A 72089-nucleotide genomic window follows, 5' to 3' on the forward strand; every position below is an offset into this window, starting at 1 on the left:
ACTACTCTGGGTATACCAGTCTCTTCATCTACTAGGAGACTGCTCTCTGGGTATACCAGTCTTTTCGTTTACTAGGAGAACGCTCACTGGGTATACCAGTCTCTTCATCTACTAGGAGACTGCTCCCTGGGTATACCAGTCTCTTCATCTACTAGGAGACTGCTCTCTGGGTATACCAGTCTCTTCATCTACTAGAGACTGCACTCTGGGTATACCAGTCTCTTCGTCTACTAGGAGACTGCTCTCTGGGTACACCAGTCTCTTCGTCTACTAGGAGACTGCTCTCTGTGTATACCAGTCTCTTCATCTACTAGGAGACTACTCTGGGTAAACCCTCTCCATCTACTAGGAGACTGCTCTCTGGGTATACCAGTCTCTTCATCTACTAGGAGACTGCTCTCTGGGTATACCAGTCTCTTCATCTATTAGGAGACTGCTCCCTGGGTACACCAGTCTCTTCGTCTACTAGGAGACTGCTCTCTGGGTATACCAGTCTCTTCATCTACTAGGAGACTACTCTGGGTATACCAGTCTCTTCATCTACTAGGAGACTGCTCCCTGGGTATACCAGTCTCTTCATCTACTAGGAGACTGCTCCCTGGGTATACCAGTCTCTTCGTCTACTAGGAGACTCCTCTCTGGGTACACCAGTCTCTTCGTCTACTAGGAGACTGCTCCCTGGGTATACCAGTCTCTTCGTCTACTAGGAGACCGCTCCCTGGGTATACCAGTCTTTTCGTTTACTAGGAGAACGATCTCTGGGTATACCAGTCTCTTCGTCTACTAGGAGACTGCTCTCTGGGTACACCAGTCTCTTCGTCTACTAGGAGACTGCTCTCTGGGTATACCAGTCTCTTCATCTACTAGGAGACTACTCTGGGTATACCAGTCTCTTCATCTACTAGGAGACTGCTCTCTGGGTATACCAGTCTTTTCGTTTACTAGGAGAACGATCTCTGGGTATACCAGTCTCTTCGTCTACTAGGAGACTGCTCTCTGGGTACACCAGTCTCTTCGTCTACTAGGAGACTGCTCTCTGGGTATACCAGTCTCTTCATCTACTAGGAAACTACTCTGGGTATACCAGTCTCTTCGTCTACTAGGAGACTGCTCTCTGGGTACACCAGTCTCTTCGTCTACTAGGAGACTGCTCTCTGTGTATACCAGTCTCTTCATCTACTAGGAGACTACTCTGGGTAAACCCTCTCCATCTACTAGGAGACTGCTCTCTGGGTATACCAGTCTCTTCATCTACTAGGAGACTGCTCTCTGGGTATACCAGTCTCTTCATCTACTAGGATACTGCTCTCTGGGTATACCAGTCTATTCATCTACTAGGAGACTGCTCTCTGGGTATACCAGTCTCTTCATCTACTAGGAGACTACTCTGGGTATACCAGTCTCTTCATCTACTAGGAGACTGCTCTCTGGGTATTACCAGTCTCTTCGTCTACTAGGAGACTGCTCCCTGGGTATACCAGTCTCTTTGTCTACTAGGAGACTGCTCTCTGGGTATACCAGTCTTTTCGTTTACTAGGAGAACGCTCACTGGGTATACCAGTCTCTTCATCTACTAGGAGACTGCTCCCTGGGTATACCAGTCTCTTCATCTACTAGGAGACTGCTCTCTGGGTACACCAGTCTCTTTGTCTATTAGGAGACTGCTCCCTGGGTATACCAGTCTCTTCATCTATTAGGAGACTGCTCCCTGGGTATACCAGTCTCTTCATCTACTAGGAGACTGCTCTCTGGGTATACCAGTCTCTTCGTCTACTAGGAGACTGCTCTCTGGGTATTACCAGTCTCTTCGTCTACTAGGAGACTGCTCCCTGGGTATACCAGTCTCTTTGTCTACTAGGAGACTGCTCCCTGGGTATACCAGTCTCTTTGTCTACTAGGAGACTGCTCCCTGGGTATACCAGTCTCTTCGTCTGCTAGGAGTTGAGATACTTAAGAAGCAAAAGGAAATGTATTTCCTACTTTATACATTTACTTCAGATTTACAAATAATTTAGGATTTTTTTCTTAGATTTCACTGTAATGTGGTAAATCAAGTTAAAAAGTAAGATTTTAAAATGAACAGAAATGTGATAAAACATCTGATAATATAAGCACTGCCATTTGAACCATAGGTCTCATATAGCACAAATCAACAACCCAGGACTTCCCCAACTCGGTCCTGGGGCACTTTCTGGTTTTGCACAGCTTATTCAAAACCATCAATCTTTAATGATTAGTTGATCAATTGAATCAGCTGTGTAGTGCTAGGGCAGAAACCGAAAGGTGCACCCCTTCAGTTCCCGAGGACCCGAGATGGGGAAACAGCAGGAGTGAGAGTCTGCTGGGGTGTTATGCGACTGTATTAAATATCTTGCTGAGTTTTTCCTCACGCAGTCGTGGCTCACTTTGAACAAGAACACAAGCAAACTTCTCAACAAGGCAGACCTTTATTTGTAAAAAAAAAACAAAAAAAAAAACAGTACAATACCTCATCCTTACAAATACGCCTAAGAAAAAAAACAGTACAATACCTCATCCTTACAAATACGCCTAAGAAAAACAACAACATTCAACTGAAAAAATAAGCATTGTAAGAACAGGGGACATGACATTTAAATGGTCGTCATTGAAGAGAAACATCTGTACATGTTGATTAACACACTGTAGGTTGACAGTGGTCTTCAGATTCATCATCACCATACAAGTCCACACGATTAGCACAAACAAATCCAAAACAAAAGTATCGTTTTGTTAATACATCTAGAAAATATTGAGAAAGTTAAAATGTTAAAAGTCAGGACACTGTTTTTAAACTTAAAAAAATGAAATAAAATCTGTTACTTTGTTTGCTAATCCTACTAACACATTTTAAACCCGTTGACTATTCCCACAAAGTCCACATCCATTACGACGTGAACAAGAAAATCCAAAATGAATAACCAACAAAGACAATTGGTTTTTACGAACTAAACCCTCTATGCAATGTTAGAATAATTATCTTGATTCAAATCGCACCATTTTATGCAAAAAAAATAATAAACAAAATTCACCAAGGCGAAAGATCAAGTCCTTTATATTCTAAGCAAAAGAAAAGCATTGTTTTTCATCATTTTAATGTTATTGTACAAGACAGACACTAATGGTTACTGTACAATGCATGTATACATAGAACAAATGTAGATTCTATGCCCATTCTAATAATTTTGATTCTATACAATGTATATCTGAACACTTCAGTCAGACACCAGACCACCTCTCTACTCTACACTCGGCCTACAGCACTCTGCTACTGCCTTTTCTTACTGTAGCAGTCCTCGGACATAAATCACAGATAATCTGAACGTTAGCGTGAATGTAGAAAGATGACTAAACTCTTAACTCCTTTTTTGTCATCTCTAGATTATAAACATGCATCCTAGACAAGAGAAACTACGCCACCCGGTTCAGAGACATTCTGAGATATTCAGGGTTTTTTTTTTGGTCAAAGTTATTGTGTTGTACATGTACACAAACCTGATGTAGTTCCAAGCGTGTAGCTTCAGGCGATGACAGCGTGGACATCTTTATGATGCGGCCCCCCACCCCATTTCACTACCTGTATACCCTGAAGGCCACCTCATATCCCAACAGTTACCTGACAGACAGCGACTACCTGTCCGTGGATTATAGACTGATACAAAACGGCAGCTGATTCCCTTTATATAATGACCAGGGTTATAAGTAGTGGACTATATAGGGCCTCCAAGCTAGTCCCACTTTTCATCGGTCCAGTCTAAAAAAGGGGATTGATTTAGACCTGGGACACCAAGACGTGTGCAATTAGTTACCAGGTAGAATAGAAAAGCAGCAGGCTCCTCGTAGGGGTCAGAGTTTATTAACCCTGCTATAGGGAACAATGTGTCATAACCTGTAGTCATCTCTAATCCGTTATAGTGGACCGGAAATAACAGGTGCGAACTGGCGTACGTGAGCACGTCTGTCTGTCTGCAGAGTCACGGTGACATATTGACATCTTTGTGCAACATTCTACTCCTTCCAGCAGCTCTGGAAGAAGTAGGATGAAGATGCCTAAATGGTTAAGGTGAAGACACAGGGGAAGGTAAGCTGATCCCAGATCTGTGCCTATGGGACAACTTTACATTTAACCAGTAAGGTAGAGGTTGGAAGCTGCCTGGGAGAATCCAGTAGAAGGGCAACATCGCCCTCTTGTGAAGATAGTTGCAACTACGCCCTGCATGTCAACTGACAATGTCCCTAGTCGAGAGAGCGCTGTCTGTCTAGTCGCCTGTGCGTCCGCCCTGTCTGTCTATGTGTCTGTCTGCAGCACTGTGGGCATTCCGTGGCAAAGGACAGAGGACAAGTAGGTCTTAGAACATCCACTGTAGCGGTCAGGGGTCGGGGAGGCTGGATTGGTGCGTCTGTCTGGCCTCTCCTACCTGCTGAGACGAAGCTTGATAGAGTTCTTCACCACTGGAATGGGGTTGGCTGGCAAGAGAGGCACGTCAGACAGATCCGTACTCACCATTCTCTGAGGAGAGAGAATATTAAGTTGTTGTTTGGCTGCAAAATTCACAATATCAACAGACCAAAGTGGAGAAAATTACCTGTAGCCTACCTAGAATTATATATATACACACATATAAATGAGAGAGAGAGAGAGAGAGAGAGATGCTCTTTTGTGAGTGTAATATTTACTGTTCATTTCTAATGGTTTATTTTCCTTTTGTTTTTGTCTATTTCACTTGCTTTGCCAATGTAAAACAATTTGTCTCCCATGCCAATAAAGCTTTTGAATAGAATTGAGCGAGAGAGAGAGATGAGAGACACAAAAGGAGAGCTGATACCGTAATGTTTGCCTCCATCTTCACTTCCCCTTCAGAAGCCGCCATCTCCTCAGATATACTGTCCTCATTCACCTGGCAACACAAGGGCCCACAGAACAGTTTATCACAACTGTCATTAACCTGGCAACACAAGGTCCCACAGAACAGTTTATCACAACTATCATTGACCTGGCAACACAAGGGCCCACAGAACAGTTTATCACAACTATCATTGACCTGGCAACACAAGGGCCCACAGAACAGTTTATCACAACTATCATTGACCTGGCAACACAAGGGCCCACAGAACAGTTTATCACAACTATCATTGACCTGGCAACACAAGGGCCCACAGAACAGTTTATCACAACTATCATTGACCTGGCAACACAAGGGCCCACAGAACAGTTTATCACAACTATCATTGACCTGGCAACACAAGGGCCCACAGAACAGTTTATCACAACTATCATTGACCTGGCAACACAAGGGCCCACAGAACAGTTTATCACAACTATCATTCACCTGGCAACACAAGGGCCCACAGAACAGTTTATCACAAGTACTAAGCCGGGGCAGTATACCGTATACCAAGGTATTTGGAAAAAGCCACAAGATGGTTTTTCAACACCATCCAAACTATTTATTTGAAGTTTTTCAATAAATGTGAATATCTGTAGTCAACTTCTGCAATACAATAGGAGACGCAGAGACATAAAAATGGTATCCATACATGAAATTGGGCCATGACGATAAGCTTGTTGTGTACCTCTGCCTCCACAGAGGTGCCCCCCTCTCCCTCTCCAACGCTAGCTGCACCACTATCCTCTGTCTTTGTCTCTGGGACTATGGAGGGGTCCTTAGGGCTCTTCTCCTCCAGCACCTCCTGGTTAGGGGTCCTGTGGGCCACTGGGAGACCTATGGTGGGGGGAGGAGAGGGGGTCCTGTGGGCCACTGGGGGACCTATGATGGGGGGAGGAGAGGGGGTTTGGGGGCCGCAGGGGGACCCATGGTGGGGGGAGGTGAGGTGGTCTGGCTGCTGGGGACGGAGTCTCCTGAGGTCTGTCTCTCAGTGGCTGACTCCTACAGGAAACAGAGGAGAACATTATCAAACAGGATCAATAACTGGAGTCTACTGTCCCAAAATGGCAGCAACAAACACCTGCAACAACAACAATCTCGTACATGGTGTGTACATTCTGTAAACTCCTGGCTGCACAATGGCAATTAATATTGAATAGAATACCTCAGAGTCTGATTTTAACCTCTTCCTCTCTTCTTGCATTGGGGAACCAGGTCTCTTCACAGCTGGCGGACTCATAGTGGAAGCTTGGATCTCTGGTTGGCTGGCTGCTGCCGCGATGGGACTGGGAGGGGGACCTAGCGGGCCACTCTTCACTGGGGTCGACGTGGGCACTGCGGCTGACAAGGCTGTGGGGGAGGGCACTGACATGCTGTTGTCACTGTCCAGCGATAGGTCCAGACTACTGTCATTCATCTGACGAAGCCCCTCTGTAGAGTGCTGGAGGACAGAACAAAATGACACGGGTAACAGGAAGCAGTCAGTCAGCGAAATTAGAGACAGAATATCTGTTCCACTTCTAGAGTTAAAAACACCAGCTGAAGATGCATATCTGAATGGTCAATAACATACGTAGGTTGATCAGAGGTGGAGGATAAGGAAATGGGAGTCTGTCGTACCTTCCTGCGTTTGGGCATGACCAGGCTGGGCAGTAGCTGATGCAGTTGTCTCTTCTTCACATGCATGGCCTGGATCTTCATGTCTGCCTCAAACATCTTACTGCTGATCGCCTGGCGATACACTGCAGGAATCATTTAAAAAATAACTAGGATTATGGTCCTTGTTATAGAACATTAGCATCAGTTTGTGTCAAATAATAGATACAAATACAGAACAGGACAATAATCCAAATCTGGAACGTTTCTAATTCTACATCCCAGGGTGTTCCCATGGCGTTCCCATGGCGATCGACTGTTTGAGTGAGGTGATCATACCCGTGTCAGTAAAGGACTGGATGTCAATGGTCAGGTCAACGTTGAGGTTCTCTGATGTCTCCATCTTCTTAAAGATAACCCCTATCACCCACATGGTGCTGACCTCCTCTCTGAGACAGACAAGAGACACAGAGAGAGAGAGAGAGACACAGAGAGAGAGAGAGACACAGAGAGAGAGAGAGACACAGAGAGAGAGAGAGACACAGAGAGAGAGAGAGACACAGAGAGAGAGAGAGACACAGAGAGAGAGAGAGACACAGAGAGAGAGAGAGACACAGAGAGAGAGAGAGACACAGAGATACAGAGACAGAGAGACACAGGAATACAGAGACACAGAGAGACACAGGGATAGAGACACAGAAAGAGAGACACAGAGAGAGAGACACACAGGGATACAGAGACACAGAAAGAGAGACACAGAGAGAGAGACACAGGGATACAGAGACACAGAGAGAGAGTGGCACAGAAAGAGAGAGACACAGGGATACAGAGACACAGAGAGAGAGACAGAGACACACAGAGTTATAAAAGAAAGAGACCTTGTCCGTGGTCAAGTAAGAGTTTGTTAAAATCTTGTATAAATAAATGAAATCAATCAAATGTCCCAGCTCAATAACAAACTCACTTCTCCCTGCTTTCCTTGGGTCCAGGGAATGACTGGGGGTTGACATGGGCCAACGTTATGAACTCATTCTTCTCCAGGTTTCCCACAAGGATCCTGATCTTAGACTCAACTAGACCAACCCTGCAGGGACAGAGAAAACAGTACTTTTAGCAATCTATTCCCCAACAGTAGTCTGATAAAAGACCCATCTTTTGGCTTTAGAAGCAACATTGAAACAGATGAAATGCAATACATGTTACACACCAGGTCTCCACCCCTCATCATCTAATGCTCATCAAGGTTTTTCCAGTTTTTATTTGTTTTTGTCAATACTCACCATTCCAGGTGCTGCTTCTCGGTGGGGGCGCTTGCTAGCAACACAATATAATGCCTTGGAACATAAGAGACAGAACAATACCATTACACCCTAAAAGACAGAGGCCAGGCAACGAACCCAGGCTAGGAGAGAGGCACTGAGAGGCCCGGATCAGATCGTCACCGCTCTCACAGCATGTCATGGAAATATATATATATTTTTTAAATAAAACACACTTCTCTCAAACTGCTACAAACTACAGGACAAATACCAAACTGTGTTTTAAGGCAATAAATGATAGACACACAAACGTCAATAGTCTACGTGATACTGTCTTACAGCAACACGTCACAGTATCAGCTACAACTGCTCCACAGCACATCAAACTAGTCAGATAAAACCAATAGAACTTACACAATCATTTACTCTCCAAATCATCATGTCAGAGAACGAACCTGATTCAGTCTAGAAAACATATCTTCCACAATATTAAAAAGTATCTTGATAGTCACTATTATACTAAAACTGAGCAAAACTAGTAGTCTGTCTGTGTACAATCTCTCTACCGTTACCACGGTAGCCCCATAAAGTTCTCTCTACGCAGTTACCACGGTAGCCCCATAAAGTTCTCTACGCAGTTACCACGGTAGCCCCATAAAGTTCTCTCTACGCAGTTACCACGGTAGCCCCATAAAGTTCTCTACGCAGTTACCACGGCAGCACCATAAAGATCTCTATGCAGTTACCACGGTAGCACCATAAAGTTCTCTATGCAGTTACCACGGTAGCCCCATAAAGTTCTCTATGCAGTTACCACGGTAGCACCATAAAGTTCTCTATGCAGTTACCACGGTAGCCCCATAAAGTTCTCTATGCAGTTCTCTATGCAGTTACCACGGTAGCCCCATAAAGTTCTCTACAGTTACCACGGTAGCCCCATAAAGTTCTCTATGCAGTTACCACGGTAGCAAAATAAAGTTCTCTATGCAGTTACCACAGTAGCACCATAAAGTTCTCTCTATGCAGTTACCACGGTAGCACCATAAAGTTCTCTACAGTTACCACGGTAGCCCCATAAAGTTCTCTATGCAGTTACCACGGTAGCACCATGAAGTTCTCTATGCAGTTACCACGGTAGCACCATGAAGTTCTCTATGCAGTTACCACGGTAGCACCATAAAGTTCTCTATGCAGTTACCACGGTAGCACCATAAAGTTCTCTCTACGCAGTTACCAGGGTGGCACCATAAAGTTCTCTATGCAGTTACCACGGTAGCACCATAAAGTTCTCTATGCAGTTACCACGGTAGCCCCATAAAGTTCTCTATGCAGTTACCACGGTAGCCCCATAAAGTTCTCTATGCAGTTACCACGGTAGCACCATAAAGTTCTCTATGCAGTTACCACGGTAGCACCATAAAGTTCTCTATGCAGTTACCACGGTAGCACCATAAAGTTCTCTATGCAGTTACCACGGTAGCACCATAAAGTTCTCTATGCAGTTACCACGGTAGCACCATAAAGTTCTCTATGCAGTTACCACGGTAGCACCATAAAGTTCTCTATGCAGTTACCACGGTAGCCCCATAAAGTTCTCTATGCAGTTACCACGGTAGCACCATAAAGTTCTCTATGCTCTGTGTGGAACAGCTCTTCCTTGAATCTTGTTCAAAACCACCTCACTGTTCGTCCAATCACAGGAGCTTGTACTCTGATTATTTCCCATGAGGTTACAATATTATAATGGTTTTAAAATGACAAGTAGATGATAACTGGATGGATAGTTTTTCATTTTCAGGCCACATTGAAAATAAAAAAAGGTCTGAGGCCGGGATAAAAATGACAGATGTATTTAAACAACAGTACAGAGAAACCAGTTGCAGTAAATCAGCAGGACGCCACCCAAGCCAGCAGGATGGTCTGATTCTGAAATCTATTAATCAAGCCTGATGTGTAAGAGTCTAACCTGGATGACAATCAAAGTGGAATTACTCCTCTAATGCTCCTGTCCAATCCACAGGCTGGATGTATTTATTCACTTAAAATGATCATCCATTTTTTCAGGCTCTCCAGTGCTATAAAAGGCCATCCAGAATGTCCTGTTGTATTGTCTCCTTTTCTCAGCCAGCAACCCAGAGGAATAGGAGTTGTATTTAAGGCAGGGTGTGCTGTCAACAACCCAGAGGAATAGGAGTTGTATTTAAGGCAGGGTGTGCTGTCAACAACCCAGGAGTTGTATTTAAGGCAGGGTGTGCTGTCAACAACCCAGAGGAATAGGAGTTGTATTTAAGGCAGGGTGTGCTGTCAACAACCCAGGAGTTGTATTTAAGGCAGGGTGTGCTGTCAACAACCCAGAGGAGGAGTTGTATTTAAGGCAGGGTGTGCTGTCAACAACCCAGAGGAATGTGTTTAAGGCAGGGTGTGCTGTCAACAACCCAGGAGTTGTATTTAAGGCAGGGTGTGCTGTCAACAACCCAGAGGAATAGGAGTTGTATTTAAGGCAGGGTGTGCTGTCAACAACCCAGAGGAATAGGAGTTGTATTTAAGGCAGGGTGTGCTGTCAACAACCCAGAGGAATATGAGTTGTGTTTAAGGCAGGGTGTGCTGTCAACAACCCAGAGGAATAGGAGTTGTATTTAAGGCAGGGTGTGCTGTCAACAACCCAGAGGAATAGGAGTTGTATTTAAGGCAGGGTGTGCTGTCAACAACCCAGGGGAGGAGTTGTGTTTAAGGCAGGGGTGCTGTCAACAACCCAGAGGAATATGAGTTGTGTTTCAACAACCCAGAGGAATAGGAGTTGTATTTAAGGCAGGGTGTGCTTCAACAACCCAGAGGAATAGGAGTGTATTTAAGGCAGGGTGTGCTGTCAACCCAGGGGAGGAGTTGTATTTAAGGCAGGGTGTGGGAGGAGTTGTGTTTAAGGCAGGGTGTGCTGTCAACAACCCAGGGGAGGAGTTGTGTTTAAGGCAGGGTGTGCTGTCAACAACCCAGGAGTTGTATTTAAGGCAGGGTGTGCTGTCAACAACCCAGAGGAATAGGAGTTGTATTTAAGGCAGGGTGTGCTGTCAACAACCCAGAGGAATAGGAGTTGTATTTAAGGCAGGGTGTGCTGTCAACAACCCAGGGGAGGAGTTGTATTTAAGGCAGGGTGTGCTGTCAACAACCCAGGAGTTGTGTTTAAGGCAGGGTGTGCTGTCAACAACCCAGGGGAGGAGTTCAACAACCCAGGAGTTGGTTTAAGGCAGTCAACAGCAGGGGAGGAGTTGTATTTAAGGCAGGGTGTGCTGTCAACAACCCAGGAGTTGTATTTAAGGCAGGGTGTGCTGTCAACAACCCAGAGGAATAGGAGTTGTATTTAAGGCAGGGTGTGCTGTCAACAACCCAGGGGAGGAGTTGTATTTAAGGCAGGGTGTGCTGTCAACAACCCAGGAGTTGTGTTTAAGGCAGGGTGTGCTGTCAACAACCCAGGGAGGAGTTGTATTTAAGGCAGGGTGTGCTGTCAACAACCCAGGAGTTGTATTTAAGGCAGGGTGTGCTGTCAACAACCCAGAGGAATAGGAGTTGTATTTAAGGCAGGGTGTGCTGTCAACAACCCAGAGGGAGGAGTTGTGTTTAAGGCAGGGTGTGCTGTCAACAACCCAGGGGAGGAGTTGTATTTAAGGCAGGGTGTGCTGTCAACAACCCAGAGGAGGAGTTGTATTTAAGGCAGGGTGTGCTGTCAACAACCCAGGAGTTGTATTTAAGGCAGGGTGTGCTGTCAACAACCCAGAGGAATAGGAGTTGTATTTAAGGCAGGGTGTGCTGTCAACAACCCAGGGGAGGAGGAGTTGTGTTTAAGGCAGGGTGTGCTGTCAACAACCCAGAGGTGGTGTGCTTAGCCAGGGTGTGCTGTAGGCAATATAATCAACATTTTTCTGGCCAAGAAAGGGTGGACGGATCAAACGGATTTGCCAGAAGACTTTGAGGGTATTTCACATCAAATGGAGCACTCCAGTAATGGACCACTTTGGTAAATGAAGGAGAGGATTGGATCACTAAACTTTCTATAGAACAATTAAGACAAAGGTGAGGGGATTGGACAGCAAAAAGGCTCTGCATTGTGAAAATAGGTCTACACGTTGATTGGGTAGCAAAACGCTCTGCATTGTGAAAATAGGTCTACACGTTGATTGGGTAACAAAACGCTCTGCATTGTGAAAATATGTCTACACGTTGATTGGGCAACAAAACGCTCTGCATTGTGAAAATATGTCTACACGTTGATTGGGCAGCAAAACGCTCTGCATTGTGAAAATAGGTCTACACGTTGATTGGGCAACAAAACGCTCTGCATTGTGAAAATAGGTCTACACGTTGATTGGGCAACAAAACGCTCTGCATTGTGAAAATATGTCTACACGTTGATTGGGCAACAAAACAAAACGCTCTGCATTGTGAAAATATGTCTACACGTTGATTGGGTAACAAAACAAAACGCTCTGCATTGTGAAAATAGGTCTACACGTTGATTGGGCAGCAAAACGCTCTGCATTGTGAAAATAGGTCTACACGTTGATTGGGCAGCAAAACGCTCTGCATTGTGAAAATAGGTCTACACGTTGATTGGGCAGCAAAACGCTCTGCATTGTGAAAATAGGTCTACACGTTGATTGGGCAGCAAAACGCTCTGCATTGTGAAAATAGGTCTACACGTTGATTGGGCAACAAAACAAAACGCTCTGCATTGTGAAAATAGGTCTACACGTTGATTGGGCAGCAAAACGCTCTGCATTGTGAAAATAGGTCTACACGTTGATTGGGCAGCAAAACGCTCTGCATTGTGAAAATAGGTCTACACGTTGATTGGGCAACAAAACGCTCTGCATTGTGAAAATATGTCTACACGTTGATTGGGCAACAAAACAAAACGCTCTGCATTGTGAAAATATGTCTACACGTTGATTGGGTAACAAAACAAAACGCTCTGCATTGTGAAAATAGGTCTACATGTTGATTGGGCAGCAAAACGCTCTGCATTTGAAAATTGGGTTGATTGGGCAGCAAAACGCTCTGCATTGTGAAAATAGGTCTACACGTTGATTGGGCAACAAAACGCTCTGCATTGTGAAAATAGGTCTACACGTTGATTGGGCAGCAAAACGCTCTGCATTGTGAAAATAGGTCTACACGTTGATTGGGCAGCAAAACGCTCTGCATTGTGAAAATAGGTCTACACGTTGATTGGGGCTGCAAAAGGAACAATGCCTCCCTTCCAATGACAGTGCTTCTTGGGTAACAGAACTGTGGCCACTGTCCTCTCATCATGCTCTTGCATACCACTGATAAACCAATTAAAAACGTATCTATATCTAAAACCTATCTAGCTATGTAGAAAGTGTTCTTAACTGACACTTGCCTAGTTAAATAAAGCTGAAATGTAAAAATAAAAATAAATGTAAATACATTTCTCTACACACAGATTTCAACACAACATTTCTCTATACACAGATTTGAGCAGAACTGCTAAGTTGACAATGGAATCCAGGATGTGAGTTAGTGATCTGGATTCATGTATAGAATTAAACTGAAAGAATGACGCTTTCATTTTTTGGTGTTCTTCACATGGCTACTGGCTAATGCTACTGCAACAATTTACAGATTTATCATGATAAAAAAATAAATAAATAAAAAACATGTCTACAAAATCAAGACTAACAAGAAATACATTGTGCAAATTGTGAACTAAAGCATTTTATTTGGGATTTGATAGGACAATATAACAAGACAAGGAAAACCAGGAGATGGTTTAATATAGGAAACTGTACAACTGAAGTACCTACCTTTTAGTAAAATATACAAACATCAAATATTGAGTTGTGCTTACATTAGAGGCACAGTCTATACTAAATATTACTGAGACACTGGGCTTCAGGCCCTGCACAAAGTTAACATAGTATTTGTGTTTATGATAATTGTTTTGTGAATCAAAGAGGATGCTTAGGTAAGAAGAAAGATTATTTTGAGTCTTGTATGAAAGCCTGAAGTGTATATTTAATAATTACAAGTAAGTCAAACTGAAGGAGTGGATTACATATACAATTGAATATAAAAAGACGAAAAGGAGAGCTTCACATTTACTGAAAAGTACGTTGGTATATTTAGAAAATAGAAATCTTTATTGAAATAGTTGGTTTGTCTCACCATGTGTGTCCCACAGGATAAGCTGCTTAATACATACTTGTATTTCTGAAAGAAGTTTGGTGCTTCAAATAGTTTGGACCACTCTGCTTTATTCTGCAAAATGTCATCTGTGATGGACAGACCTGTGGGAAGAAGGAAACCTTGTTTACCAACAGGGAGAAGGAGGAAGGAAACCTTGTTTACCAACAGGGAGAAGGAGGAAGGAAACCTTGTTTACCAACAGGGAGAAGGAGGAAGGAAACCTTGTTTACCAACAGGGAGAAGGAGGAAGGAAACCTTGTTTACCAACAGGGAGAAGGAGGAAGGAAACCTTGTTTACCAACAGGGAGAAGGAGGAAGGAAACATTGTTTACCAACAGGGAGAAGGAGGAAGGAAACCTTGTTTACCAACAGGGAGAAGGAAGAAGGAAACCTTGTTTACCAACAGGGAGAAGGAAGGAAACCTTGTTTACCAACAGGGAGAAGGAGGAAGGAAACATTGTTTACCAACAGGGAGAAGGAGGAAGGAAACATTGTTTACCAACAGGGAGAAGGAGGAAGGAAACATTGTTTACCAACAGGGAGAAGGAGGAAGGACGGGTGGCATCCATAAGTCTAAATATTCCTGTTACATTGCACAACCTTCAATGTTATGTCATAATTACGTAAAATTCTGGCAAATTAGGCGACCCAAACTGTTGCCCTGACTCTGCATGCAAGAGAAGTGACACAATTTCACCTGGTTAATATTGCCTGCTAACCTGGATTTCTTTTAGCTAAATATGCAGGTTTAAAAATATATATTTCTGTGTATTGATTTTAAGAAAGGCATTGATGTTTATGGTTAGATAGATACACGTTGGAGCAACGACAGTCCTTTTTCACGAATACGCACCGCATCGATTATATGCAACGCTTGACATGCTAGATAAACTAGTAATATCATCAACCATGCGATGTTAACTAGTGATTATGATTGATTGATTGTTTTTTATAAGATAAGTTTAATGCTAGCTAGCAACTTACCTTGGCTTACTGCATTCGTGTAACAGGCAGGCTCCTCGTGGAAGTGTAATGTAATCAGTTGGTTAGAGCGTTGGACTAGTTAACCGTAAGGTTGCAAGAGTGAATCCACGAGCTGACAAGGTACAAAATCTGTCATTCTGCCCCTGAACAGGCAGTTAACCCACCGTTCGTAGACTGTCATTGAAAATAAGAATGTGTTCTTAACCGACTTGCCTGGTTAAATAAAGGTTAAATTAAAAATATATAAAAAGGAACCCCTTCAAAAAAATAACTAAAAAAGGCCAGACTAGATGGAATTGACTTGATATGCAAAACTTACATTTGATGAAACTTCCCTTTGACATCAATGTATAATTTATGTGAATGTTTGAGTAAGTTTCTCACTCAAGTCTCTGAAGTTAGGACACTGATATGAGGAGTTTTGTATAAAAAGAGCACAGAGGGGCCTGTGGATGCAACAGTTTGTGTATAAAAGTTAGAAATCGAGACGGCCAACGGACCCTGTTTGAACTCGTCCACCATGACAGCCCGTGTGGAGACGGAGACGTTGTAGGTGGAGTTCTGCTGGGGGTAGGCTGGTGTGATGATGGGCATCAGGTGGTACCGGTCACTGGGGGTCACCTGGAACAACACAGTAACACATTCTCAGAGTTATATCCTACATGGTAATATAGGGCTTCTAGCAGGGTTGGAGTCAATTTCATTTCAATTCAGTCATATCTTACATGGGAATATAGGGCCTCTAGCAGGGTTGGAGTCAATTTCATTTCAATTCAGTCATATCTTAAATGGGAATATAGGGCCTCTAGCAGGGTTGGAGTCAATTTCATTTCAATTCAGTCAGTTGTATGATATATTAAGCCTCAAATGCAGTTGAATCAAATTGTTTGTAGTGGAACAGATGAAATAAGTAACTGACTCGGGGGTTGAGATCACAGGTAAAACCCCTGGCCCTAGACTTTAAATGGTTGATACAAGTGGGATGTGTCTGTGTCTTGGAGGAACGGGTGTTTATAACCGCTTTTTAAAAAATACATAAATACAAATATTTAGATTTATTTAAAAAATTAAAAACTCACTTTAGTTGGCAGCTCAGCTAGTAAAATGCTCTAGGCAGTTAAGTTTATGACAGTCCTTGATCTATTAGTGTTGCTCAGGAAAGGACTTGTATCAGCATGACCAACATTACCCTGGGGTCCCAGACTGGCAGGTTCAGGTTGCAGTCCTCTGGCTGCTTCAGGAGAACAGGGTTGGGCCATTCCCTGCAACACAACACAAGTTCAGTGTGATGATACAGACCAAGTATAGCATCAGTCAGCCAATCCTTTGCACTAGCCATCTTGTTTCGCTATGTTCCTTAGAAATACAGGAGTAATTAAGGCTGCCAAAAGCACCAAGGACTGAGAAAATGTGATGACAATCAGGGTTTCTCTGGATCAAAAAGGGCAGAGGGGCATGGCAACAAGGACCGTCGGCACAGCTACATTTTAGAGGCCTCCATCTTGGCACTGTAGAGATATTGCATTCTTAAGCCAATTGCCCCAATTCTATAAATATCTCTATAGAGCAAAGTTGTATTTTTTGTATTTTTTTAAAGCTAATTTTCTGCAATTCTACACATTTTGCCATGGAGCCGAGTGAAAATGTTGCAGTTTTAAAAGATGTTTCCTGCATTTCTGTGCATTTTGCCATGCATAATGCTGTGTTCTTTTGCTCAAACATAACAAAATGAACACAGCTAAATTCATTGTTTTTGGAATTTTCAATTCTCCGACTGTCTTGCTTTTATTTTGGTGATTGTTAGTTCTGAAAGACTAGATGATATTTAAAAAAAATATATAGAATGTAGAAAAGATAACCTGTGGTTTTAGTCGACCCCAAAAATCAATTTAGGCAGTCCCCTAAGGACTAGAATGGCAGAACAATCCCTGACCATAATATAGAAAGGGTGTCTATTAAATCCCGCTTCATAACGGGGTTTCTGGTAGGCGGGAAATGACGGCTTTGGCCCTAAATTGTTTTATTTAAAAAGACAAATAAATAAAACAGTTGCCGGAAAATGACAGGGAGCAAAAAAAAAAAAAAAAAATTTTTTAAATAGCTATATATATATATATAACTAAGGAAAGTCCATTTAATTCCACTCCATTATACTAAACAGTCCCACTATTGACCAATAAGCATGACTGTCAAATCCATTTCCATCTATATATATATATATATATATATATATATATATATATATGTCTATATATTTAGTATAATGGAGTGGAATTAAATGGACTTTCCTTAGTTATCATGCATCTATTTATTGTTGGATTCTAGCGTGAAACATACTTGTTCAGGTTACCATACCAGAACTTATTGATTATGTCACATGTATAAGGAATGCATACAGTATGACAGGTGTCAAGGAAGGTAAATAGGAACTAGGTGTGAAAAAAGGTGTGTGGAAAGTTACTGAGTGAGAACAAGGGGGAGTGCAGAAAGATCCTATTCTGTTAAAATGTGTTATTGTTGAATATGCATGTTCCTAAGGAGGGAGGCAAAGGGCAACAGTGTAGTTAGTGTCAGTTCTTGATAAGGCAGACCAGTTTCTGAGGAATCATGTCTCAGCAGCGGTATGACCCAGTGGATGATTCAACTTGGTTTGAGCTTTTTCTACTCTGTTTGTTCAGAACCGAACATTATCCAACACAACTATCACATGTGCACTATGCCATTAGACCCACAGCATATTTTGAGCAGGATTTATCCTGGAGCTCATGAGCTGGTTGCTGCACGATTAAAAAGAGCTATTCATTTTTGTTCTCTCTCAACTGGTAATTGAAGTGCACCTCCCAGTCACCAAGTGCAGGCAACATGCAATCAGCGAGTGACCCATCACTTTACAATGTGAGCTGGAGGCAGTATGGATTTCGAAAACACACTTAAAATGGTTTGAAACCTGATTTTTTTTCTCCAAATGAGGCATGTCTTACCTTGCTTCAAATTAGCCTATAAACAAAATCTGACAATTGAAACGTTTGAGGTAAATAGATTTTTTTTTTTTTTTTTTTACATAGGCGACACGTGAGTTTCAAGTTTTACAATTGATCCTACCATTTTATATGCCCGTTATGATCATATGCCCATTTTCATGGAACAGTTTCATTTCAATAATAATGTTCTGCTCTCTCTTCCATCACTGTCACGTGGTTAATCATACAATTATAGAAGTAAAGTAATAAGGGACCATCATCCTCTGCCATAGGGACACATTGACACATCGTGATCCACAACAACAAATAAAACGTTTTAAAAATGTATTAAGAACACATTCTTATTTACTATCGACGGCCTATACCGGCCAAACCTAGACGACGCTGGGCCAATTGTGCGCCGCCCTATGGGACTTCCAATCACGACCGGTTGTGATACAGCCTGGAATCAAACCTGTAATGATGCATCAAAGCCCTGAGATGCAGTGCCTTAGACCGCTAAGCCACTCGGGAGACTAAAGAAATGAGAGCATGGAACTCATAGCCTATAGGCCAGTGGTTCTTAACCTTGGAGGTACTGAACCCCACCAGTTTCATATGATCGAACCCAGGTTAAGAATCACTGCTATAGGCCAATGTAGCAGTAAGTCTATAACTTTCATTGATCTTTCACACTGAGGTGGCTGATTATCGAGACATTGTTGGAAATATTTTTATATACCACTACACCATTTCTCTCCTGTTCTATTAGACCCACCACTACACCATTAGACCCACCACTACACCCTTAGACCCACCACTACACCCTTAGACCCACCACTACACCATTTCTCTCCTGTTCTATTAGACCCACCACTACACCATTAGACCCGCCACTACACCATTAGACCTGCCACTACACCATTAGACCCGCCACTAGACCCTTAGACCCGCCACTACACCATTAGACCCGCCACTACACCATTAGACCCGCCACTACACCATTAGACCCGCCACTACACCATTAGACCCGCCACTACACCATTAGACCCGCCACTACACCCTTAGACCCGCCACTACACCCTTAGACCCGCCACTACACCATTAGACCCACCACTACACCATTAGACACACCACTACACCCTTAGACCCACCACTACACCATTAGACCCACCACTACACCCTTAGACCCACCACTACACCCTTAGACCCACCACTACACCCTTAGACCCACCACTACACCATTAGACCCACCACTACACCATTAGACCCACCACTACACCATTAGACCCACCACTACACCATTAGACCCACCACTACACCATTTCTCTCCTGTTCTATTAGACCCACCACTACACCATTAGACCCACCACTACACCATTAGACCCACCACTACACCATTAGACCCACCACTACACCATTAGACCCACCACTACACCCTTAGACCCACCACTACACCCTTAGACCCACCACTACACCCTTAGACCCACCACTACACCATTAGACCCACCACTACACCATTAGACCCACCACTACATCATTTCTCTCCTGTTCTATTAGACCCACCACTACACCATTAGACCCACCACTACACCCTTAGACCCACCACTACACCCTTAGACCCACCACTACACCATTTCTCTCCTGTTCTATTAGACCCACCACTACACCATTAGACCCGCCACTACACCATTAGACCCGCCACTACACCATTAGACCCGCCACTAGACCCTTAGACCCGCCACTACACCATTAGACCCGCCACTACACCATTAGACCCGCCACTACACCATTAGACCCGCCACTACACCATTAGACCCGCCACTACACCATTAGACCCGCCACTACACCATTAGACCCGCCACTACACCCTTAGACCCGCCACTACACCCTTAGACCCGCCACTACACCATTAGACCCACCACTACACCATTAGACACACCACTACACCCTTAGACCCACCACTACACCATTAGACCCACCACTACACCCTTAGACCCACCACTACACCCTTAGACCCACCACTACACCCTTAGACCCACCACTACACCATTAGACCCACCACTACACCATTAGACCCACCACTACACCATTAGACCCACCACTACACCATTAGACCCACCACTACACCATTTCTCTCCTGTTCTATTAGACCCACCACTACACCATTAGACCCACCACTACACCATTAGACCCACCACTACACCATTAGACCCACCACTACACCATTAGACCCACCACTACACCCTTAGACCCACCACTACACCCTTAGACCCACCACTACACCCTTAGACCCACCACTACACCATTAGACCCACCACTACACCATTAGACCCACCACTACACCATTTCTCTCCTGTTCTATTAGACCCACCACTACACCATTAGACCCACCACTACACCCTTAGACCCACCACTACACCATTAGACCCACCACTACACCATTAGACCCACCACTACACCCTTAGACCCACCACTACACCCTTAGACCCACCACTACACCCTTAGACCCACCACTACACCATTAGACCCACCACTACACCATTAGACCCACCACTACACCATTAGACCCACCACTACACCATTAGACCCACCACTACACCCTTAGACCCACCACTACACCATTAGACCCACCACTACACCATTAGACCCACCACTACACCATTAGACCCACCACTACACCATTTCTCTCCTGTTCTATTAGACCCACCACTACACCATTAGACCCACCACTACACCATTAGACCCACCACTACACCATTAGACCCACCACTACACCATTTCTCTCCTGTTCTATTAGACCCACCACTACACCATTAGACCCACCACTACACCATTAGACCCACCACTACACCATTAGACCCACCACTACACCCTTAGACCCACCACTACACCATTAGACCCACCACTACACCATTAGACCCACCACTACACCATTAGACCCACCACTACACCATTAGACCCACCACTACACCATTAGACCCACCACTACACCATTAGACCCACCACTACACCATTTCTCTCCTGTTCTATTAGACCCACCACTACACCATTAGACCCACCACTACACCATTAGACCCACCACTACACCATTTCTCTCCTGTTCTATTAGACCCACCACTACACCATTAGACCCACCACTACACCCTTAGACCCACCACTACACCCTTAGACCCACCACTACACCCTTAGACCCACCACTACACCCTTAGACCCACCACTACACCATTTCTCTCCTGTTCTATTAGACCCACCACTACACCCTTAGACCCACCACTACACCATTAGACCCACCACTACACCCTTAGACCCACCACTACACCCTTAGACCCACCACTACACCCTTAGACCCACCACTACACCATTTCTCTCCTGTTCTATTAGACCCACCACTACACCATTAGACCCACCACTACACCCTTAGACCCACCACTACACCATTTCTCTCCTGTTCTATTAGACCCACCACTACACCCTTAGACCCACCACTAGACACACTGTTTAGGATGGTGTTTTCCTAGACACACTGTTGAGAATGGTGTTTTCCTAGACACACTGTTGAGAATGGTGTTTTCCTAGACACACGTGTTTTAGAATGGTGTTTTCCTAGACACACTGTTTAGAATGGTGTTTTCCTAGACACACTGTTTAGAATGGTGTTTTCCTAGACACACTGTTTAGAATGGTGTTTTCCTAGACACACTGTTTAGAATGGTGTTTTCCTAGACACACTGTTTAGAATGGTGTTTTCCTAGACACACTGTTTAGAATGGTGTTTTCCTAGACACACTGTTTAGAATGATGTTTTCCCGCCAACTACATTCTGGCAAATGTTTGAAAATAACATTTTATTGGCTGCTTCATTACAGGTGTTGTATGTTCTGTTAAGATGCATTACCATAATCTACAAGTGATTTCTGTCATTCTGAACATCGTGGCTGGACACCCTAATGGATTCTGCACCCAATGCATATGGGTCCGGTAAATTTCTCAAATGGATATTTACAATCTTTGGTATATTTACAATCTTCCCGGTCACGTTGTCCGGCACCACGGAAAACCCTCGTTCATAAACACCTCACATCACTGGCAAAGCACAGAAAAACGAATGACCATCTGAAAACAGGTCACAGAGTTCCGCCTGAAAGAGAGAGACGTCTCACCACTTAGAGAAGACGAGGAAAAACTTGTGTACGAGGGTGGAGGCCACGGCGTTGGGGTAGAGCTGGCAGGTCCTGGCTACCAGCATGGCCCAGGAGACACCACCCAGGAAGCCCAGGATGTTACTGTAGATGTTATGGCCTGGAGGAGAATAACATAACATTAGGTGTGTATATATAAAATGGTGTTGGGTAGAGCTGGTAGGTCCTGGCTACCAGCATGGCCCAGGATGTTACTGTAGATGTTATGGCCTGGAGGAGAACAATAACATAACATTAGGTGTGTATATATAAAATGGTGTTGGGTAGAGCTGGTAGGTCCTGGCTACCAGCATGGCCCAGGATGTTACTCAAATCAAATCAAATTTATTTATATAGCCCTTCGTACATCAGCTGATATCTCAAAGTGCTGTACAGAAACCCAGCCTAAAACCCCAAACAGCAAACAATGCAGGTGTAAAAGCACGGTGGCTAGGAAAACTCCCTAGAAAGGCCAAAACCTAGGAAGAAACCTAGAGAGGAACCGGGCTATGTGGGGTGGCCAGTCCTCTTCTGGCTGTGCCGGGTAGAGATTATAACAGAACATGACCAAGATGTTCAAATGTTCATAAATGACCAGCATGGTCGAATAATAATAAGGCAGAACAGTTGAAACTGGAGCAGCAGCACAGTCAGGTGGACTGGGGACAGCAAGGAGCCTTCATGTCAGGTAGTCCTGGGGCACGGTCCTAGGGCTCAGGTCAGTTGAAACTGGAGCAGGAGCATGGCCAGGTGGACTGGGGACAGCAAGGAGTCCTCATGTCAGGTAGTCCTGGGACATGGTCCTAGGGCTCAGGTCCTCCGAGAGAGAGAAAGAAAGAGAGAAGGAGAGAATTAGAGAACGCACACTTAGATTCACACAGGACACCGAATAGGACAGGAGAAGTACTCCAGATATAACAAACTGACCCTAGCCCCCGACACATAAACTACTGCAGCATAAATACTGGAGGCTGAGACAGGAGGGTTCAGGAGACACTGTGGCCCCATCCGAGGACACCCCGGACAGGGCCAAACAGGAAGGATATAACCCCACCCACTTTGCCAAAGCACATCCCCCACACCACTAGAGGGATATCTTCAACCACCAACTTACCATCCTGAGACAAGGCCGAGTATAGCCCACAAAGATCTCCGCCACGGTACAACCCAAGGGGGGCAACCCAGACAGGCCGACCACAACAGTGAATCAACCCACCCAGGTGACGCACCCCCCAGGGACGGCACGAGAGAGCCCCAGCAAGCCAGTGACTCAGCCCCGTAACAGGGTTAGAGGCAGAGAATCCCAGTGGAAAGAGGGGAACCGGCCAGGCAGAGACAGCAAGGGCGGTTCGTTGCTCCAGAGCCTTTCCGTTCACCTTCCCACTCCTGGGCCAGACTACACTCAATCATATGACCCACTGAAGAGATGAGTCTTCAGTAAAGACTTAAAGGTTGAGACCGAGTTTGCGTCTCTGACATGGGTAGGCAGACCGTTCCATAAAAATGGAGCTCTATAGGAGAAAGCCCTGCCTCCAGCTGTTTGCTTAGAAATTCTAGGGACAATTAGGAGGCCTGCGTCTTGTGACCGTAGCGTACGTGTAGGTATGTACGGCAGGACCAAATCAGAGAGGTAGGTAGGAGCAAGCCCATGTAATGCTTTGTAGGTTAGCAGTAAAACCTTGAAATCAGCCCTTGCTTTGACAGGAAGCCAGTGTAGAGAGGCTAGCACTGGAGTAATATGATCAAATTTTTTGGTTCTAGTCAGGATTCTAGCAGCCGTATTTAGCACTAACTGAAGTTTATTTAGTGCTTTATCCGGGTAGCCGGAAAATAGAGCATTGCAGTAGTCTAACCTAGAAGTGACAAAAGCATGGATTAATTTTTCTGCATCATTTTTGGACAGAAAGTTTCTGATTTTTGCAATGTTACGTAGATGGAAAAAAGCTGTCCTCGAAATGGTCTTGATATGTTCTTCAAAAGAGAGATCAGGGTCCAGAGTAACGCCGAGGTCCTTCACAGTTTTATTTGAGACGACTGTACAACCATTAAGATTAATTGTCAGATTCAACAGAAGATCTCTTTGTTTCTTGGGACCTAGAACAAGCATCTCTGTTTTGTCCGAGTTTAATAGTAGAAAGTTTGCAGCCATCCACTTCCTTATGTCTGAAACACATGCTTCTAGCGAGGGCAATTTTGGGGCTTCACCATGTTTCATTGAAATGTACAGCTGTGTGTCATCCGCATAGCAGTGAAAGTTTACATTATGTTTTCGAATAACATCCCCAAGAGGTAAAATATATAGTGAAAACAATAGTGGTCCTAAAACAGAACCTTGAGGAACACCGAAATGTACAGTTGATTTGTCAGAGGACAAACCATTCACAGAGACAAACTGATATCTTTCCGACAGATAAGATCTAAACCAGGCCAGAACTTGTCCGTGTAGACCAATTTGGGTTTCCAATCTCTCCAAAAGAATGTGGTGATCGATGGTATCAAAAGCAGCACTAAGGTCTAGGAGCACGAGGACAGATGCAGAGCCTACTGTAGATGTTATGGCCTGGAGGAGAACAATAACATAACATTAGGTGTATGTATATGTATTATATATGTATTATATGTATTATATATATATATATAGCAGAATAGAGGTGAGTTGTAGTAGTCGTGACAGCAGTACATACATTAGGGTTGTGAACGTTTAAACGGAAGAAGAGAAATACCACTAACAGGTCCCAATCATGAGAACAATGTGGAGGGAGGAGACAGGGGAAACAGCCCTTTCCTTAAGAAAAGTCAGAGGAGTGAGTAAACCCCAACTTAGTTATAAATCACCTGTTAAAAATGTGCCAGGATTTATAAACACATCCATAAATATCTTCAGAAATGAGACGGATCCTGGTTCTGTTGAGGTTTGTTTACTAGTGATTCCGTGAGCTCTAAGATTCACACAGCATCTGTCAGATAAAGCGATTTCACCAATTCAACGGTTTTTAAAAATCTTTTGCCATGATGTAATAAAGGCGTAAAAATGATGTAACAACTCTCCAGGATATCTCAGATTGTATTTAGTGTTTACACGGTTCTAAACGATCAGGATTCTTTAGAGGGCTAATCTGTAGGTCCACCAAACACATGTAAAAATCTAACAGCCACTCAAGACTTTTAACCAGATAAAATATTTTTATTACGCTAAAATTAAACCAACAAAACACAACAACAAAAAATGATCCTTTGTAAAATCTTCCTAAAACAAATGTATTTCTAGTGAGAAATAAATGTGGTATATTGTTTCCATTTCATTTTTTTGTGACCAAAATATCACAGATCCAGCCAGGCACTGGCAGGTGGAGGGTGTTTTAGGCCCTGCTAATCTAACAGCACCTGTTTGACAGACACTGGCCTAATACGTACACAGCGCCAACTCCTCCTACCCTCCTTCTTAATATCAGGCTACAATCATCCCCACAAGTAGACCAAGCTTGTATAACCACCATCTAAATATCCCGTGAGCACGTCCTGTTTAGCTGTTATAACGTAACTTACCTGGGCCTATACTTCAATATAAAACATTCATTTGTTTGTGTCATCACACAGCATACAAGTCATTCATACCTTTAAATACAAAAAATATTTTTGGTTTTAAAATAAAATAGGGGGGGGGGGCTTAAATAATTAAACAAATAAATCGCAACATGTCGGCTAAAGCAACTGTATCATCTTTCCTGTGATGAAGCTTTGGAAGCCTGTTGGAATAGCTCCTCTGGGATTACTTAATTTGTTCAGTGTTGTTTACACTGTTCCAGACAGTGGCACACATACCCATGCAGGCTCAGAGAAGCAGCTTACCCATCTTCCTGCTGGCTCAGAGAAGCAGCCTACCCATCTTCCTGCAGGCTCAGAGAAGCAGCCTACCCATCTTCCTGCAGGCTCAGAGAAGCAGCTTACCCATCTTCCTGCAGGCTCAGAGAAGCAGCCTACCCATCTTCCTGCAGGCTCAGAGAAGCAGCCTACCCATCTTCCTGCTGGCTCAGAGAAGCAGCCTACCCATCTTCCTGCAGGCTCAGAGAAGCAGCCTACCCATCTTCCTGCTGTCTCAGAGAAGCAGCCTACCCATCTTCCTGCAGGCTCAGAGAAGCAGCCTACCCATCTTCCTGCAGGCTCAGAGAAGCAGCCTACCCATCTTCCTGCTGGCTCAGAGAAGCAGCCTACCCATCTTCCTGCTGTCTCAGAGAAGCAGCTTACCCATCTTCCTGCAGGCTCAGAGAAGCAGCCTACCCATCTTCCTGCAGGCTCAGAGAAGCAGCCTACCCATCTTCCTGCAGGCTCAGAGAAGCAGCCTACCCATCTTCCTGCAGGCTCAGAGAAGCAGCCTACCCATCTTCCTGCAGGCTCAGAGAAGCAGCCTACCCATCTTCCTGCTGGCTCAGAGAAGCAGCCTACCCATCTTCCTGCAGGCTCAGAGAAGCAGCCTACCCATCTTCCTGCTGGCTCAGAGAAGCAGCCTACCCATCTTCCTGCTGGCTCAGAGAAGCAGCCTACCCATCTTCCTGCAGGCTCAGAGAAGCAGCCTACCCATCTTCCTGCTGGCTCAGAGAAGCAGCCTACCCATCTTCCTGCAGGCTCAGAGAAGCAGCCTACCCATCTTCCTGCAGGCTCAGAGAAGCAGCCTACCCATCTTCCTGCTGGCTCAGAGAAGCAGCCTACCCATCTTCCTGCAGGCTCAGAGAAGCAGCCTACCCATCTTCCTGCAGGCTCAGAGAAGCAGCCTACCCATCTTCCTGCAGGCTCAGAGAAGCAGCCTACCCATCTTCCTGCTGGCTCAGAGAAGCAGCCTACCCATCTTCCTGCAGGCTCAGAGAAGCAGCCTACCCATCTTCCTGCAGGCTCAGAGAAGCAGCTTACCCATCTTCCTGCTGGCTCAGAGAAGCAGCCTACCCATCTTCCTGCAGGCTCAGAGAAGCAGCCTACCCATCTTCCTGCAGGCTCAGAGAAGCAGCCTACCCATCTTCCTGCTGGCTCAGAGAAGCAGCTTACCCATCTTCCTGCAGGCTCAGAGAAGCAGCCTACCCATCTTCCTGCAGGCTCAGAGAAGCAGCCTACCCATCTTCCTGCTGGCTCAGAGAAGCAGCCTACCCATCTTCCTGCAGGCTCAGAGAAGCAGCCTACCCATCTTCCTGCAGGCTCAGAGAAGCAGCCTACCCATCTTCCTGCTGGCTCAGAGAAGCAGCTTACCCATCTTCCTGCAGGCTCAGAGAAGCAGCCTACCCATCTTCCTGCTGGCTCAGAGAAGCAGCCTACCCATCTTCCTGCAGGCTCAGAGAAGCAGCCTACCCATCTTCCTGCTGGCTCAGAGAAGCAGCCTACCCATCTTCCTGCTGGCTCAGAGAAGCAGCCTACCCATCTTCCTGCTGGCTCAGAGAAGCAGCTTACCCATCTTCCTGCAGGCTCAGAGAAGCAGCCTACCCATCTTCCTGCAGGCTCAGAGAAGCAGCCTACCCATCTTCCTGCTGGCTCAGAGAAGCAGCTTACCCATCTTCCTGCAGGCTCAGAGAAGCAGCCTACCCATCTTCCTGCAGGCTCAGAGAAGCAGCCTACCCATCTTCCTGCTGGCTCAGAGAAGCAGCCTACCCATCTTCCTGCTGGCTCAGAGAAGCAGCCTACCCATCTTCCTGCAGGCTCAGAGAAGCAGCTTACCCATCTTCCTGCTGTCTTATTTTAGAAAAACCTCACACCAACTACATTTCACATGGCCAGTGGATTCTCCAGTAGTTTCCACAACCATGTCTAATGTCTTGTCCAGCCCAAATCAATCCTCAGAATTTGAGTCTGGCCAGGTATAAGACCAGGATGAGCAGTCGAGACCAGCCGGGTGGTCAGAGAATGACAACTTTAAATCACTTGGAATTTTATTTGTCGCTTTAAATGGAAAACCCGATTAAAACGGCAGTTTCAAAGCGCAAAGAAAAATATATATTCATCACATCTATAGTATTCAAGCCGATTCACATTTGATGGTGAGTGAGCTATTTGGCCGTACATGAATGATCACCAGGCACCAGTGTAAGTTAGCTGGTCCTGAAATTCAGCTGTAATTCCTTGACGGTTCTGCCTCGTCTCCCAATAAGCTTGGCGAATCCTATGCCATATCTCTAACAGCCATCTAGCTTCTAAATAGAACTAAAGGGTTGGGGGTCGAAGGGGATGTTTTTAGATTGGGCTTAGTTTTACACAATTTAAAAAATAAAATAACTACAGTCACAGCTAGAGAATCAGATTCAGTACCTGCACCTGACTGGCCTTACATGCCAGTGAGTGACTCGCTCTGCGGCTTTCATTGTCTTGCTGTTCCCGCAAGACAAAATATGATTGGAAAGGCAGAATATGATTGGAAAGTCAGAATTATGATTGGAAAGTCAGAATTAGTCAGAATTATGATTGGAAAGTCAGAATTATGATTGGAAAGTCAGAATTAAAGTCAGAATTATGATTGGAAAGTCAGAATTATGATTGGAAAGTCAGAATTATGATTGGAAAGTCAGAATTATGATTGGAAAGTCAGAATATGCAAGCCAAACAAATTCACCATGGCAATGAGGCTTGAGGTCTGTCCTGTGTGTAAAAATGCCATGACACGGTTTCTTTTAGGCAGGATAATCCTGTTTAGGAAATAGGAGCTCAGTTTGGGCCCAGCATGTTGACATGTCATTAGTTGATTGTTTGTGTGAAAAGAGGGCAAGGTGAGAATGAGTGAGATACTCCCAACCTGTCTAGCCACAACAGTCTCAGTCACTCAGTGTTACACACACAAAAACAGGGACCGATACATACGAGCAGGTGAACACACACATGCGCTTATGGAAGATACTGACTCAACACACACAGTTCTGTTTTCCACCAAGACAAATGACTTTCCCTCCTATGCAACAACAATACTACAGATCCAACTCACGTTTAGCCCACAGCTTGATGGTCCTCAGAGTCAGTCTGAAGTTCTCAATGTTGGGTACAAGATGGAGGATCTCATCTGTAACTCTGCAACCTGAAAACACAACGTCATTATTGTCCCCAACTAACCCACAGTCGCCATAGAGACAGACTGTTAGGCTACAACGTATCCCCGTAACTAATCCACAGTCACAATAGAGACAGACTGTTAGGCTACAACGCATCCCCGTAACTAACCCAGTCACAATAGAGACAGACTGTTAGGCTACAACGCATCCCCGTAACTAACCCACAGTCACAATAGAGATTAGAGGTCGACCGATTAATCGGAATGGCCGATTAATTGGGGCCAATTTCAAGTTTTCATAACAATCGGAAATCGGTATATCGACACCGATTTGGACGACTTTTTTTCCCCACACCTTTTATTTTAACGAGGCAAGTCAGTTAAGAACACATTCTTATTTTCAATGACGGCCTAGGAACGGTGGGTTAACTGCCTTGTTCAGGGGCAGAATGACAGATTTTTACCTCGTCAGCTCGGGGATTCAATCTTGCAACCTTTCAGTTAATCTAACCACCTGATTACATTGCACTCCACGAGGAGCCTGCCTGTTATGCGAATGCAGTAAGAAGCCACGGTAAGTTGCTAGCTAGCATTAAACTTATCTTATAAAAAACAATCATTCAATCAATCATAATCACTAGTTAAACTAGTAATATCATCAACCATGTGTAGTTATCTAGCGTGTCCTGCGTTGCATATAATCGATGCGGTGCGCATTCGCGGAAAAGGGCCGTCTTTGCTCCAACGTGTACCTAACCATAAACATCAATGCCTTTCTTAAAATCAATACACAAGTATATCTTTTTAAATCTGCATATTTAGTTAATATTGCCTGCTAACATGAATTTCTTTTAACTAGGTAAATTGTGACACTTCTCTTGCAACAGTCAGGGTATATGCAGCAGTTTGAGCCGCCTGGCTCGTTGCGAACTGTGAAGACTATTTCTTCCTAACAAAGACAGCCAACTTCCCCAAAAACGGGGGACGATTTAACAAAATCGCATTTGCGAAAAAAGCACAATCGTTGCACGACTGTACCTAACCATAAACATCAATGCCTTTCTTAAAATCAATACACAGAAGTACATATTTTTAAACCTGCATATTTAGCTAAAGGAAATCCAGGTTAGCAGGCAATATTAACCAGGTGAAATTGTGTCACTTCTCTTGCATTCATTGCACGCAGAGCCAGTGTATATGCAACAGTTTGGGCCGCCTGGCTAGCTGCGAACTAATTTGCCAGAATTGTACTTAATTATGACATAACATTGAAGGTTGTGCAATGTAACAGCAATCTTTAGACTTAGGGATGCCACCTGTTAGATAAAACACGGAACGGTTCCGTATTTCACTGAAAGAATAAACGTTTTGTTTTCGAAATGATAGTTTCCATATTTGACCATATTAAATGACCAAAGGCTAGGGGCGAGGAGAGGGACGGAAGCTATACTGTTACACTGGCAATACTAAAGTGCATATAAGAACATCCAATAGCCAAAGGTATATGGAATACAAATGGTATAGAGAGAAATAGTCCTATAAATACAATATTAACTACAACCTAAAACCTCTTACCTTGGAATATTGAAGTCTCATGTTAAAAGGAACCACCAGCTTTCATATGTTCTCATGTTCTGAGCAAGGAACTTAAACGTTAGCTTTCTTACACAGCACATATTGCACTTTTACTTTCTTCTCCAACACTTTGCTTTTGCAATATTTAAACCAAATTGAACATGTTTCATTATTTATTTGAGGCTAAATTGATGTTATTGGTGTATTATATTAAGTTAAGTTAAAGTGTTCATTCAGTATTGTTGTAATTGTCATTATTACAAATAAATGTATTATATATTTATTTATTTTGTATTATTTATTACTATTATTTAAAAAAAATGTCAGATTAATCGGCAGCGGCCTTTTTTGGTCCTTCAATAATCGGTATCGGCGTAGAAAAATCATAAACAGTAGTTTATGTGTCGGGGGCTAGGGTCAGTTTGTTATATCTGGAGTACTTCTCCTGTCCTATTCGGTGTCCTGTGTGAATCTAAGTGTGCGTTCTCTAATTCTCTCCTTCTCTCTTTCTTTCTCTCTCTCGGAGGACCTGAGCCCTAGGACCATGTCCCAGGACTACCTGACATGAGGACTCCTTGCTGTCCCCAGTCCACCTGGCCATGCTCCTGCTCCAGTTTCAACTGACCTGAGCCCTAGGACCGTGCCCCAGGACTACCTGACATGAAGGCTCCTTGCTGTCCCCAGTCCACCTGACTGTGCTGCTGCTCCAGTTTCAACTGTTCTGCCTTATTATTATTCGACCATGCTGGTCATTTATGAACATTTGAACATCTTGGTCATGTTCTGTTATAATCTCTACCCGGCACAGCCAGAAGAGGACTGGCCACCCCACATAGCCCGGTTCCTCTCTAGGTTTCTTCCTAGGTTTTGGCCTTTCTAGGGAGTTTTTCCTAGCCACCGTGCTTTTACACCTGCATTGTTTGCTGTTTGGGGTTTTAGGCTGGGTTTCTGTACAGCACTTTGAGATATCAGCTGATGTACGAAGGGCTATATAAATAAATTTGATTTGATTTGATTTAATCGGCCGACCTCTGAGACAGACAGTTAGGCTACAATGTATCCCCGTAACTAACCCACAGTCACAATAGAGACAGACTATTAGGCTACAACAATGCAGAGAACACTTGAAACCTACAACACAGCAGTTGCTTTCAACCAGCTGTAGTTACGGTTACCGGTGAGTCAACAACCAAATCGTTAAGAGGCCTTTCGACCATTCAAAACAGACTGTTTCTAACTTGGATCAGTGTAGTGAGATACCATTCAGCATATTATTTAATCCTAAATTACTTACAGTACAGTAAATACACAGCACATGCAGAACATTTGGAAAGTATTCCAACCCCTTTACTTTTTCTACATTTTGTTATACTACAGCTTCATTCTAAAATGGATTAAATTAATATTATTTTTTTTTCATCAATCTACACACAATACCACATAATGACAAAGCAAAACCAGGTTTTAGAATCGTTTGCAAATGTATTCAAAATAAAAACAGAAATAACTTAGTTACGTAAGTATTCAGACCCTTTTTTTTGTTATGAGACTCAAAATGGAGCTCAGGTGCATCCTGATTCCGTTGATAATCCGTGAGAGGTTTTAACAACTTGATTGGAGTCCACCTGTGGTAAATTCAATTGATTGGACATGATTTGGAAAGGCACACACCTGTCTATATAAAAAGGTCCCACAGTTGACAGTGCATGTCAGAGCAAAAACCAAGCCATGAGGTCAAAGGAATTGTCTGTAGAGCCCCGAGACAGGATGGTGTTGAGGCACAGATCTGGGGAAGGATACCAAAAACTGTCTGCAGCATTGAAGGTCCCCAGGAACACAGTGGCCTCCATCATTCTTAAATGGAACAAGTTTGAAACCACCAAGACCCTTCCTAGAGCTGGCCGCCCGGCCAAACTGGGGGAGAAGGGGGGTCAGGAAGGTGACCAAGAACCCGATGGTAACTTAAACAGAGCTCCAGAGTTCCTCTGTGGAGATGGGAAAACCTTCCAGAAGGACATCTATCTCCGCAGCGCTCCACACCAATTAGGCCATTATGGTAGAGTGGCCAGATTGAAGCCATTCCTCAGTAAAAAGGCATTGCCAAAAGGTACCTAAAGGACTCTCAGGCCATGAGAAACAAGACTCTCTGGTCTGATGAAACCAAGATTGAACTCTTTGGCCTGAATGCCAAGCGTCACGTCTGGAGGAAACCTGGCACAATCCCTACGATGAAGCATGGTGGTGGCAGCATCTTGCTGTGGAGATGTTTTTCAGCGGCAGGGACTGGGAGACTAGTCAGGATTGAGGGAAAGATGAACGGAGCAAAGTACAGAGAGATCCTTCATGAAAACCTGCTTCAGAACACTCAGGACCCCAGACTGGGGCCTTCCAACAGGACAACGACCCTAAGCACACAGCCAAGACAATGCAGAAGTGGCTTTAGAACAAGTCTCCGAATGTCCTTAAGTGGCCCAGCCAGAGCTCGAACTTGAAGACTTGAAAATAGCTGTGCAGCGATGCTCCCCATCCAACCTGACAGAGCTGGAGAGGATCTGCAGAGAATGATGGGAGAATGTCACCAAATACTGGTGTGCCAAGCTTGTAGTGTCATACTCAAGTGTCAAAGACTTGAGGCTGTAATTGCTGCCAAAGGTGCTTCAACAAAGTACAGAGTAAAGAGTCTGAATATTTACGTAAATGTGATATGCATTTTTTTCTAAATAAATTAACAACTAAAAATGTGTTTTGTCATTATAGGCTAGTGCGTGTAGATTGAGGGGAAGAAACAATTTAATACATTTTAGAATAAGGCTGTAATATAAAATGTAGAGAAAGTCAAGGGGTCTGAATACTTTCCCGAATACACTGTACATTTTAGTATCTGTGACCCCAGCGGGAACCGAACCCATCACCCTGTTGCTGATAACGCCACACGTTCACCAACTGAACCACATCAGGACCCAAGCTCAGAGGACACACAGAGAGCAGTGTTACCATTGAGACTCTTAATGCATCACCCTGGTGCTGATAACGCCACACTTTCACCAACTGAACCACATCAGGACCCAAGCTCAGAGGACACACAGAGAACAGTGTTACCATTGAGACTCCTAATGCAGCGGATGTCAAGGTTCTTCAGCAGCCTGTCATCTCGAAGGTCCAGATTCTTTGGGATTGTTTGCAAAGCTAACCGTGCAAACAGGATGTCGATCTAGAAATACACAACAAACAGTTCATGTACCACTTTAAAAAAAAATCTCAATATTGGATGTACAGAACAAGTTTTGCATGGTTTCCTTGCAGTAATGCAAATGTTCACATTTTAGGCGTATAAAGAAATCATGAACAATAAAGAAATTAATTCAAATGTCACACCTCAATGCTGTCGAAAGACAGCTTTATCACCGGGACAAATGCCTCCTCAACAGCCTGGAAAATAAAGACAGAAGTTCATGAACAGTCTGCACCTTGTTCATGTTTGGGTATGAATCTTTACCTCTAACTCTACCAATACCCACTTCACTCTCACCTACTACCAACACAAGTCTCACTCTACCAATACAATGCCCACCCTCAAATCCTTGACTTCCTCCTGCTCCTTCAGCTTGTCCAGGAACGAGGAGAAGAAGTCTGTTCTCTCCACATGTCGAGGAGCCACAAACAGGGCGTCAATGTCTGCCCCTAGAAGACGAGGACAGAAGACCTTGTTTAGATGTAAACCCTGTGGTCATATGTTTTCAGGACTTTTGAACCTGTGTGGTTGGTAGTCGTGTTCAGTAGGTACCAAACATGAACATGTTTTGAACTGAAAATTAGCATTCCTGTCGGACAACAACTCTTTACTGTAACTTTTGCAGTGAAAAGTGGACATAACATGTACCTTTAGTGTGAACTCCTAACCTGTACGACCCAAATGTGAATATCTTCCCTCCAACAGACTCGATCACCGAGGCAGGCAGATTCTAGGAGAAAATAACACAATCCGTACATACAATCCTTACAAACTGTCGCATCATGGTAGGTAAACAGTGCCATGCGGTTGCCATATCAACCAAATATTATAAAACTGCATACCAAATCGCACACTATTCCCTTTTATAGTGTAAAATCATACCTTTGTCTCACTGACGTCACGGATCCATCCCTTCACCAGTGTGTTCAGTTTTCCCAGCACGTGTATTCTATGGAAAATAAAAAGGCATGATTTAGAGGAAGTCTGTGGTACGTTGACGTTTAACCCCCCAAGTCGATGTTCACGCCCCTGCTGAAGTGTAATTAGCATCATAAAAAAAGATATATCTCTCTAGCTTAAACTGGTGTATTTTTGTGTGTGATTATTTGTATTATGCTAATTAGATTTCAGCATATATATATATATTAATAATAATAATAAATATATTATTTTATATTTATTTTTTGCATTGGATGCAAAAATAATGGCAGAAGCTAGAGAGGTGTTTGTCCGTCTATGAGACACCCCGAAAATCAATGTTCTCAACTGGCAGTTTCATTAAATATTACCCACAAAACACCAGTGTCAACGTCAACAGTGAAGAGGCGACTCCGGGATGCTGGCCTTCTAGGCAGAGTTGCAAAGAAAAAGTCATATCTCAGACTGGCCAATAAAAAGAAAAGATTAAGATGGGCAAAAGAAGACAGACACTGGACAGAAGGACTCTGCCTACAAGGCCAGTATCCCGGAGTCGCCTCTTCCCTGTTGACGTTGAGACTGGTGTTTTGTGGGTACTATTTAATGAAGCTGCCAGTTAAGGACTTGTTTGAGAAAAAGACACCTCACTAGACAGTCTAATGTACTTGTCCTCTTGTGCACCAGGGCCTCCCACTCCTCTTTCCATTCTGATTAGAGCTAGTTTGCGCTGTTCGGTGAAGGGAGTAGTACACAGCGTTGTAGGAGATCTTCAGTTTCTTGGTAAATTTTCACCTGGAATAGCCTTCATTTCTCAAAACAAGAATAGACTGACAAGTTTCAGAAGAAATGTCTTTGTTTCTGGTCATTTTGAACCTTTAATCGAACCCACAAATGCTGATGCTCCAGATACTCAACTAGTCTAAAGAAGGCCAGCTTTATTGCTTCTTTAACCAGAACAGCAGTTTCCAGCTGTGCTAACATAATTGCAAAAGTGTTTTCTAATGATCAATTAGCCTTTGAAATTGATAAACTTGGATTAGCTAACACAACGTGCCATTGGAACACAGGAGTGATGGTTGCTGATAATGGGCCTCTGTAAATATTCCATTAAAAAAAGAAGCAATTTCCAGCTACAATGGTCATTTACAACATTAACAATGTCTACACTGTATTTCTGATCAATTTGACAAAAAAAGTGTTTTTCTTTCAAAAGCAAGGACATTTCTAAGTGAGCGCAAACTTTTGAGCGGTAGTGCGTATTTCTATTATCTTTCAGATATAGGACAGACATTATAGATTGTTTCAGGGGAGAGTAGGTGGGATGAATGAGCCAATTGTAACAGCAGTAAAGCCAAATAGAAAATGTCTAATATATCTGACTTTAAAAATATATATGTCATAAATAACTATAGAAGTATGTCACTTTATAACCACGGCAGGTAACCTAGTATTTAAGAGCGTTGGGCCAGAAACCGAAAGGTTGCTAGAGCGAATCCCCGAGCTGACGAGGTAAAAAAAATAAATAATAATTGTTCTGCCCCTGAACAAGGCAGTTAACCCACGGTTCCCCTGTAGGCCGTCATTGTAAATAGGAATTTTTTCTTAACTGACTTGCCTTGTTAAAATGTGTAATTAAAAAAAATATATATATATATTAAATACAGTTTACCAAGTACTGACTGAAACCCCAACATAAGAATAATTGGCTGATGTACTGGCAAGATATTGGATAAAGTTCTCCTCCTCCTCATAGGCCTTGACACTAGCTGATATAACTTAGTGTCCATTCCAACATGACCATTTACTAGTGACAACCATCCTACCTGCGTTGTAGTTCCAGCTCCTCTTCAAACACCCCGTACGGTTTCAGGGCCTCAGTCAGCCTGTGTGTGAGGACAAGGTCAGCCTCCTTAGCTTGGACCAGGCTGATAGGAGAAGTGATCCCATAGTGTTTGGGAGTCTCCCGACCCAACGCCACCTGGTTAGCAGTTGGACTGAAAACAGGACAGGACAGATGTGTTTGTATGTGCCATGTAACAAATGTTATTAGGAATTTCTTGGTATTGTACAAAGAAACATCCACACATCAACACAACCCATACAGAAAGTGCCTAACGGCATCACAGCACATACAAATGTTGCGTGTAGTGTGTCTTTTAAAGTTAGTTCTATACTGACTCCCTAGCATACATTGCCTGCTGTGGCATCTGTGGGTGTGGTGGTGGGGAAAAACACAGAAGTTTCTCAATGGATTCTGATGATGTGACACCTCATTATCTAGAATGTTTTGACTGAACAGAGCCACCAAGGACATAGTCAACATCAACTTGGTGACCTTCTGTAATGTTACAGTTTGATGTTGACATGACATCACAGTTTGATGTTGACATGACATCACAGTTTGATGTTGACATGACATCACAGTTTGATGTTGACATGACATCACAGTTTGATGTTGACATGACATCACAGTTTGATGTTGACAAACTGGGATAGGATAAGTAATCCTTCTCACCCCCCTAAAAGATTTAGATGCACTATTGTAAAGTGGCTGTTCCACTGGATGTCATAAGGTGAATGCACCAATTTGTAAGTCGCTCTGGATAAGAGCGTCTGCTAAATGACTTAAATGTAATGTAAATGTAACATCAGTTTGATGTTGACATGACATCACAGAGGCCTAACATGCTGACCAGACGAGGCGGCATGCATGTGTCTGCCATCGCGCGGCATGTTGGTTTTGTCCACCCACACCAGACCAGGACGTGAGCAGTGTGGGTGCAATGATTGAATAACATGCATGTTTACATTTATTTTGTGAGGCGAGCGGTGTGGTCAGCATGTGAGAGAACATATTTTTGCATTGGTGACCCATAACAATGCAAAACATAACATGCTGACCACACCGCTCGCGTCACAAAATAAATGTAAACATGCGTGTTATTCAATCATTGCACCCACACTGCTCACGTCCGTCTGAATAGCCAGGTGCTAAAATAGAACTTGGTTCTATTTGTGACACTTGACACGCTGCAAGTCCCTCCTCCTCATTGGTTTTGAGGAGTATATACCCACGTGGGTGATTGAAAGTCAAACTGAGATCCACATGCCAGTCCAGTTGTTGGTGGTAATGCACCTTAAAGTTGGTGGCCTACTGCCATATAAAGTACGAAGAAGCCTGAAGGAGGAGAGATTACTAGAAAACAAACGTTTACCTGTGGATTAATTATCGGAGTAGAAGACTTTGTGCATTTCAGGTAAAATGACAACCCATTGTTTATATCCCATAGCTAGTTTGCTGTTGCTTGCAAATTTGTCATCTACATTTCTAAATGTCTAATGCTTTTCGACTTGTCCCCAAATTCATTTAGTTTGGATATTTCAACCTGCGTGTCCGGTGTGGGAGGACAAAACCAGCATGTACGAGTTACGCCTAAATGGCAGTGGACAAGACTAACCCTGAACAGCCAACTTTCTCAAACTGGCAATGAAGCCACATGGTATTTTAGCTGTATCTGACATATTTAACATAATTGCGCAAGAGACAAAAACTAATTAGAGTAGTAACAGTAGCGTAACGTTGTCTTTGTTTGCATTTTTAACCTTTTTAACTAAAAGTTTGCAAATGACAAATTTACAAATATCAACTTTACACTTCACTTTGTCACTAGAAAACACGTAGCTAACTAACGTTAATTGGTTACCGAATCACAATTTACCTACTAACGTCAGCTACGTGCTAGATGGCGCAAACATAGCACAAAGCTAACGTTGGTTAACGTATTTTATTATGCCAGCTAAGTCCTGGAAATGCTAACTAGTCGTTTGCAACTTCACTTGCCAAGAACGCTTGAATGCATTGGGTTGAAAGTCAGACTCGTACTAACGATAACTACTGTAACTAGCTAATACTCAATTGTTTCTATACTATTTCCCGCTACCAAAAATAAATACTTGCCAAACTGGCTCGCCAGCATCGGTAGGCCCAATCCCCTTTCCAAACACATATCTGTCCAAAGTAACGAGATACTTACAGAGCCATTGAAACAACCTCCAGCAAGTCCAATCAGCCTTCCCAAAATTCCCTTCTCATACTCGTTTCTTATTATAAAAAAACAAAAAGATAGCTATGTTATTTAACCAGCAACCGAGCAATGGGATTTACACCTTTTGTTTCCTCTAAACATGGCGCGTGTTCAAGCTGTGCGGTAAAAATTGCACCGTGAGTGGGTTGTGTTAACGTCATACGGTAGAGCACACTTTTATCACATGGGAACTGTAGTCTTTTTTAAAAAATAGATGGACATTTTGGCATTTTTATTTTACCAGGTAAATTGACGGAACACATTCTCCTTTACAGCAACGACCTGGGGAATAGTTTCGGGGGAGAGGGGCGATGAATGAGCTAATTGTGAGTTTTGTGTAGTAAGTACTCTGTGTAGAGTTATCATTCATCCTTACCCTAGGAGGGTGTCTCTTTAGTAATTACACAGTAGTACTCTGTTTTACCTTCAGGGGGTTTAAGTCTAATATATACAGTATAACTCATCTGCTGCATAGCCTTCATTTTTGTACTAAACAATAGATGTATTTGAATATCTAGTAGGTGGGTATACAAGGATTACTTAACAACTTTACAAAAACACATTCACTTGAAGAGTGCAGATGTAAAGTTTGGTAACAGAATGATGGTTTGTGCCATCATTCTGTTACTAAACTTTGTATTTGCACTGCTCAAGTAAATGTGATTTTTGTTAAAAGTAGTCCTTGTGCATAGTTATGGTTTGCTTAGCTTTTGCAATTGTTGGTTTTAGTTTAACATTTTTAACGTGAAAAATCTAAATCTCAGCGTCACTGTTACCTGGAATAGAATACCACAGTATGAGTCATAATACCCATAATCCTAGCAGTCAAAGGGTTCCACTTGTTTTTTTTCCCATCGTTCGTTTTTCCCATAGGGGATTCTACAAACATTTAAATGAAGGGCCTGTGTTTTGTGTAGGCTTACCCTGATGTTTTCAATAACTGTAAATCTCTCTACCCCCCCTCCCCCCTACAAATGAAATTGTAATTAGCTGCTAATGTGGCTATCATAAAGAAATACAAAATGCCATGATTATCTGGACGAGGCTGTTGAATCGAGGCAAAGGTAAGAGTCTCTGGATTAACTAAACATTTAGCTAAATGTAGTAATGAATGACTTGGCTGCTGGATCTTTAAATGTGCCTGTTAGGGAACGGTGTCAGCTAGAGATGACGTGCAGGATGATTCCAGGCATTTGTAGTTTTGCATGGTATCTACTTTGATTCCAATTAGCATTTTAATATCTGGGCGTAAAGAGCTGTATATATTGATAGGTCACCTTGTCCTAGAGAGGTTTACATGGTTATCAAAACCTCACACCGGGGTGACTACACGAAACACAGCCCTTCGAGTGTTTCTAAAAATCCCTTTATAGTGGGGGGATTATTGGAACCATTTCTCTTGTCTGTGAAATTCTAACCAAGTGAGAGACTATCATTTCTTCAAACAATCAATCTTTATTATAAGATTTGCACATTTTTAAGCTAGTTAACGATCCACTCAACAACACTGCAGAGTTAAGAGCCCCTCAAAACAAGAATCAGGTCTCAGCCTTTATAGGGAAATACAACCTCTGTCTACGTGGGAGTTTAGCAGGTGTGTGTATGTGTGTGTGTGAGACCATGGTGGGAACATGGCGTACAAACAAGTGATAAGTGTTGTTACTCCTTTCTGCTGAAAGAAATATCGCTGCTGCTCAAACTAGCCTCTGTTCTCTTCGTATCTCCACACAGCTGTGCCCTTGAAAGATACAGAAAGGACAGAATGGACCCAACAAGTGTGGTCACTCTGAGGCTTTGTTTTTTTGGCTGCGTGACCAAGCTACTAAGAAACAAGAGGAAAACACTGTCTTCTCATATGGGGAAAAAAAGACAGTGGACATGTACTGGTTTAAAGCTTTACAGCACATGTGTATACAGAGCGCTGAGTTTGTAATTTTGCCACGATACCCTGTTTGACCACAAGGTTTTATGGGTATTATGACACCTTCACTGTCGGGCTCTATAGCCCAGCTGTTCACAATTTTTTTAGGCTTATCCTGATGTTTTGATAAATGTGTAAATCTCTTTCGGACAAGGTCACTTATAAGTGTATTTACCCCCAACAAATGCAAATGCTAATGTGGCTATCATAAAGATTTGGAATCATTGAAAAAATTCAAACGCTGTGGCTTTGTAATTGGATTATGTCACGTGCTAGGGTAGGTGTAGCTGAGGGAAGTGCACATTTTCTTCATAAAATGTACCATTTAGTTGTAGTTAAATTTTTATGAATATGATCTTTTACAAAAACTCAAGAGTCAAACTAGAGGAATGCATGTGTATCTCTCATGGGGAAAATAAACAGGGTGTATTGCAAGACGTGATCAACACAGAGCCTTAACACTGTCAGGACAAAACATTTAAAGACCAGTCGACAAGGTCTCCTAGATGTTTGGAGTGGTAACCACATCACACTAGTCTTGTAAACTGTTCCGGAGGAGATAATCCGCCTGAAACAAACACATCATTGATTTATTTTCAATAAACACTTCAGTTGACTACTTTACTGTAGACCTAGCTACTTCAAGTATTGGTACCTGACAACAATTCCCATTTATTGTTGAAGTGCAACCTATACAATGGAGGTAGTAGCCTACTTCTTCGCTATCTTGAACCCATTTAGTTTGTAGTCATTTCACCAGCGCTCCGTATATTGGTGTGATTATATTTTTTTAATATAACTAGCCACGTCAGTTAAGAACAAATTCTTATTTACAATGACGGCCTACCGGGGAACAGTGGGTTAACTGCCTTGTTCAGGGGCTAAACAGATTTTTACCTTGTCAGCTCTGGGATTTGATCCAGCAACATTTTGGATACTGGCCCAATGCTAGGCTACCTTTTGGTTACTGGCCCAATGCTAGGCTACCTGCCGGTTACTGGCCCAATGCTAGGCTACCTGCCGGTTACTGGCCCAATGCTAGGCTACCTGCCACCCTGATATATGCATGTTTCTGTATGTGCCTTTCTGGTGAAAAATCAGATCTTTGTGGGATTAATAAAGTTTATTCAATTAAAAAAAGGAACAACATTACCAGGGAGTCTACAGGGTCATCTGGCTTGGCAGCACTCCATCGTGCCCTCAGTGAGAGGGCATCCTGTAGTTTCTCAGGTGGGGGGGGGGGTGAAGCGAGCTTCCAGAAGCTCATGCTCCTGCCTCTTCACCTCAGTCACGTGACTGTTCTAAAGATACACATACGTGTGTATACAACTACAGCTCCATGGTTTGTTGCAGGTGGCCCACTCTTCGATGGTATACAGAGTGTTAAGAGTTCACAGATCTGAGAGGACTAGATAGAAGTAAGCAATGTGGAGATGAGCCGATATAAGGGCCACCCACCAAAGGCTTCAGAAAAGGCGTTTTGTGACCCAGGAAGCAAAACGTCAACGTTTTACCAATATGAACACTGGCTTCAAATTTGTAAAAGTTGCACAATGCGGTTGATTTTGAAATCGGCGCATTTTGTGTAATTTTAACGAGCAACATTGAGGTTGCCATGTTACATCTCGGTTACAATTGTTCCACATGTTCAGTTGTCCATGCTTGCAGAAAGCAATGCATTTACCAGACCGGAGGAATCCCCAAATAATACAAGTTCTTTAGTTTGGCTAGCAGGCAAGAGCAATGATGGCTCTTGTAGACTAAATACAGCTGCCAAAATCTCCAATAACTGAGAACTACTGTACACAGACAAAATATGTCCTCGTTTCGGGATTCATCTGGATGAATCAGTGAAGGCAACATGTGTCGCTTGAGCTGATGCAAAAACGAACACACAGTTCTGTGCACCAGTGTGGAAACAAAAGTAACCAAGGTGAAACAGAAGTGTTGCTAGGTAAATTATCCAAGATGCACTGTGATTTTGATGCCAAATATCATAACTTTGATTAAAGAGAACGTATGCTCTCTTACACGTTTTGAATCATACAGTATTTCATATCCATAACGTTAGCTACATAGTAGATGCATAGTGTTACTGACATACTGACTGGCTTAATGAGGGATTGTAAAACGCAGCCTTTCTCTCCGGGTGGGGGGGGTCCGTAGTTTCGGAGATGCCCCACCAGCCTGGTGATCTCCATCATAGTACCGCATTGTTCATCACTGACCGCCAATGAATGATTTCCTCTCAATGCCTTAAGTTCTATTCAATCAATTTACTATTACTATACACTGTGTGGAAGGACCACTAGAGGGCAGGCTGGGCTCATGGATAGTAGCCCAACAAAGCATGGGAGACAAGGTAACCAGAGTCAATTAAGCACAGCTGACGGTACTAATGAGATACTCTCCTTCCCCTATAAAAGAGAGAATGGAACCAGCAGAGTCAATTAAGCACAGCTGACGGTACTAATGAGATACTCTCCTTCCCCTATAAAAGAGAGAATGGAACCAGCAGAGAGGAAAAACTATCTCTGGAAGATGGCCAACGAGAGAGAGAAGCTGTGCTGAATGAACCACGAAGATGGTGACAAACCTGTGATTTATGTTTGTTGTAGTTTAAAGATTATCCTATTGTGTTGTCTCATCTGGAGAAGAAGATGTGTTTTTCCTGGAAGATTTTTCATTGATTATGTTAATGTTTTTTTTTTGACAAAATACCCTCAATAGAGAACCGTGTTCAATCAGAAAAACCTACTCCTGACTCGTTTATTCCACCTTCCCGCTTTAGAGTGACGCCTAATTACTTGGTACGCTCACAACTGGTTCTGATAATTAGGTTGAATATTGGTTTTGAAATGCTTTGGCTAAATCAGTATTATATTCTAGCCTTACCAATTGTGTTCTGGGTGAGTCTCCAGCATGTCAAACTATTTCAGAACCATTTAATCTTCCACAGTCTATACTTCTTCAGCTGGCTATGGTACTCGTCTACTCTGCCACATCCTCAGCGGTACTAGTCTACTCTGCCACATCCTCAGCGGTACTAGTCTACTCTGCCACATCCTCAGCGGTACTAGTCTACTCTGCCACATCCTCAGCGGTACTCGTCTACTCTGCCACATCCTCAGCCTGGTTCTGCACCCGCTCCATTAAGAAGTCATCAGATGCCTCCAAGGAGAAAATAAAATCTGCAAAACAGACACGGGTGGACTCCCAAGTGGCGCAGCAGTCTGAGTCACTACAGACCCGGGTTCGAACCGACCGGAAGACCCATGAGGCAGTGCAAAATTGGCCCAGCGTCGCGAGGGTTTGACCGGTCCGGGATGTCCTGATTCTCATCGTGCTCTAGCGACTCCTTGTGACGACCTACAAGAATAACGACATCTATGAAACCACCAACTCCGCTTCACAAATTTTACAAAAACAATCTGAATAATATGAAGTCCAACACGATAAGACGAGGCAACAAGCCTAAATAAAATCTACAAACATGCTTTCAGGAACAACTCATGCCACAAAGCCATACACACATACTACCACTCGTGTACACTAGCACATGGTAATAGCACTCGTGTGTACACTAGCACATGGTAATAGCACTCGTGTGTACACTAGCACATGGTAATAGCACTCGTGTGTACACTAGCACATGGTAATAGCACTCGTGTGTACACTAGCACATGGTAATAGCACTCGTGTGTACACTAGCACATGGTAATGTCACTCGTGTGTACACTAGCACATGGTAATAGCACTCGTGTGTGTACACTAGCACATGGTAATGTCACTCGTGTGTACACTAACTAGCACATGGTACATTTCTGTTTTCAGCCACCCCAGAGTGGCTCACTTGTGGGTGTGCTGGCAGCATATAGCAGCACGTTCGATTGTGCATCTCAAGAATTCAGCATAGCAAGTTTGTAAGAAGGTCTGGTAATTTAAATGAGTAATTAGTTTAATCCATTCTCCATTTCATTACTTTATTCACAGGTAAATGGTAATATGCTCTAAACCGCTCTGTGCTGCCCTGTTTCCAATCGTCCACATGGCTGCGAGAACCTATTCAAGTAAGTAAATCCATTTCGAATGTAAACTATATTATTAGCTACAGTGCAGTCTAACTCAAATGAGCTGCTAACGTAACTAACTAGCTAGCTATCTAGCCAACTTTACACTGCAAGGTTTGGTGACCAGGGCCATCTGGGACTGCCTCCTGAGGGCCTTCAGGCGTGTCAAGGCTACCTGTGTCCTGCATAACTTAATGGACACGAGGACCAGGAGGGGGATCTACAGCTTGCCGCCGTGTGCCAGAGGAGAGGTCTACAGGATGTTTCAAGGATAGGGGCAAATAACTGGGCACAGGAGGCAATCCATGTGTGGGCGATCTTCACCACCTTCTTCAAAGAGGGTGTTGTTCCCTGGCAACACCATAGACTACACTATGCACAACCAAATGCTTCTTAAGAGCCATCCACATTGCAATAAGAGTATTCTTCCATTTACTTAGCTATGTCAACTGCAGTTATTCAATTCCAGGTTTCATTCCTTTTGATTTATACTTCAGGTGAGGGTTCTGTCTGTATGGATTACTGCAACTCGCTGTTGGCTGGGCTCCCTGCCTGTGCCATTAAACCCCTACAACTCATCCAGAAACCGCAGCCCGTCTGGTGTTCAACCTTGTGTATCAACCCCGATCCGTTCCACTGGCTCCAGTGTAAGCTCGCATCCGCTACAAGACCATGGTGCTTGCCTACGGAGCTGTGAGGAGAACGGCAACCTCAGTACCTCCAGGCTCTGATCAGGCCCTACACCTAAACAAGGGCACTGCGTTCATCCACCTCTGGCCTGCTCGCCTCCCTACCACTGAGGAAGTCAGTTCTGTTCAGCCCAGTCAAAACTGTTCGCTGCTCTGGCCCCCAATGGTGGAACAAACTCCCTCACGACGCCAGGACAGCAGGTGAGTCAATCACCACATTCCGGAGACACTGAAACCCCACCTCTTTAAGGAAAACCTAGGATAGGATAAAGTAATCCTTCCCCCCCCCTTAAAAGATTTAGATGCACTATTGTAAAGTGGCTGTTCCACTGGATGTCATAAGGTGAATGCACCAATTTGTAAGTCGCTCTGGATAAGAGCGTCTGCTAAATGACTTAAATGTACTAAAACAAAAAAGGCTCTTTCAAGAGTCGCCCATATTGAGAACAATTACACACCCTATAACCCACACCTACACACTTGTGTATCAATCTGATGTGTTGTGCAGGCTCAGGTGTAACTGTGGCTCCTTCCACCTTCAAAGAATAGACAAAGGGAACCAACCATGGAGAATAGTTTCATTATTTGAGTGATTATGATGACTGAGCGTTAGGGGATTGTGCCTTTTTTTTTTTTTTTAACTGTATTATTCTGTCTCGTCTCCAGGTATGTTCTAATGTGAGAGGATAAACTGGGTGCCCGCGGCTGTTCGGAGACATGGCCAGAGACACTTATGTATCTGTGATAAACAGAGAATATTAGGGTAACCCTGTAATTCATGAATCATATGCTGTCTTCCCTGTTCCTCTGTTCTTACTACTTTGTCTCTCTCATACCTCTCCCCAACTTCCTTTTCATCTGTTTTTATAATGGCTGCCAGATGTGCATTGAAGTACAGATTGAACATTTTATTTAGAATATATTACATTTATAATGCATGTATTTATAACACTTGTATAATGAACTTTCAGTAAAGCGTTTCACATTCTCTACTGGTTGAAAAAGTCTTGTTTGATGACATACTACACCTGTCCCGTGTTTATCAGATCAATGCAGAAGTGTTTGCTATTGAGATGAACTGGTTTTATAGTAGTTACATGATGCAAAGGAAGTGTAGTTTAGTGTTTAAATGAATAAAATCTGTTTCTGTATATATGAATTATAAATCCACCTTTAAAGTTTCTAGTCTATTGCATAGTTACAATGTGTAACCATTGAGGGACCTGGATTGGAAAAACACTGGAAGTTAATAATTGTCATACATACACAGCATCATTCAAATAATGTAGTTTGATACTCCTGGTATTGGATATGACTGAAATGTCTCAGATATTCATACCTGAATCGCACCTTTTATTTGCCAATTTAGAGTACATGATCAGTGAATATATTCAATGTACAGGCTACAATGTGAGGATCTCATGCTTGGTAATAACTACATGTATATAGGACTTGCATCCTTGGCAAAACGTTTATATTCTACTCGATCCATAGGGTTCATACAGACTTTTGAAGTCGATACAACAGGCTATGATAGCTGAGGGTCATAGTTAGGTTCTGAACTAATATTTATACCAAACATTTTAGGGTCCATACACAGATCGGATAACGTTTCATAGCTAGCTACACATCCATGGGCATACAGGTATTTTTATACTCCACAAGCAAGAAAATAGCTAGATACGTTACTTCAGCTGCATTGCATGGGAAATGTCCAGGCAAGCTTACAAAATTGTACATTCAATTTGTTGTAAATGCTTTCCTAGATTCTTTGCATCCAATATTTCACAAGACGAAAGCCAAGTTTGCTGGTTTTCTCAGTAGTCCCTAACACCATTAAACAACCAGAACTACAATCCATAAAGCTACCGAGCTGGTTAATGTCAGCTAGTTTGCTATTGAGCGATTTTCGTAAATAAACAATTACGCATATGTCAAAGTTAATCTTACATTAACTAAGATTATTTGTTTTGCATGACTCATGTAATTACTTACATTCCATCCTAGTATTTTTATTTTCTCTCTTTGCAGAAGAAAATCACCAGCGATGGGCTCGTCATGCGAACCACTCGATATGATTGGTCATCGCCCAGGTCGCCACTGACGTGTTCCATGAATTTGGGAACTGCTTTTGACTCTTCACTCTCCCGCTTCTCATAGCCTCCTCTTGAAATATAATATTTGATACATTTATCTTTGTACGTTTTTGTATTTAAGACTCAACGATATGACGTAGATGCAAAGTAAACCGCATAGTGAGTCAATGTCCGCAACAACTAATAGCGTTGAAGCGCGAGGCTAAACTTCTACGCTGTTTTTGTTTCCACACGCTATGAACCAGTGCACATACTGTGTGAGAGAGAAGTCTCACATGTCGCTCATTGTATTATCTTCCTTGCCCCTAATGTCCACGTAATTCCGCTGAGTCTACCTTTCAAAAATGTGCAAAACACATTTCTGCATATTGGATTTTCATGGTTTTGACACACAGGTATTTTAAATGTATAGTTCAGAATTGTTATCAGAAAATAAGAGGCACTCTTTTTGGGAACGACAGATACAATTTGAGTAGTGCTGTCTTTTACTGACCAGAGGTGTCACCTCGTAGATAACCTCTGAACTTCATCTTAAATGTTTTCACAGTATCTCTGCCACAGTACTCTTCCCTGCCGCTGGAGGGCCCAGCAGACAGACTGATTGGAAAACAAACAGCACAATATCTCGATATTCTATGTCTGGCTTGAATATGGGTACAAGGCAATAATACCATGGTACACTCATTGCTGTGTACTTGCTACAACCCTGTACTCCTACAATACATATATTATAAACTGATGCTGGACAGCTTTTTGTTAATACTGCAGCTGAACCGCTCACTCAGAAGTTGACAGTTTGTATTCCTCCACCACCCGGTTGATTTCTTTCTTTATCAACAATTCCAGCCTCAGATACCCAGTGGAGATTGAAGGTATCCTTCAGACTGGTTATATCCACAAATTGACACTCCAGTAATCCACATCTGTGTGCATTTTTTTTTAAATGGGTCAAACTCATGCTCCAATTTAGACCAGTCCCAGATCTACTGCTGTATTGCCAATGTCCTCCCATCGTCGACCGTAGGCGTTGTCAAGACTGTCAAACAAACTGATCTGGGACCAGGCTAGTGAAGATGTGCTCCAACTGTCCATTGTCATTTCTGAATTAGATTTCCTAAACCTGAGACAGGGATTAAATTAGACATACGGTGGCAGGGTAGCCTAGTGGTTAGAGCGTTGGACTAGTAACCGGAAGGTTGCGAGTTCAAACCCCCGAGCTGACAATCTGTTGTTCTGCCCCTGAACAGGCCACTGTTCCCAGGCTGTCATTGAAAATAAGAATTTGTTCTTAACTGACTTGCCTGGTTAAATAAAGGTACATTTAAAAATACCGTCAGAGCCCCAGTGAGGTAGTCCTCCTCGGAGGAGGACTTTCTTGATCTGCCCTAGACTGAACATTTGAGTCATTTAGCAGACGCTCTTATCCAGAGCAACTTACAGGCGCAATTAGGGTTAAGTGCCTTGCTCAAGGGCACATCAACAGATTTTTCAGGGAATCGAATCAGCTTATCGAATCAGCGACCTTTCGGTTACAGGCCCAACACTCTTAACTGCTAGGCTCCCACACCTTATTATCTATACAGAAAACACCAACCAATTCAATCTACACATCTATTTCAAATAAAGAAATGCAACAATTTTACAAATACACTTAATGATCATAGATATGTCTGGCTTAGCTTATATTATTTTTACATTTCAGTCATTTAGCAGACAGTCTTAGCCAGAGCGACTTACAGTTGTGAATGCATACATTGACTTTTTTTCCATACGGGTCCCCAATGGGAATCAAACCCACATCTTGGCGAAGGCAGGCGCCGTGCTCTACCAGCTGAGCCACATGGGACAATATCGTCCAGTGTACTTGGAATTATCCACAGCGATGGAATAATGTGTCTTCTGGCCTGTGGTTGATAACATTCTGGATAACCCTTCTAGATAGACTGAGGTAAACAGTAATTGTAGGATGTGTAAGTATTCTCTTCACCCCAACTCTTGTAGATTTCCTTGAATAAGCAGTAAATGAACATTAACATAATGGAATGGACCCATAGAAAAATACAAACTCTGCAAGGTCGCCGACAAATGATACGGATAATATTTATGCCAGGCCCAAAAACAGGGACTCCTGCAAACTCCAAGTCAATACACCCGGATGAGTCGAGACAGAAAAATAGTGAGAAAACGACCATCGAAGCCTCGATAGTCTAATAATGTATATTGTACCTTGAAGAAGTCCAGAAGGTTCTTCCATTCTATATTGGACACCCGCCACCACACAACTGGACAGCTTGGACTTTTCCTGAATTGTAAATAAAAAGTTGTTTTTGCAATTGTTGTTGATATTTGCCCAGCCCATGATACTTAAGCAATAAGGCCCGTGGGGGTGTGGTATATGGCCAATATACCACGGCTAAGGACAGTTCTTTGCGGCGTGCCTGGATACAGCCCTTAGCCATTGAATATTGGCAATATACCACAAACCCCTGAGGTGCCTTATTGCTATTATAAACTGGTTTCTGATGTATTTAGCAATCAAGATAATTGTTTTGTCATATTGATGGTATATGGTCTGATATACCTTGGCTTTCAGCCAATCAGCATTCAGAGTTCAAACCACCCGGTTTATAATGAGAGTTTTGCCCAGTTTGAGCAACATTCTCTGTGTTGGTGTGCTCCTTGAAGTTAGGATTATGTCCACTATCAGAGGAATCTCTGGATCATTCTGAGATTCAGAAAGCGAAGGTATGTGAAGAAATATAGGAAAGCGTTTTGAAATATTGTACACATAAATGACATAGAATTGAATAGAAAACTTACAGGATGCTCATCGCCCTGCTCATGACTGATGATATCAAGATGGATATCTTTCGAGCCACAAAACTCAGTATCTGAGTGAAACGCTGTAGAATAAAGGAAGAGGAGGCGGCGGCGTCATCTTACTGTGGATATAGGCCAGCGTTTCCTGAACTCGGTGCACGTTCTGGTTTTTGCCCTAACACCACACAGCTGATTCAAATCATCAAAGCTTAATGGTTAGTTGAATCAGCTGTGTAGTGCTAGGAAAAAATGAAAACGTGCACCACGCTTGAGGAAACCCTGCTACAGACCATGCAGTATACAGTATGCAAATTAACCTGTATATTAACCTGTATATATATTTTTAGCCTAGCCTGAAATGGCCCTTGTTGCCTCAACTAGTTCTGCTGTTTCTGACACATTCCAACAGGCTTAGCAGCAGCTGGTCTCAGGTCTGTGACTGGGAAGACATGTCAATGATAGGCCTAGATTCATTCGTTTTCAGGAAATTGTTTACAAACTGAAATGTACATGTCATTGCATACTGCTGAATGATGAAGTGTGGTTAAACTAATATTGTATAGTGGGTTATTTAAGTAATTATTAAGCCAGTGTTTGGAGGATATATTGGCACGGGTGTTGTTAGGCCCGAGACAACGTTTTTTTTGACTGGGATGACGAGACAGTAGATTGCGCAGTCAAATAGAACAGAGTAAATAAGCATTTTAACGGCTGGTGGTAACTTGTGGATTATAAACTGGGTGGTTAGAGACCTGAATGCTTATTGGCTGACAGCTGTGGTATATCAGACCATATACCACGGGTATGACAAAACATTTATTTTTACTGCTCTACTTACGTTGGTAACCAGTTTATAATAGCAATAAGGCACCTCGGGGGTTTGTGGTATATGACAAATATACCACGGCTAAGGGCTTTATCCAGACACTAAGAACAGCCCTTAGCTGTGGTATATTGGTCATATACCACACCCCCTCTGGCCTTATTGCTTGAATAGACACTGTCTGGGATGTGGTTTTAACCAATCAGCATTCAGAATTAGACCCCCCTGTTGTATAAATACTCACTAAATAACATTCTAATGCAGAACGGGGGATTCTCACCTCATTGTTAGAGATAGTTCCAACAATTTGGAAAGTCCCATCTTGCAGTGTAGGCTCAGCCGCAGGGGGACCATCCTCATTTGACAGAATATGCACACTGTCAAGAAAAGAAGAAAAAGACATTTAGATGAATACGTATCAATAGTTGGATAACTTTCTTTCTTTTCGTCCACCATGTCTCCTGTTGCTGTGGAAACGCTTTGAGGTTGCTAACATCGTCTCAGCCAATGAAATAAGTTCATTTGCAAAAGGGAGCACTGCATCTTGCTCAGATAAATTGTAAAATAGACATGATAAAAAATACATTGTATGGGTTCAATGAATATTTCATATTATATCAAATGCAATGCAGAAATGTTTTTTATTTTACACAGGCTATTTGGTGGAGTTTTGGGCAGAAGATGGCTCTATTCTCCAGTTAGTGTAAAAATATAATGAAATCAATGCTATTTTTGTCAGTCATATATTTAAACTCTCCCCATGACTTCTAGGCTAGCTATTAGCTCGCTGTTGTGTCCTGTCAAAAATGCCTTCATCAGTTGTCTTCCACCCTGATTTTGTTTGGTGATTTAGGCTTAGTGCAGTATGTCTTCCTCAGCTGTGTGGTGGTAAATTTGACCAACCATTCAGGGTCTTCCTCCAAAACTCACCTCAACTAGTCTTGTAAACTACTCTGTTTAGTGTTGATATGAATGTAATTCACAATAGGACAGGTGATTGTAGGACATTATACAGTATGTGCAATGTAGCCACACACACACACACACTCTCTCCCAACCACCACACACCTGTAGCAGCACAGGACAACAACAGGGTTAGTGCTGACATGGAAACTTCCAAAGCACTTCACATATTTATAGAGCTGACACTATGTGACAAACTGTCGGCACGACCTCATCTGCCTTCAAACTGCCCCACTCCCTACTACAGGTCCCTCTCTCAGCACACTGTAAAACACAACCTCACAACGGAATGCCGGTCAATGACAACACACTGTAAAACACAGTTACACACACACGTCACCTGGCAGTAAATTGTAACACACATTCACAAAATGGCAGTAGATGGCAAACTGTTTAGCTATTTGAATTGAGAATTCAGTTATAATTAAAATAAGTAATAATGCAGATAAAACACTATAATTCATACTTATTTTCACCTTTTTCAAATTGCATGACTTAGTCATGCTCCAACACTCTTTAGAGCGTACTCAACAACAGGGGTGGAAAGTACTTTAAGTAAAAATACTTTAAAGTACTACATAAGTCGTTTTTTGGGGGGGGTATCTACTTTACTTTACTATTTATATTTTTGTGACAACTTTTACTTTTACTTCACTACATTCCGAAAGAAAATAATGTACTTTTTACTCCTAAAATATTCCCTGACATCCAAAAGTACTCATTACATTTTGACAGGAAGATGGTCCAATTCAGATACTTATCGAGTGAACATTCCTGGTCATCCCTACTGCCTCTGGTCTGGAGGACTCACTAAACACAGAACATTCCTGGTCATCCCTACTGCCTCTGGTCTGGAGGACTCACTAAACACAGAACATTCCTGGTCATCCCTACTGCCTCTGGTCTGGAGGACTCACTAAACACAGAACATTCCTGGTCATCCCTACTGCCTCTGGTCTGGAGGACTCACTAAACACAGAACATTCCTGGTCATCCCTACTGTCTCTGGTCTGGAGGACTCACTAAACACAGAACATTCCTGGTCATCCCTACTGCCTCTGGTCTGGAGGACTCACTAAACAGAGAACATCCATGGTCATCCCTACTGTCTCTGGTCTGGAGGACTCACTAAACACAGAACATTCCTGGTCATCCCTACTGCCTCTGGTCTGGAGGACTCACTAAACACAGAACATTCCTGGTCATCCCTACTGTCTCTGGTCTGGAGGACTCACTAAACACAGAACATTCCTGGTCATCCCTACTGCCTCTGGTCTGGAGGACTCACTAAACACAGAACATTCCTGGTCATCCCTACTGCCTCTGGTCTGGAGGACTCACTAAACACAGAACATTCCTGGTCATCCCTACTGCCTCTGGTCTGGAGGACTCACTAAACACAGAACATTCCTGGTCATCCCTACTGCCTCTGGTCTGGAGGACTCACTAAACACAGAACATTCCTGGTCATCCCTACTGCCTCTGGTCTGGAGGACTCACTAAACACAGAACATTCCTGGTCATCCCTACTGCCTCTGGTCTGGAGGACTCACTAAACACAGAACATTCCTGGTCATCCCTACTGCCTCTGGTCTGGAGGACTCACTAAACACAGAACATTCCTGGTCATCCCTACTGCCTCTGGTCTGGAGGACTCACTAAACACAGAACATTCCTGGTCATCCCTACTGCCTCTGGTCTGGAGGACTCACTAAACACAGAACATTCCTGGTCATCCCTACTGCCTCTGGTCTGGAGGACTCACTAAACACAGAACATTCCTGGTCATCCCTACTGTCTCTGGTCTGGAGGACTCACTAAACACAGAACATTCCTGGTCATCCCTACTGTCTCTGGTCTGGAGGACTCACTAAACACAGAACATTCCTGGTCATCCCTACTGTCTCTGGTCTGGAGGACTCACTAAACACAGAACATTCCTGGTCATCCCTACTGCCTCTGGTCTGGAGGACTCACTAAACACAGAACATTCCTGGTCATCCCTACTGCCTCTGGTCTGGAGGACTCACTAAACACAGAACATTCCTGGTCATCCCTACTGCCTCTGGTCTGGAGGACTCACTAAACACAGAACATTCCTGGTCATCCCTACTGCCTCTGGTCTGGAGGACTCACTAAACACAGAACATTCCTGGTCATCCCTACTGCCTCTGGTCTGGAGGACTCACTAAACACAGAACATTCCTGGTCATCCCTACTGCCTCTGGTCTGGAGGACTCACTAAACACAGAACATTCCTGGTCATCCCTACTGCCTCTGGTCTGGAGGACTCACTAAACAGAGAACATTCCTGGTCATCCCTACTGCCTCTGGTCTGGAGGACTCACTAAACACAGAACATTCCTGGTCATCCCTACTGCCTCTGGTCTGGAGGACTCACTAAACACAGAACATTCCTGGTCATCCCTACTGCCTCTGGTCTGGAGGACTCACTAAACACAGAACATTCCTGGTCATCCCTACTGCCTCTGGTCTGGAGGACTCACTAAACACAGAACATTCCTGGTCATCCCTACTGCCTCTGGTCTGGAGGACTCACTAAACACAGAACATTCCTGGTCATCCCTACTGTCTCTGGTCTGGAGGACTCACTAAACACAGAACATTCCTGGTCATCCCTACTGTCTCTGGTCTGGAGGACTCACTAAACACAGAACATTCCTGGTCATCCCTACTGCCTCTGGTCTGGAGGACTCACTAAACACAGAACATTCCTGGTCATCCCTACTGCCTCTGGTCTGGAGGACTCACTAAACACAGAACATTCCTGGTCATCCCTACTGCCTCTGGTCTGGAGGACTCACTAAACACAGAACATTCCTGGTCATCCCTACTGTCTCTGGTCTGGAGGACTCACTAAACACAGAACATTCCTGGTCATCCCTACTGCCTCTGGTCTGGAGGACTCACTAAACACAGAACATTCCTGGTCATCCCTACTGCCTCTGGTCTGGAGGACTCACTAAACACAGAACATTCCTGGTCATCCCTACTGCCTCTGGTCTGGAGGACTCACTTAACACACAACATTCCTGGTCATCCCTACTGTCTCTGGTCTGGAGGACTCACTAAACACAGAACATTCCTGGTCATCCCTACTGCCTCAGGTCTGGAGGACTCACTTAACACACAACATTCCTGGTCATCCCTACTGTCTCTGGTCTGGAGGACTCACTAAACACAGAACATTCCTGGTCATCCCTTCTGTCTCTGGTCTGGAGGACTCACTAAACACAGAACATTCCTGGTCATCCCTACTGCCTCTGGTCTGGAGGACTCACTAAACACAGAACATTCCTGGTCATCCCTACTGCCTCTGGTCTGGAGGACTCACTAAACACAGAACATTCCTGGTCATCCCTTCTGTCTCTGGTCTGGAGGACTCACTAAACACAGAACATTCCTGGTCATCCCTACTGCCTCTGGTCTGGAGGACTCACTAAACACAGAACATTCCTGGTCATCCCTACTGCCTCTGGTCTGGAGGACTCACTAAACACAGAACATTCCTGGTCATCCCTACTGTCTCTGGTCTGGAGGACTCACTAAACACAGAACATTCCTGGTCATCCCTACTGTCTCTGGTCTGGAGGACTCACTAAACACAGAACATTCCTGGTCATCCCTACTGCCTCTGGTCTGGAGGACTCACTAAACACAGAACATTCCTGGTCATCCCTACTGCCTCTGGTCTGGAGGACTCACTAAACACAGAACATTCCTGGTCATCCCTACTGTCTCTGGTCTGGAGGACTCACTAAACACAGAACATTCCTGGTCATCCCTACTGCCTCTGGTCTGGAGGACTCACTAAACACAGAACATTCCTGGTCATCCCTACTGTCTCTGGTCTGGAGGACTCACTAAACACAGAACATTCCTGGTCATCCCTACTGCCTCTGGTCTGGAGGACTCACTAAACACAGAACATTCCTGGTCATCCCTACTGTCTCTGGTCTGGAGGACTCACTAAACACAGAACATTCCTGGTCATCCCTTCTGTCTCTGGTCTGGAGGACTCACTAAACACAGAACATTCCTGGTCATCCCTACTGCCTCTGGTCTGGAGGACTCACTAAACACAGAACATTCCTGGTCATCCCTACTGCCTCTGGTCTGGAGGACTCACTAAACACAGAACATTCCTGGTCATCCCTACTGTCTCTGGTCTGGAGGACTCACTAAACACAGAACATTCCTGGTCATCCCTACTGCCTCTGGTCTGGAGGACTCACTAAACACAGAAACATTCCTGGTCATCCCTACTGCCTCTGGTCTGGAGGACTCACTAACACAGAGAACATTCCTGGTCATCCCTACTGTCTCTGGTCTGGAGGACTCACTAAACACAGAACATTCCTGGTCATCCCTACTGCCTCTGGTCTGGAGGACTCACTAAACACAGAACATTCCTGGTCATCCCTACTGCCTCTGGTCTGGAGGACTCACTAAACACAGAACATTCCTGGTCATCCCTACTGTCTCTGGTCTGGAGGACTCACTAAACACAGAACATTCCTGGTCATCCCTACTGCCTCTGGTCTGGAGGACTCACTAAACACAGAACATTCCTGGTCATCCCTACTGCCTCTGGTCTGGAGGACTCACTAAACACAGAACATTCCTGGTCATCCCTACTGCCTCTGGTCTGGAGGACTCACTAACACAGAACATTCCTGGTCATCCCTACTGTCTCTGGTCTGGAGGACTCACTAAACACAGAACATTCCTGGTCATCCCTACTGCCTCTGGTCTGGAGGACTCACTAAACACAGAACATTCCTGGTCATCCCTACTGCCTCTGGTCTGGAGGACTCACTAAACACAGAACATTCCTGGTCATCCCTACTGTCTCTGGTCTGGAGGACTCACTAAACACAGAACATTCCTGGTCATCCCTACTGCCTCTGGTCTGGAGGACTCACTAAACACAGAACATTCCTGGTCATCCCTACTGTCTCTGGTCTGGAGGACTCACTAAACACAGAACATTCCTGGTCATCCCTACTGCCTCTGGTCTGGAGGACTCACTAAACACAGAACATTCCTGGTCATCCCTACTGTCTCTGGTCTGGAGGACTCACTAAACACAGAACATTCCTGGTCATCCCTACTGCCTCTGGTCTGGAGGACTCACTAAACACAGAACATTCCTGGTCATCCCTACTGCCTCTGGTCTGGAGGACTCACTAAACACAGAACATTCCTGGTCATCCCTACTGCCTCTGGTCTGGAGGACTCACTAAACACAGAACATTCCTGGTCATCCCTTCTGTCTCTCTCTGGAGGACTCACTAAACACAGAACATTCCTGGTCATCCCTACTGCCTCTGGTCTGGAGGACTCACTAAACACAGAACATTCCTGGTCATCCCTACTGCCTCTGGTCTGGAGGACTCACTAAACACAGAACATTCCTGGTCATCCCTACTGCCTCTGGTCTGGAGGACTCACTAAACACAGAACATTCCTGGTCATCCCTACTGCCTCTGGTCTGGAGGACTCACTAAACACAGAACATTCCTGGTCATCCCTACTGCCTCTGGTCTGGAGGACTCACTAAACACAGAACATTCCTGGTCATCCCTACTGTCTCTGGTCTGGAGGACTCACTAAACACAGAACATTCCTGGTCATCCCTACTGCCTCTGGTCTGGAGGACTCACTAAACAGAGAACATCCTGGTCATCCCTACTGCCTCTGGTCTGGAGGACTCACTAAACACAGAACATTCCTGGTCATCCCTACTGCCTCTGGTCTGGAGGACTCACTAAACACAGAACATTCCTGGTCATCCCTACTGTCTCTGGTCTGGAGGACTCACTAAACACAGAACATTCCTGGTCATCCCTACTGCCTCTGGTCTGGAGGACTCACTAAACACAGAACATTCCTGGTCATCCCTACTGTCTCTGGTCTGGAGGACTCACTAAACACAGAACATTCCTGGTCATCCCTACTGCCTCTGGTCTGGAGGACTCACTAAACACAGAACATTCCTGGTCATCCCTACTGCCTCTGGTCTGGAGGACTCACTAAACACAGAACATTCCTGGTCATCCCTACTGCCTCTGGTCTGGAGGACTCACTAAACACAGAACATTCCTGGTCATCCCTACTGTCTCTGGTCTGGAGGACTCACTAAACACAGAACATTCCTGGTCATCCCTACTGCCTCTGGTCTGGAGGACTCACTAAACACAGAACATTCCTGGTCATCCCTACTGCCTCTGGTCTGGAGGACTCACTAAACACAGAACATTCCTGGTCATCCCTACTGCCTCTGGTCTGGAGGACTCACTAAACAGAGAAACATCCTGGTCATCCCTACTGCCTCTGGTCTGGAGGACTCACTAAACACAGAACATTCCTGGTCATCCCTACTGCCTCTGGTCTGGAGGACTCACTAAACACAGAACATTCCTGGTCATCCCTACTGCCTCTGGTCTGGAGGACTCACTAAACAGAGAACATTCCTGGTCATCCCTACTGTCTCTGGTCTGGAGGACTCACTAAACACAGAACATTCCTGGTCATCCCTACTGCCTCTGGTCTGGAGGACTCACTAAACAGAGAACATCCTGGTCATCCCTACTGCCTCTGGTCTGGAGGACTCACTAAACACAGAACATTCCTGGTCATCCCTACTGCCTCTGGTCTGGAGGACTCACTAAACACACAACATTCCTGGTCATCCCTACTGTCTCTGGTCTGGAGGACTCACTAAACACAGAACATTCCTGGTCATCCCTACTGCCTCTGGTCTGGAGGACTCACTAAACACAGAACATTCCTGGTCATCCCTACTGCCTCTGGTCTGGAGGACTCACTAAACACAGAACATTCCTGGTCATCCCTACTGTCTCTGGTCTGGAGGACTCACTAAACACAGAACATTCCTGGTCATCCCTACTGCCTCTGGTCTGGAGGACTCACTAAACACAGAACATTCCTGGTCATCCCTACTGCCTCTGGTCTGGAGGACTCACTAAACACAGAACATTCCTGGTCATCCCTACTGCCTCTGGTCTGGAGGACTCACTAAACACAGAACATTCCTGGTCATCCCTACTGCCTCTGCCTCTGGTCTGGAGGACTCACTAAACACAGAACATTCCTGGTCATCCCTACTGCCTCTGGTCTGGAGGACTCACTAAACACAGAACATTCCTGGTCATCCCTACTGCCTCTGGTCTGGAGGACTCACTAAACACAGAACATTCCTGGTCATCCCTACTGCCTCTGGTCTGGAGGACTCACTAAACACAGAACATTCCTGGTCATCCCTACTGCCTCTGGTCTGGAGGACTCACTAAACACAGAACATTCCTGGTCATCCCTACTGCCTCTGGTCTGGAGGACTCACTAAACACAGAACATTCCTGGTCATCCCTACTGCCTCTGGTCTGGAGGACTCACTAAACACAGAACATTCCTGGTCATCCCTACTGTCTCTGGTCTGGAGGACTCACTAAACACAGAACATTCCTGGTCATCCCTACTGCCTCTGGTCTGGAGGACTCACTAAACACAGAACATTCCTGGTCATCCCTACTGCCTCTGGTCTGGAGGACTCACTAAACACAGAACATTCCTGGTCATCCCTACTGCCTCTGGTCTGGAGGACTCACTAAACACAGAACATTCCTGGTCATCCCTACTGCCTCTGGTCTGGAGGACTCACTAAACACAGAACATTCCTGGTCATCCCTACTGCCTCTGGTCTGGAGGACTCACTAAACAGAGAACATCCTGGTCATCCCTACTGTCTCTGGTCTGGAGGACTCACTAAACACAGAACATTCCTGGTCATCCCTACTGCCTCTGGTCTGGAGGACTCACTAAACACAGAACATTCCTGGTCATCCCTACTGCCTCTGGTCTGGAGGACTCACTAAACACAGAACATTCCTGGTCATCCCTACTGCCTCAGGTCTGGAGGACTCACTAAACAGAGAACATTCCTGGTCATCCCTACTGTCTCTGGTCTGGAGGACTCACTAAACACAGAACATTCCTGGTCATCCCTACTGTCTCTGGTCTGGAGGACTCACTAAACACAGAACATTCCTGGTCATCCCTACTGCCTCTGGTCTGGAGGACTCACTAAACACAGAACATTCCTGGTCATCCCTACTGCCTCTGGTCTGGAGGACTCACTAAACACAGAACATTCCTGGTCATCCCTACTGTCTCTGGTCTGGAGGACTCACTAAACACAGAACATTCCTGGTCATCCCTACTGCCTCTGGTCTGGAGGACTCACTAAACACAGAACATTCCTGGTCATCCCTACTGCCTCTGGTCTGGAGGACTCACTAAACACAGAACATTCCTGGTCATCCCTACTGCCTCTGGTCTGGAGGACTCACTAAACAGAGAACATCCCATGGTCATCCCTACTGTCTCTGGTCTGGAGGACTCACTAAACACAGAACATTCCTGGTCATCCCTACTGCCTCTGGTCTGGAGGACTCACTAAACACAGAACATTCCTGGTCATCCCTACTGCCTCTGGTCTGGAGGACTCACTAAACAGAGAACATCCCTGGTCATCCCTACTGCCTCTGGTCTGGAGGACTCACTAAACACAGAACATTCCTGGTCATCCCTACTGCCTCTGGTCTGGAGGACTCACTAAACACAGAACATTCCTGGTCATCCCTACTGTCTCTGGTCTGGAGGACTCACTAAACACAGAACATTCCTGGTCATCCCTACTGCCTCTGGTCTGGAGGACTCACTAAACAGAGAACATCCATGGTCATCCCTACTGTCTCTGGTCTGGAGGACTCACTAAACACAGAACATTCCTGGTCATCCCTACTGCCTCTGGTCTGGAGGACTCACTAAACACAGAACATTCCTGGTCATCCCTACTGCCTCTGGTCTGGAGGACTCACTTAACACACAACATTCCTGGTCATCCCTACTGTCTCTGGTCTGGAGGACTCACTAAACACAGAACATTCCTGGTCATCCCTACTGCCTCTGGTCTGGAGGACTCACTAAACACAGAACATTCCTGGTCATCCCTACTGCCTCTGGTCTGGAGGACTCACTAAACACAGAACATTCCTGGTCATCCCTACTGCCTCTGGTCTGGAGGACTCACTAAACACAGAACATTCCTGGTCATCCCTACTGTCTCTGGTCTGGAGGACTCACTAAACACAGAACATTCCTGGTCATCCCTTCTGTCTCTGGTCTGGAGGACTCACTAAACACAGAACATTCCTGGTCATCCCTACTGCCTCTGGTCTGGAGGACTCACTAAACACAGAACATTCCTGGTCATCCCTACTGCCTCTGGTCTGGAGGACTCACTAAACACAGAACATTCCTGGTCATCCCTACTGCCTCTGGTCTGGAGGACTCACTAAACACAGAACATTCCTGGTCATCCCTACTGCCTCTGGTCTGGAGGACTCACTAAACACAGAACATTCCTGGTCATCCCTACTGCCTCTGGTCTGGAGGACTCACTAAACACAGAACATTCCTGGTCATCCCTACTGCCTCTGGTCTGGAGGACTCACTAAACACAGAACATTCCTGGTCATCCCTACTGCCTCTGGTCTGGAGGACTCACTAAACACAGAACATTCCTGGTCATCCCTACTGTCTCTGGTCTGGAGGACTCACTAAACACAGAACATTCCTGGTCATCCCTACTGCCTCTGGTCTGGAGGACTCACTAAACACAGAACATTCCTGGTCATCCCTACTGCCTCTGGTCTGGAGGACTCACTAAACACAGAACATTCCTGGTCATCCCTGGAGGACTCACTAAACACAGAACATTCCTGGTCATCCCTACTGGTCTCTGGTCTGGAGGACTCACTAAACACAGAACATTCCTGGTCATCCCTACTGTCTCTGGTCTGGAGGACTCACTAAACACAGAACATTCCTGGTCATCCCTACTGCCTCTGGTCTGGAGGACTCACTAAACACAGAACATTCCTGGTCATCCCTACTGCCTCTGGTCTGGAGGACTCACTAAACACAGAACATTCCTGGTCATCCCTACTGCCTCTGGTCTGGAGGACTCACTAAACACAGAACATTCCTGGTCATCCCTACTGCCTCTGGTCTGGAGGACTCACTAAACAGAGAACATCCCTGGTCATCCCTACTGTCTCTGGTCTGGAGGACTCACTAAACACAGAACATTCCTGGTCATCCCTACTGCCTCTGGTCTGGAGGACTCACTAAACACAGAACATTCCTGGTCATCCCTACTGCCTCTGGTCTGGAGGACTCACTAAACACAGAACATTCCTGGTCATCCCTACTGCCTCTGGTCTGGAGGACTCACTTAACACACAACATTCCTGGTCATCCCTACTGTCTCTGGTCTGGAGGACTCACTAAACACAGAACATTCCTGGTCATCCCTTCTGTCTCTGGTCTGGAGGACTCACTAAACACAGAACATTCCTGGTCATCCCTACTGCCTCTGGTCTGGAGGACTCACTAAACACAGAACATTCCTGGTCATCCCTACTGCCTCTGGTCTGGAGGACTCACTAAACACAGAACATTCCTGGTCATCCCTTCTGTCTCTGGTCTGGAGGACTCACTAAACACAGAACATTCCTGGTCATCCCTACTGCCTCTGGTCTGGAGGACTCACTAAACACAGAACATTCCTGGTCATCCCTACTGTCTCTCGTCTGGAGGACTCACTAAACACAGAACATTCCTGGTCATCCCTACTGCCTCTGGTCTGGAGGACTCACTAAACAGAGAACATCCATGGTCATCCCTACTGTCTCTGGTCTGGAGGACTCACTAAACACAGAACATTCCTGGTCATCCCTACTGCCTCTGGTCTGGAGGACTCACTAAACACAGAACATTCCTGGTCATCCCTACTGCCTCTGGTCTGGAGGACTCACTAAACAGAGAACATCCCTGGTCATCCCTACTGTCTCTGGTCTGGAGGACTCACTAAACACAGAACATTCCTGGTCATCCCTACTGTCTCTGGTCTGGAGGACTCACTAAACACAGAACATTCCTGGTCATCCCTACTGTCTCTGGTCTGGAGGACTCACTAAACACAGAACATTCCTGGTCATCCCTACTGCCTCTGGTCTGGAGGACTCACTAAACAGAGAACATCCATGGTCATCCCTACTGTCTCTGGTCTGGAGGACTCACTAAACACAGAACATTCCTGGTCATCCCTACTGCCTCTGGTCTGGAGGACTCACTAAACACAGAACATTCCTGGTCATCCCTACTGCCTCTGGTCTGGAGGACTCACTAAACACACAACATTCCTGGTCATCCCTACTGTCTCTGGTCTGGAGGACTCACTAAACACAGAACATTCCTGGTCATCCCTACTGCCTCAGGTCTGGAGGACTCACTAAACACAGAACATTCCTGGTCATCCCTACTGCCTCTGGTCTGGAGGACTCACTAAACACAGAACATTCCTGGTCATCCCTACTGCCTCTGGTCTGGAGGACTCACTAAACACAGAACATTCCTGGTCATCCCTACTGTCTCTGGTCTGGAGGACTCACTAAACACAGAACATTCCTGGTCATCCCTTCTGTCTCTGGTCTGGAGGACTCACTAAACACAGAACATTCCTGGTCATCCCCTGGCCTCTGGTCTGGAGGACTCACTAAACACAGAACATTCCTGGTCATCCCTACTGCCTCTGGTCTGGAGGACTCACTAAACACAGAACATTCCTGGTCATCCCTACTGCCTCTGGTCTGGAGGACTCACTAAACACAGAACATTCCTGGTCATCCCTACTGCCTCTGGTCTGGAGGACTCACTAAACACAGAACATTCCTGGTCATCCCTACTGCCTCTGGTCTGGAGGACTCACTAAACACAGAACATTCCTGGTCATCCCTACTGCCTCTGGTCTGGAGGACTCACTAAACACAGAACATTCCTGGTCATCCCTACTGCCTCTGGTCTGGAGGACTCACTAAACACAGAACATTCCTGGTCATCCCTACTGTCTCTGGTCTGGAGGACTCACTAAACACAGAACATTCCTGGTCATCCCTACTGCCTCTGGTCTGGAGGACTCACTAAACACAGAACATTCCTGGTCATCCCTACTGCCTCTGGTCTGGAGGACTCACTAAACACAGAACATTCCTGGTCATCCCTACTGCCTCTGGTCTGGAGGACTCACTAAACACAGAACATTCCTGGTCATCCCTACTGTCTCTGGTCTGGAGGACTCACTAAACACAGAACATTCCTGGTCATCCCTACTGCCTCTGGTCTGGAGGACTCACTAAACACAGAACATTCCTGGTCATCCCTACTGCCTCTGGTCTGGAGGACTCACTAAACACAGAACATTCCTGGTCATCCCTACTGCCTCTGGTCTGGAGGACTCACTAAACACAGAACATTCCTGGTCATCCCTACTGCCTCTGGTCTGGAGGACTCACTAAACACAGAACATTCCTGGTCATCCCTACTGTCTCTGGTCTGGAGGACTCACTAAACACAGAACATTCCTGGTCATCCCTACTGCCTCTGGTCTGGAGGACTCACTAAACACAGAACATTCCTGGTCATCCCTACTGCCTCTGGTCTGGAGGACTCACTAAACACAGAACATTCCTGGTCATCCCTACTGCCTCTGGTCTGGAGGACTCACTAAACACATTCCTGGTCATCCCTACTGTCTCTGGTCTGAGGACTCACTAAACACAGAACATTCCTGGTCATCCCTACTGCCTCAGGTCTGGAGGACTCACTAAACACAGAACATTCCTGGTCATCCCTACTGCCTCAGGTCTGGAGGACTCACTAAACACAGAACATTCCTGGTCATCCCTACTGCCTCTGGTCTGGAGGACTGACTAAACACAGAACATTCCTGGTCATCCCTACTGCCTCTGGTCTGGTGGACTCACTAAACACAGAACATTCCTGGTCATCCCTACTGTGTGCTCCTGGTGATCCATAAATGACAAAAACAAGAAAATCGTGCCGTCTGGTTTGCTTAATATAAGGAATTTAAAATGATTTACTTTCGATACTTAAGTATATTTTTGCAATTACATTTACTTTTGATACATGAGTATATTTGAAATCAAATACTTTTAGACTTTTACTCAAGTAGTATTTTACTGGGTGACTTTCACTTTTACTTGAGCCATTTTCTATTAAGGTATCTTTACTTTTTACTCAAGTATGACAATTTAGTACTTTTCCCACCACGGCTCAACAAGATGTCCAACTGCATCTAAATTCTGTCTCAGAGAGTATAGAGCTCTTAAGTAGTCAATATAATCTCACCTCTAGAGTCTGTCAGGGGCCTCAGGAAACAGAGAGAATTGATGGTGCCATGCCTTACTACCACTCCTCTGCCGACAGCTACTGTCTGTCAGTGATTTACAGTGAGAAACACACATCGATTTGAGTAATATTTCTATTGCTGTTCTGGACTGATATGCCTCTCACGGTGCATTCTGTCTACTGCTGCACTGCCAGCAGCTGTTAGAGACGGCACGTGGGCACACACATCCCATCACATAGCGTTAAGTACAGGGGACAACTGAGAATACAATTAGCCTGCTGTCAAGGATCTCCATTTTGTTCCTCCCTCAGTGTCATTCAGTTCAGTAGTATTGTTTGTTGTTGTTTTTATGACACAAAGAACATTTCTTTGAAAACAGTAAAACAGATAAGCAGTTTGTCTAAAGCCATGGTTCCTTCCCCACAGTTGCTCTCAGCCTCTCAGTCTCTCAGTCCCAGTAACCAAACAACAGGTGTGAAGTCAAAATGTTGCCGTGAACTGAACATGTGCTGGTGGCCCTAAAATACAATGCAAGTCCTTTGCAATGAATGTACCAATGGGCCATCATGGGGCGGCAGGGTAGCCTAGTGGTTAGACTGGTGGACTAGCAACCGGAAGGTTGCGAGTTCAAACCCCTGAGCTGACAAGGTACAAATCTGTTGTTCTGCCCCTGAACAAGCAGTTAACCCACTGTTCCTAGGCTGTCATTGAAAATAAGAATTTGTTCTTAACTGACTTGCCTAGTTAAATAAATGTAAAATAAAAAAAATAAAAACCACCACTACAAGTGAGAGACTGTGAGAGACCTCTAGCTTGATTTTTCACTTAAATTGACTTTTTTGTTATTACACTGCGAGGCTGCACAAGCCTGTGATGGATAAAGACGTCATTTTGAATGGTAAACAAAAATCACATCTACCAAGTTGAAGTCCATTTTAAAAAGCATTTGTGGTCAATGGAACAGCTGCCTACTGGGATGACTACCCATTGCTGATGGGGGTTGAGACACACGCACACACAAACAAACACACACACACACACACACACACACACACACACACACACACACACACACACACACACACACACACACACACACACACACACACACACACACACACACACCAAGGCATACACAGTGCTGGGGGGTTGACCAAGGCAGGCCAGGCAGCTGTCAGAAACAGACACAGGCAGACAAATCCTGGGCCGCCTACTTCACCTTATAAGGAAGAAGGTCCCCCAAAAGTATGACCAGGTCTCAGACCTATTCTGCTTATCCTGGTCAACTCCCACTGGACTTGGCGTCACCTGGTTATCCTGGTCAACTCTCACTGGGCTTGGCGTCACCTGGTTATCCTGGTCAACTCTCACTGGGCTTGGTGTCACCTGGTTATCCTGGTCAACTCTCACTGGGCATGGAGTCACCTGGTTATCCTGGTCAACTCTCACTGGGCTTGGGGTCACCTGGTTATCCTGGTCAACTCTCACTGGGCATGGAGTCACCTGGTTATCCTGGTCAACTCTCACTGGGCTTGGGGTCACCTGGTTATCCTGGTCAACTCTCACTGGGCTTGGCGTCACCTGGTTATCCTGGTCAACTCTCACTGGGCTTGGGGTCACCTGGTTATCCTGGTCAACTCTCACTGGGCATGGAGTCACCTGGTTATCCTGGTCAACTCTCACTGGGCATGGCGTCACCTGGTTATCCTGGTCAACTCTCACTGGGCTTTGCGTCACCTGGTTATCCTGGTCAACTCTCACTGGGCTTGGTGTCACCTGGTTATCCTGGTCAACTCTCACTGGGCTTGGGGTCACCTGGTTATCCTGGTCAACTCTCACTGGGCTTGGGGTCACCTGGTTATCCTGGTCAACTCTCACTGGGCTTGGGGTCACCTGGTTATCCTGGTCAACTCTCACTGGGCTTGGGGTCACCTGGTTATCCTGGTCAACTCTCACTGGGCTTGGGGTCACCTGGTTATCCTGGTCAACTCTCACTGGGCTTGGTGTCACCTGGTTATCCTGGTCAACTCTCACTGGGCTTGGGGTCACCTGGTTATCCTGGTCAACTCTCACTGGGCTTGGGGTCACCTGGTTATCCTGGTCAACTCTCACTGGGCTTGGTGTCACCTGGTTATCCTGGTCAACTCTCACTGGGCTTGGGGTCACCTGGTTATCCTGGTCAACTCTCACTGGGCTTGGGGTCACCTGGTTATCATGGTCAACTCCTGGTCAACTCTCACTCTCACTCCCTCCTCCCTCATCCCTCATCCCTCCTCCACTCTTCTATTCTCCTCCCTCCTCCACTCTACTATTCTCCTCCCTCCTCCCTCATCCCTGCTCCACTTTACTATTCTCCTTCCTCCTCCACTCTACTATTCTCCTCCCTCCTCCCTCATCCCTGCTCCACTTTACTATTCTCCTTCCTCCTCCACTCTACTATTCTCCTCCCTCCTCCCTCATCCCTGCTCCACTCTACTATTCTCCTCCCTTCTACACTCTACTATTCTCCTTCCTCCTCCACTCTACTATTCTCCTTCCTCATCCCTCCTCCACTCTGCTATTCTCCTCTCTCCTCCCTCATCCCTCCTTCCCTCTACTATTCTCATTCCTCCCCCACGCTACTATTCTCCTCCTCCTCCACTTTACTATCCTCCTCCAATCTACTATTCTCCTCCCTCCTCCACTCTACTATTCTCCTCCCTCATTCCTCCTCCACTCTACTATTCTCCTCCTTCCTCCCTCATTCCTCCTCCACTCTACTATTCTCCTTCCTCCTCCACTCTACTATTCTCCTCCTCCTCCTCCCTCCACTCTACTATTCTCCTTCTCCTCTCTCCTATTCTACTCCCTCCTCCCTCTACTATTCCTCCTCCTCCATCTACTATTCTCCTCCTCCCTCCTCATCCTCTACTCTACTATTCTCTCCCTCCTCCACTCTACTATTCTCCTTCCTCCACTCCTATTCTCCTTCCTCCTCCTACTATTCTCCTCATCCTCCTCCTCCTCTCCACTCTACTATTCTCCTTCCTCCTCCAATCTACTATTCTCCTCCCTCCTCCACTCTACTATTCTCCTCCCTCCTCACTCCTCTACACTACTATTCTCCTCCCTCCTCCACTCTACTATTCTCCTTCCTCCTCCACTCTACTATTCTCCTTACTCCTCCACTCTGCTATTCTCCTCCCTCCTCCCTCATCCCTCCTTCCCTCTACTATTCTCATTCCTCCTCCACTCTACTATTCTCCTCCCTCCTCCAATCTACTATTCTCCTTCCTCCTCCAATCTACTATTCTCCTCCCTCCTCCACTTTACTATCCTCCTCCAATCTACCATTCTCCTCCCTCCTCCACTCTACTATTCTCCTCCCTTCTACTATTCTCATTCCTCCTCCACTCTACTATTCTCCTTCCTCATCCCTCCTCCACTCTACTATTCTCCTCCCTCCTCCCTTATCCCTCCTTCCCTCTACTATTCTCATTCCTCCTCCACTCTACTAATCTCCTCTCATTCCTCCTCCACTCTACTATTCTCATTCCTCCTCCACTCTACTATTCTCCTCCCTCCTCCATTCTCCTATACTCCTATTTCTCCCTCCTCCACTCTACTATTCTCCTCCTCTCCCCCAATTCTATTCTCATTCCTCCTCCACTCTATTCTATTCTCCTCCCTCTTATCCTTCCTCCTCCACTCTACTACTATTCTCCTTCCTCTCCCTCTACTATTCTCCACTCTACTATTCTCCTTTCGCCTCCAATCTACTATTCTCCTTCCTCCTCCACTCTACTATTCTCCTTCCTCCTCTACTCTTCTCCTTCCTCCTCCTCTACTATTCTCCTTCCTCCTCCACTCTACTATTCTCCTCCCTCCTCCTCATCCTTCCTCCTCCACTCTACTATTCTCCTCCCTCCTCCTCATCCCTCTATTCTCTTCCTCCTCCACTCTACTATTCTCCTTCCTCCTCCAATCTACTATTCTCCTCCCTCCTCCACTCTACTATTCTCCTCCCTCCTCTACTCTACCATTCTCCTCCCTCCTCCCTCATCCCTGCTCCACTTTACTATTCTCCTCCCTTCTACACTCTACTATTCTCCTTCCTCCTCCACTCTACTATTCTCATTCCTCATCCCTCCCCCACTCTGCTATTCTCCTCCCTCCTCCCTCATCCCTCCTTCCCTCTACTATTCTCATTCCTCCTCCACTCTACTATTGTCCTCCCTCCTCCAATCTACTATTCTCATTCCTCCTCCACTCTACTATTCTCCTCCCTCATTCCTCCTCCACTCTACTATTCTCCTCCCTCCTCCTCCACTCTACTATTCTCCTTCCTCCTCCACTCTACTATTCTCCTTCCTCCTCCACTCTACTATTCTCCTTCCTCCTCCACTCTACTATTCTCCTTCCTCCTCCACTCTACTATTCTCCTTCCTCCTCCACTCTACTATTCTCCTTCCTCCTCCATCTACTATTCTCCTCCCTCCCTGTACTATCCTCCTCCAATCTACTATTCTCCTCCCTCCTCCACTCTACTATTCTCCTTCCTCCTCCACTCTACTATTCTCCTTCCTCCTCCACTCTACTATTCTCCTTCCTCCTCCACTCTACTATTCTACTCCCTCCTCCACTGTTCTCTCCCACTCTACTATTCTCCTTCCTCCTCCACTCTACTATTCTCCTTCCTCCTCCAATCTACTATTCTCCTCCCTCCTACTATTCTATCCTCCTCCTCTACTATTCTCTCCCTCCTCCCTCATCCTCCTCCACTCTACTATTCTCCTTCCTCCTCCACTCTACTATTTCTCCTTCCTCCTCCACTCTACTATTCTCCCTCCTCCCTCTATCCTCCTCTATCTAACTGTTCTCCTTCCTCCTCCACTCTACTATTCTCCTTCCTCCTCCATCTGTATTCTGTCCTCCTCCACTCTACTATCCTCCTCTCCTATTCTACTATCCTCCTCCACTCTACTATTCTCCTTCCTCCTCCATCTACTATTCTCCTCCCTCTCCTATCCTCCTCCAATCTACTATTCTCTCCCTCCTCCACTCTACTATCCTCCTCCACTCTCTATCTCCTCCCTCCTCCACTCTACTATTCTCTCTAATCTCCTTCCTCCACTCTACTATTCTCCTTCCTCCTCCACTCTACTATTCTCCTTCCTCCTCCACTGTATTCTCCTCCCTCCTCCTCCTCCACTCTACTATTCTCCTTCCTCCTCCACTCTACTATTCTCCTCCCTCCTCCACTCTACTATCTATCCTCCTCCTCCTATTCTCCTCCCTCCTCCATCTACTATCTCCTCCTCTCCACTACTATTACTATTCTCTCCCTCTACACTCTACTATTCTCCTTCCTCCTCCACTATTCTACTATTCCTCTACTATTCTCCCATTTCCTCCACTCTACTATTCTCCTTCCTCCTCCACTCTACTATTCTCCTTCCTCCTCCACTCTACTATTCTCCTTCCTCCTCCACTCTACTATTCTCCTTCCTCCTCCAATCTACTATTCTCCTCCCTCCTCCACTGTACTATCCTCCTCCACTCTACTATTCTCCTTCCTCCTCCACTCTACTATTCTCCTTCCTCCTCCACTCTACTATTCTCCTCCTTCCTCCTCCACTCTACTATTCTCCTTCCTCCTCCACTCTACTATTCTCCTTCCCTCCTCCACTCTACTATTCTCCTTCCTCCTCCACTCTACTATTCTCCTCCCTCCTCCACTCTACTATCCTCCTCCACTCTACTATTCTCCTTCCTCCTCCACTCTACTATTCTCCTTCCTCCTCCACTCTACTATTCTCCTTCCTCCTCCAATCTACTATTCTCCTCCCTCCTCCACTGTACTATCCTCCTCCACTCTACTATTCTCCTTCCTCCTCCACTCTACTATTCTCCTCCCTCCTCCACTGTACTATCCTCCTCCAATCTACTATTCTCCTCCCTCCTCCACTGTACTATCCTCCTCCACTCTACTATTCTCCTTCCTCCTCCACTCTACTATTCTCCTCCCTCATTCCTCCTCCACTCTACTATTCTCCTTCCTCCTCCTCCACTCTACTATTCTCCTTCCTCCTCCACTCTACTGTTCTCCTTCCTCCTCCACTCTACTATTCTCCTTCCTCCTCCAATCTACTATTCTCCTCCCTCCTCCACTGTACTATCCTCCTCCACTCTACTATTCTCCTTCCTCCTCCACACTACTATTCTCCTTCCTCCTCCAATCTACTATTCTCCTCCCTCCTCCACTGTACTATCCTCCTCCAATCTACTATTCTCATCCCTCCTCCACTCTACTATTCTCCTTCCTCCTCCACTCTACTATTCTCCTCCCTCCTCCACTCTACTATCCTCCTCTAATCTACTATTCTCCTTCCTCCTCCACTCTACTATTCTCCTTCCTCCTCCACTCTACTATTCTCCTTCCTCCTCCAATCTACTATTCTCCTCCCTCCTCCACTGTACTATCCTCCTCCCTCTACCTC

At 44.8% G+C, this 72089-nt stretch overlaps 1 protein-coding gene and 3 long non-coding RNA genes across 25 annotated transcripts; 3 read left to right on the forward strand and 1 right to left on the reverse strand.

The window, feature by feature from the left end:
- Positions 1 to 2428: 2428 nt before the first annotated feature.
- LOC118387130 (poly(A) polymerase type 3-like) lies at positions 2429 to 39035 on the reverse strand. Of its 2 annotated transcripts, none has more exons than XM_052524179.1 (20): positions 38860 to 39035; positions 36649 to 36819; positions 34790 to 34856; positions 34556 to 34637; positions 34247 to 34356; positions 34051 to 34104; positions 33775 to 33886; positions 29038 to 29127; positions 22068 to 22206; positions 16134 to 16206; positions 15445 to 15565; positions 13977 to 14061; positions 7781 to 7834; positions 7465 to 7584; positions 6840 to 6949; positions 6525 to 6646; positions 6070 to 6345; positions 5593 to 5906; positions 4845 to 4916; positions 2429 to 4528 (listed from the first exon to the last, which is right to left on the reverse strand). In XM_052524179.1, exons 1-18 carry the CDS (start codon positions 38865 to 38867, stop codon positions 5787 to 5789), a joined length of 1914 nt encoding a protein of 637 aa, XP_052380139.1. In that variant the 5' UTR covers positions 38868 to 39035; the 3' UTR covers positions 2429 to 4528; positions 4845 to 4916; positions 5593 to 5786. The 2 variants fall into 2 exon arrangements, with proteins under 2 accessions (XP_052380139.1, XP_052380140.1); XM_052524180.1 differs by having other exon boundaries at positions 5557 to 5906.
- LOC127931444 (uncharacterized) lies at positions 9843 to 11720 on the forward strand. Of its 5 annotated transcripts, XR_008141185.1 has the most exons (5): positions 9940 to 10166; positions 10751 to 10929; positions 11100 to 11190; positions 11228 to 11272; positions 11448 to 11720. It is a non-coding gene; the product is annotated as an uncharacterized LOC127931444 (long non-coding RNA). The 5 variants fall into 5 exon arrangements; XR_008141184.1 differs by lacking the exon at positions 11228 to 11272; XR_008141187.1 differs by lacking the exon at positions 11100 to 11190.
- LOC127931443 (uncharacterized) lies at positions 11722 to 13430 on the forward strand. Of its 17 annotated transcripts, none has more exons than XR_008141170.1 (6): positions 11722 to 11868; positions 11916 to 12009; positions 12057 to 12202; positions 12255 to 12442; positions 12495 to 12588; positions 12873 to 13430. It is a non-coding gene; the product is annotated as an uncharacterized LOC127931443 (long non-coding RNA). The 17 variants fall into 17 exon arrangements; XR_008141171.1 differs by having other exon boundaries at positions 12302 to 12442; XR_008141175.1 differs by having other exon boundaries at positions 12057 to 12150.
- Positions 37905 to 45416, forward strand: LOC118387131 (uncharacterized). Its single transcript, XR_008141188.1, has 3 exons — positions 37905 to 38082; positions 38197 to 38325; positions 44825 to 45416. It is a non-coding gene; the product is annotated as an uncharacterized LOC118387131 (long non-coding RNA).
- The last annotated feature ends 26673 nt before the right edge of the window (positions 45417 to 72089 follow it).

Source organism: Oncorhynchus keta, chromosome 8, assembly GCF_023373465.1.
Source record: "Oncorhynchus keta strain PuntledgeMale-10-30-2019 chromosome 8, Oket_V2, whole genome shotgun sequence".
NCBI lineage: Eukaryota > Metazoa > Chordata > Actinopteri > Salmoniformes > Salmonidae > Oncorhynchus > Oncorhynchus keta.

What these genes read in the sequence shown, in the direction of transcription:
- LOC118387130 (XM_052524179.1), bottom strand. An exon ending in TGCCAGTCTGGGACCCCAGG is followed by an intron (nt 15,566 to 16,133) that starts GTAATGTTGGTC and finishes GTGTTGTTCCAG; the next exon opens with GTGACCCCCAGTGACCGGTA. An exon ending in CCAGTCCTTTACTGACACGG is followed by an intron (nt 6,647 to 6,839) that starts GTATGATCACCT and finishes TGATTCCTGCAG; the next exon opens with TGTATCGCCAGGCGATCAGC.